Source organism: Rissa tridactyla, chromosome 2 (assembly GCF_028500815.1).
Source record: "Rissa tridactyla isolate bRisTri1 chromosome 2, bRisTri1.patW.cur.20221130, whole genome shotgun sequence".
Taxonomy (NCBI): Eukaryota; Metazoa; Chordata; class Aves; order Charadriiformes; family Laridae; genus Rissa; species Rissa tridactyla.
In genome coordinates, this window is record NC_071467.1 from 1,349,563 (window position 1) to 1,421,651 (window position 72,089).

The following is a 72,089-nucleotide window of genomic DNA, read 5'->3' on the forward strand; positions in this document are numbered from 1 at the left end:
ACTACAAGACCTCTCGTAGGAACTATGGCCCCAACAACAACAACAGCACAGGGCAGCACAGGGGAGCTTCCACAACCTGACACAAGCCCTTCACTTGACCAAGCAAAGGCCTGCACATACAAAGGCACTTCAAACCAACCTTCTGACACAAGCTCCCCATGGCAGCACGCACTTCACCAACTCTCTTAGAATCATAGAATCATACAATCATTTAGGTTGGAAAAGACCCTTGGGATCATCGAGTCCAACCATCATCTCCACTCTACAAAGTTCTCCCTTACATCATATCCCCGAACACCACATCTAAACGAGTCTTAAACACATTCAGGGATGGTGACTCCACCACCTCCCTGGGCAGCCTATTCCAGTGTCTAACCACTCTTTCCGTGAAGAATTTTTTCCTAATGTCCAGCCTAAACCTACCCCGCTGCAGCTGGAACTCATTCCCTCTTGTTCTATCACTAATTACCTGTGAGAAGAGACCAGCACCAACCCCTCTACAATGTCCTTTCAAGTAGTTGTAGAGAGCGATGAGGTTTCCCCTCAGCCTCCTCTTCCTCAAACTAAACAGTCCCAGCTCCTTCCATCGCTCCTCATCAGATTTATTCTCCAGGCCCTTCACCACCTTCGTTGCCCTCCTCTGCACTCGCTCCAGCACCTCGAGATCTCTCTCATATTGAGGTGCCCAGAACTGGACACAATACTCAAGGTGTGGCTTCACCAGTGCTGAGTACAGGGGGACAATCGCCTCCCTGCTTCTGCTGGTCACACTATTTCTAATACAAGCCACGATGGCATTGGCTTTCTCGGCCACCTGGGCACACTGCTGGCTCATGTTCGGCCGCTTGTCAATTAGAACGCCCAGGTCCTTTTCTGCCAGGCAGCTCTCCAGCCACACTTCCCCAAGCCTGTAGCTATGCATGGGCTTGTTGTGGCCCAAGTGCAGGACTCGGCACTTGGCCTTGTTGAACCTCATACCGTTAGCGTTGGCCCATCGGTCCAATCTATCCAAGTCTCTCTGTAGAGCCTCCCTATCCTCATGCAGATCAACACTACCGCTGAGCTTCGCGTCATCTGCAAACTTGCTGGTGATACACTCTATGTCCTTATCAAGGTCCTCAATAAAGACGTTAAACAGAAATGGTCCCAACACTGAGCCCTGAGGGACACCACTTGTGACCGGCCGCCAGCTGAATTTAACTCCAATGACCACCACTTTTTGGGACCGCCCATCCAGCCAGTGCTTGATCCAGCAGATCGTATGCTCATCCAGGCTATGAGCCACCAGTTTTTCCATGAGAATTCTATGGGGGACAGTGTCAAATGCTTTTCGAAAGTCCAGGTAGACAATGTCCACAGTCTTTCCCTTATCCAATAATCGGGTCATCTTGTCATAGAAGGAGATCAGGTTCGTCAGGCAGGACCTGCCTTTCCTAAACCCATGCTCTTCCCCAATACGACCCTCTGGCCAGCACAGCAGGCACAATCACTGCAAACACAGTCATTCACTACAGAAGCAACCTCATCTACTCATCTACTCACCTACTTCAACCCAGCCTGCCCAAACGGGCTCAGCTGGAGCACCTTGTTCAGCACCACGTCCAGTCAGGTTTTCAGTATCTCCAAGGATGGAGTCTCCAACACTCCTCTGAAGAAATGGTTCCGCTCTTTGACCACCCTCACACTGAAAAAGCCTTGCCTTCTCGTCCAAGGAAATGACAAGTCTTTTCAGCTTTCTCCGTTTATATTTGCCCTGGCCCTGGGCACCCCTGACAAGAGTCTCACTCCCTTCTCCTCATTCTCTCCTGACATACGTGCGGCTGGGGTAGAGTTGACTTTCTCACTAGCAGCTGCTAGAGGGACAGGTTTTGCATTTGGGAAGAGAATGCGGTTGACAGCCCACTACTCTTTCTGGTTGTTGCTAAGCACTCAAGGCCTTTTCCGATCCTCATACAACCACGCCAGCAAGTAGGCTGGGAGTGCCAAGAAAGTTGGGAGGCAACATGGCCAGGACCGCTGACCCCAACTCAACAAAGGGACAGTCCGTGCCATATGGCATCATGCTTGCTATAGAATGCTGGGGAAGATGAAAGAAGATGGGGTCGTTCAGAATTACGGCATCTGTCTTCCCAAGAAACCATCATGTGTGATGGAGCCCTGCTTTCCTGGAGATGGCTGAACACCTGCCTGATGATGGCAAGTAGTGAAGGATTTCCTTCTTTGGCTTTGCATGCTTGCGCGGCTTTTGCTTTACTTATTAAATTGTCTTTATCTCAACCCAGGATGCTTCCCACTTTCAGTCTTCCCTTTCTCTTCTGCAACCTGACGTAGGGTCCTAATTGCTGGCTGGCATTGAGCCACAAAACCTCCCATCTCAGATTTAGAGCCATTGATGACATCTGCCCTTGCTTCCTGGATGAAAAACCTCCCAGCTCTCTCACCTTCTTCTTAGACGAAGGATGCTCCAGTCCCTGCACCATCTGGGTGGCCCTTCACTCCACTCACACCACTATGCCTATGGCTTTCATAAACTCACAGAATCACTGAGGTGGGGAAAGACACTTAACATTGAGTCCAACCCTTAACCTGTCACTAACCAGTCCACCACTACACTCAGCCCCTAAGTGCCAAGCAGACTCTTTTCTACAGACCTCCAGCGATGGTGACCCAACCACATCCCTGGCCAGCCTCTTCCAGTGATTGACAACCATTTCACTGAAGACATTTCTCCTAACATCCAACAGAAAGCTCACTTGGCGCAACCTGAAGTCATTTCCTCTCCTCTTATCACCTCTTACAGGGAAAAGAGACCCACACTCACCTCACTACAACCTTCGTTCAGGTTGTTCTGGAAAGCGATGACGTCTTCCCTCAGCTTGCCTTTTCTCCAGGCTAAACAGACCCAGTTCCTTCAGTTGCTCCTCACAACACTTCTTCTCGAGACCCTTCACCAGGTTCCTTGCCCTTCTTTGCACACACTCTTCCCCCAGCCTGGAGCCTTCCATGGCGTTATTGTCACCCAAATGCAGCATCCACCAATGAGACTTCTTGAACCTCATACCATTGGCCCTGGCCCATTGATACAGCCTGTCCACATCCCCCTCCAGAGCCATCCACCATCAGGCACATCAACCCACCCACACTCCTTGGTGTCGTCAGAAACCTTACGGAGGGTGCACTCGATAACCTCCTCCACATCAGTCATAAAAATATTAAACTGAACTCACCCCAGTATTCAGCCCTACGGAACACCACTTGTGACCAGCCACCAACTTGATTTTACACCATTCACCACAACTCTTTGGGCCTGGCCATCCAGACAATTTTTTAGCCAGCAAAGTGTACGTCCATCAGAGCCATGAGCAGGCACTTTCTCCAGGAGAATGATGTGGGAAACAGTGTCAAAGCCTTTACTACAGTCAGGCTTAACAATATCCACAGACTTTCCCTCATCCACCCACTAAGCGGGACTCCTTCTCAAAAGAGGACATCAGGTTAGTCAGGCAGGACCTGCCCTTCATAAAGCCGTGCTGACAGGGCCTGATCACCTGGGCATCCTCTACGGGACATCTTACGACCCTGGACTTTAGGCATGCAGACTTTGATCGCTTCAGGGATCTGCTGGCCAAAGTGCCGTGGGACAAAGCTCTAGAGGGAAGGCTGGCCCAGGACAGCTGGTCAGTATTCAAGGATCACCTTCTCCGTGTCCAGGAGCAAACTATACCGACAAAGAGGAAGGCAGGAAAGAATGCTAGGACACCTGCCTGGATGCACAGGGAGCTCCTGGACACACTGTCACACAAAAAGAAACTTTATAAGGAGTGGAAGAAAGGACAGCTGGTGAGAAAAGCTAAAGCTCAGATGAAATTAAATCTAGCCAAGCAGATCAAGGGAAACGGCAAACATTTCTATAGGTACCTTAATGGTAAGAAGAAGACTAGGCAGGGTGTGGGCCCCCTCAGAAAGGAAACGGGGCAGCTGGTGACAAGTGACATGGAGAAGGACGAGGTTCTCAACGACTTCTTTTCCTCACTCTTCACTGGCAAGGGTTCCAGCCACACTCCCGGAGTCACAGAAGACAATGGCAGGGGTTGGACAGAACTGCCCATTGTAAGTGAAGATCAGGCTCGTCACCATCTGATGAACTTGAAAGTGAACAAGTCCATGGGACCCGATGGGATACACCCATGCGTACTGAAGGAACTGGCGGATGAGGTTGATAAACCGCTCCCTATTATGTTCCAAAAGTCAAGGCAGTCTGGTGAAGTCCCCACTGACTGGAAAAGGGGAAACATAATCCCCATTTTCAAAAAGGGAAAGGAGGAGGAACCAGGGAACTATAGGCCAGTCAGTCTCACCTCCGTGCCTGGTAAGATTATGGAGCACATCCTCCACAAGGCACTGCGGAGGCAGAAGAAAAACAAAGAGGTGACTGGGTACAATGAACACGGCTTCACCAAGGGCAAATCCAGCCTGACAAACCTGGTGCCCTTCTATGAGAAGCTCACAACGTCAATAGACAAGCGGAGAGAAAATGACGTCATTTCCTGGATCTGAGCAAAGCCTTTGACACTGTCCCGCATGACATCCTGGTCTCCAAGCTGACAACATATGGCTTTGGTGGACTGACAATTCAGTGGACAAAGAACTAGCTTGACGGCCGCACCCAAAGAGTGGCCGTCGATGGGTCCATGTCCAAGTGGAGGCCAGTGACAAGTGGAGTCCCTCAAGGATCAGTACTGGGACCGGTCTTGTTTAACATCTTTGTCAGAGACACGGACAGTGGCACAGAGTGCACCCTCAGCAAGTTTGCCGACAACACCAAGCTGTGTGGGGCGGCTGCCACGCTGGACGGAAGGGATGCCATCCAGAGCAACCTTGACAGGCTGGAGAGGTGGGCCCATGCCAACCTCATGAAGTTCAACAAGAACAAGTGCAAGGACCTCCATCTGGGTCGGGGCAATCCCAAGCACCGATATAGGCTGGGCAGTCACTGGCTTGAGAGCAGCCCTGAAGAAAAGGACTTAGACTTGGGGGTGCTGGTGGACGAGAGCCTCAACATGAGCCATCAGTGCGCACTAGCAGCCCAGAAAGCCAATCGTATCCTGGTCTGCATCAGGAGAAGCGTGGCCAGCAGGTCGAGGGAGGTGATTCTCCCGCTCTACTCCACTCTCGGGAGACCCCACCTGGAGTACTGCGTCCAATTCTGGAGCCCCTACTACAAGAAACATATGGACGTGCTGGAACGTGTCCAGAGAAGGGCCACGAGGATGATCAGAGGGCTGGAGCACCTCTCCTATGACGACAGACTGAGAGAGGTGGGGTTGTTCAGTCTGGAGAAAAGAAGGCTCCGAGGACACCTTCTAGTGGCCTACCAGTATCTTAAGGGGGCCTACAAGAAAGATGGGGAGGGACTCTTTAGGATGTCGGGTAATGGCAGGACTAGAGGGAATGTATTAAAACTAGAGATGGGACGATTCAGACTGGGCGTTAAGAAGAACTTCTTCACCATGAGGGTGGTGAGACACTGGAACACGTTGCCCAGAGAGGTGGTGGAAGCACCATCCTTGGAAGTTTTTAAGGCCGGGCTGGATGGGGCTCTGAGCAACCTGATCTAGTGGGAGATGCCCCTGCCCATGGCACGGGGGGTTGGAACTACATGATCTTTAAGGTCCCTTCCAACCCTAACAATTCTGTGATTCTGTGATTCTATAAAACACTGAGGTAAGACAGAGAGGCCTTTCTCGCACCTACGAACTTACAAACAAGAGGGGCACCAAGGCACCCACAGAACACACCCAACGGGAAAAGCCAGCCTCAAAGACAGCTGTAGTCAGCTGGGATCAAGGCCGGGACGGAGCAAATGCAGGGGAAGGGGCAGAACCTCATGACTGCCACACCATCAAAGGGCACAACAGACAGGGCTGCGAGGCAATGGGGGCCCCTCTTCGCAACACACCCACAAACCACACCGCACCAGTGCCACGGCATGACCTCACTGAACACACCCCACCTCTCCTATGCTTTAGTCCCGTCTTCTGTTCGGCCTCACAAGCGACAACAAAACCAAGTCTTTGGCCTCTAATACTGGAACTTGAAAGCTGCCGGTGGGGCCAACTGGACACGTCCTCAGGTGGAGGACATGAAAAGGGAGTGATGTGGGAAGGAAAAGACACCCCACCTCATGACTCGCCAGGCTGGGGCATGCAGGAGCTGCTTGCTGAAAAAACACTCTCGTGCGCAAAGACTGTCCCGCCCCTCCATGACCAGCATAAAAGCCAGCCCAGCACCTCTCTCCCTCACACACTTCTACGCCTTCTCCTCCAGCCTCAGCAAGGTGAGTCTCAACCCCATGACCCCCCTTCTCCTCGCCCACCTGGCCCCTCTCCTCCACCACACTCTGCCCACAGCCTCAACAGCCCTCACGCCTCCACTCTGCCACGCTCCCCACAGCACCACACCAGCCCTCCACACTCCCTCGCCCTCCTCCAACACCGACCCTCGCACCCCCACCACCCTCACCTTTCTCAACACCCTCTCTTCCAGGCACCCTCCACACCACACCCATGGCCTGCAACAACCTCTGCAACCCCTGCGGTCCCACCCCGCTGGCTAACAGCTGCAACGAGCCCTGCGTCAGGCAGTGTGAGGACTCACGCGTCGTCATCCAGCCACCCACTGTGGTGGTCACCCTGCCAGGACCCATTCTCAGCTCCTTCCCCCAGAGCACTGCCGTCGGATCCTCCGCATCCGCTGCCGTGGGCAGTGAACTCAGCGCCCAGGGAGTGCCCATCTCCTCCGGCAGCTTCGGCTACGGCTACGGCTTGGGAGGCCTGGGCTGCTTCAGCGGTAGAAGAGGCTGCTACCCCTGCTAAGGGCCATCACCACCACCCCTGACACCAACCGTGACAAACTGGAACCAACAGCATAGATGGATGACATACCTCCGGGTTCTTCCTAGCACACAGACCTGCTGTCCACGGATCATGCTCTCAAGGCACCAAGGAAACAGGGAAGGGCCAGCGCCAACTGCCTGGAACCATGGCCCATGCACTTCCTCCTCTTCTCCCACTTCCTTCTTTGCATCGCCCCTTCTCTCATGTCCACTACTCTCCCCTGCAACCACTCCCTGACAAGACAAAGCCCAACAATGATCTCCACTACGCCACTCCCACTGCGGGCCAAGAAGACCTCGGTGCTTCGGCAACATCTACTGCACTCAAGGGACTTCGCCTGATGGTTGCCCTACTAACACCTCAGACCTTCTCCCTTCCCCTTAGCACCTCTGCCTTTGCAATCTTTTCCCTCAATAAAGTTTTCATGCACCCCAGCCTCACACGACTCCACTTCCTTTCTTCTCACAAGGCTCTGCACACCTCACCCAACACAAGGCCACCGCTACAGAGACCATCATCAGGCTGGGTGCAAAAGGGCCACAGGACCTTTTGTATGGCCACAGCAACAACAACAGCACAGGGCAGCACAGGGGGGCTTCCACAACCTGACACAAGCCCTTCACTTGACCAAACAAAGCCTTGCACATACAAAGGCGCTTCAAACAGACCTTCTGACACAAGCTCCCCATGGCAGCACACACTTCACCAACTCTACTCCCCAGCATGACACCGTGGCCAGCACGGCAGGCAGAATCACAACAAGCAGAATCATCCCCTGCCCATGGAACCTCTGGAGATTATCTCCTTCAACATAACCACCTCACACGGGGTCATCTCCAGCAGGCTCTCCACCACCATGTCCAGTCAGGTTTTCAGGATCTCCAAGGATGGACTCTCCAATACCTCTCTGCTTACCCAGCTCCACCTGCACACTGAAAAAGGCTTCACTTCTCTTCCAAGGAAAAGGTACGCCTTTTCAGCTTCCTCCATTCCCTCTTCCCCTCACAGGCCGTGGGAACCTATGAGAAGAGTCTCACTCCCCTCTCCTCCTTCCCTCCTGACATGGGTTCACCTGGGATAGAGTTCACTTTCTCACTGGCACCTCGTAGAGTGCTAGGTTTTACATTTGGGATGAGAATGCTGTTGACAGCCCACTACTCTTTCTGCTTGTTGCTAAGCACTCAAGGCCTTTTCTGATCCTCATACCACCCCGCCAGCGAGTAGGCTGGGAGTGCACAAGAAATGGAGAGGAGACTCAGCACAGACAGCTCACCCCAGATGATGAAAGGCGTAGCCCATACAATAGGACGTCCTGATCAATATATTATGCTGGGGGAAGAAGAAGGAGGGATACTTTGGAGGTGTAGCATTTCTCTTCCCAAGAAACACTTACAGGTGAGGGACCCCTGCTTTCCTCCAGATGCCTGAACACCTTCCTGCCCATGGGAAGGAGCGAAGGGTTTCCTTGTTTTCCTTTGCTTGCATGCGTGGCTTTTACTCTTCCTATTAAATTGCCTTTATCTCAACTCATGAATTTTCTAAGTTTTACTCTTATGATTCTCTTCCCCATCCACCTCCCAGGCGATTGGGCGTGCGTCTGTGTGGTCATAATTGCTGGCTGGGGTTGAACCACGAAACCTCCCATCGGGCATTTAGAGACATTGATGACATCTCCCCTGCGCGGCCTTCTCTCCTGCTTGAACAACCTCCCACCTCTCTCACTTTCTCTTCTTTGACCCCAAGGACGCATTCCTGCCCTCTAGTCACCTCTCCTCCAGATTTTGCATCATCTCCCAACTTGATGAGGGGACGCTCCGTCCCACTGCACGGGACACTGAGGAGGATGATCAACAGTGTTGACCCCATGCATACGAGTCCTGGGCTATACCACTGGAAACTTGCCTCCAACTGGACTTTGGGCCACTCAGCACACGCCTATGGGACCAGCCCTTCCACCACTTGGCAGTCCACCTCACCGCCCACTTACGCACCACATAATTCCTCGGCTTTCTCTAAGAGCATGCTAAAGGAGAAAGTGTCAAAGCCTTTATTAAAAAGTCCAGGTAGACACCAGCCTTGTCCACAAAGCGACTCACTTCATTGTGGAAGACGCAGAGGTTAGTCAGCCTTAATAGCCCTTCGTAACTTCTGCTGACAACTCCTCATCACCTGCTTCTCCTAACTGGGCTTGGCACTGCTTTCCAGGACAATTTCCATCCATCACCTTCCACACGAGTGAGCTCAGCCTCACCAGCCTCTACTTTCCCAGCGCTTCCTTCCCTGTCTAATCAAAGAGAGCAGGGGGATGAGCTCTCTTCCAGACACCACAAACTGCTCTGAGGCACCGCAACCTTCACAAGATAATTGAGAGGGGCCTCCTGAGGACATCAGACAGCTAATCGTGGCTGCCACCTCTCAGGCCACAAAGACTTGCCTACATACAGTTGCAGCAAACTCCCTCCTACTTGAAAACACCTTCCTCAGCAACAAGCACTGCTCGCCTGACAAATATCCACCAAAACACTCACCTCGGCTGAACTGGGGCAGGCCTTGCCATTCAGCCGCCCTTGGGCATGCATCCACCACAACCAGGGCCTCAGCTCTGCAGCCACGTGCTGCGGGCTTGCCTCCAACTCTCCTCAACAAGCTCCACATTCTCTTTCTTCCCGTCACACACTATGCAGAGAAAGGGCCTCACCCCTCAGCGCTCGCCCCAAGTAAACACCCCAGAGGCCCTGGCCCACCAGCCTCCCCTGCATGCCGGTCACACTCCCCCTCTCTCTCTCGCCATGCTCTTTGGCTCGCCAGGACCTCACTTGCTTTTGCACGCTGCCTCATACGCAATCATGGAGGCACTTAGGTTGGAACAGACCCTGAACAATATTGACTCCAACTCTTAACCTATGACTACCAAGTTCACCAAAAAAAAACATAGCCCTAAGTGCCACGTCTGCACGTCCTTTCAATACCTCCAGGGATGGTGATTCAACCACTTCCCGGAGGAGCCTCTTCCAGTGCTTCATAACCCTTCTGGGGATGACATTTTTCCTAGCATCCAATCCCAGCATCCCTACGCACAATTTAAAGACGTTAATTCTTCTCCTATCACTTGTTACTCAGGATAAGAGACTGACACCTACCTCATTACTACCTAATTTCAGGTGGGTGTAGAGAGCAATAAGGTGTCCCCCTCAGCATTCTTCTGCTGCAAACTACACTTCCCCGGTTCTCTAAAACGCTCCTCACGGCTCTTGTTCTCAAGACCCTTCACCAGCTTTGTTGCTCTTCGTTACACGTGTCGCGCCAGAGACCAGGTTGCAAATGTGCTGGCCACAGCTAAGGGGAGTTATAAGAAAGGGCTCTGGGGAGCTTGTAGGGAGTATGACTGGCCTCCCGACAGCACAGGGATGGTGATCTCTGACCCAGGGCTGTCAGGACAACCTCCTGCACTCACAAACAGCCTTCCTCTGCCTGCTTGAACTGCCTCCCCCAGGGACGGCACCACGGGGACACAAATCCAACCAGGCAGCCTCCTTTCTCACACCCACAACCTTACAAGCCACACAAGCACCGAGACACCTACAGAGCTCACCCAACAGGGAAGGCCATGCCCAAAGACAGGCTTAGCGAGCTGGCAGCAAGGCAGGCAGGGACCAAGCGCAATGCAAGGGGCAGCGCCTAATACCTGGCACCCCTCCAAGGCACAGATCAGCCTGAGAAGGCTACAAGGAAATGGGGACCCCTCTTCACAATACACCCACAAACCACACCACACCGGTGCCATGGCATGAACTCACTGATCACACCCCACCTCTCCTTCACTTTGGTCACGTCTTCTCACCACCCTGTCACAAGCCGTCAACACAATCTTTATGGCCTCTAATACTGCCACTTAAAAGCTACAGCCAGGGCCAAGTGGACACGTCCTCAGCAGGTGGACAGGAAATTGGAGAAATGCAGAAAAGAAAACACACCCCACCTCATTAATGGCGAGGCTGTGGCATAGAAGAGCTGCTTCTGGAATAAGCCATCATGCGCAAAGCCTGTCCCACCCCTCCACGACCAGCATAAAAGCCGGCCCAGCGCCTCTCTCCCTCACACACTTCTCCTCACGCCGCCTCCTCCAGCCTCAGCAAGGTGAGTCTCAACCCCATGACCCTCCTTCTCCTCACCCACCTGGCCCCTCTCCTCTACCACGCTCTGCCCACAGCCTCAACAGCCCTCACGCCTCCACTCTGCCACGCTCCCCACAGCACCACACCAGCCCTACACACTCCCTCGCCCTCCTCCAACACCACTCACTGCACCCCCATGCCCCTCACCTTTCTCAACACCCTCTCTTCCAGGCACCCTCCACACCACACCCATGGCCTGCAACAACCTCTGCAGCCCCTGCGGACCCACCCCGCTGGCTAACAGCTGCAACGAGCCCTGCGTCAGACAGTGTGAGGCCTCCCGCGTCGTCATCCAGCCTTCCACCGTGCAGGTCACCCTGCCAGGACCCATCCTCACCTCCTTCCCCCAGAGCACCGCCGTCGGATCCTCCGCATCCGCTGCCGTGGGCAATGAACTCAGCGCCCAGGGAGTGCCCATCTCCGGCGGCTTCGGCTTCGGCTACGGCCTCGGCTACGGCTTGGGAGGCCTGGGCTGCTTCAGCGGCAGAAGAGGATGCTACCCCTGCTAAGGGCCATCGCCGCCACCCCTGACACCAACTGTGACACCATGGAATCAATGGCATGGATGGAAGTCACACTTCTGGGTCCTTCCTAGCACACAGACCTGCTGTCCACAGATCCTCCTCTCAAGGCACTTAACAAGTAAGCAGCGAAGGGGCCAGTGCCGGCTGCCTGGAAACACCGCCCATGTACCTCCTCCTCTTCTCCCACCTCCTTCTTTAGATCTCCCCTTCTGCTACGTCCACTATTCTCTGCTGCAAACACATTCGCACGAGGCACAGACCACCAGAGACATCCACTGTGTTCCATCCACTGCGGACCAAGAAGACCTCGCTTCTCTGCCAAGATCTCTCTCGTGAAAGGGACTATGGCTGATGGTTGCCCTAATAACGCCTCAGACCATCTCCCTTCCCCTTAGCACCTCTGCCTTTGTACTCTTTTGCCTCAATAAAGGTCTCCTGCATCTCAGCCTCACACGACTCCACTTCCTTTCTTCTCACAAGGCTCTGCACACCTCAACCAACACAAAGCCACCGCTACAGAGACCATCGGGGTGGGTGGAAAAGGACTACAAGACCTCTCGTAGGAACTATGGCCCCAGCAACAACAACAGCACAGGGCAGCACAGGGGAGCTTCCACAACCTGACACAAGCCCTTCACTTGACCAAGCAAAGGCCTGCACATACAAAGGCACTTCAAACCAACCTTCTGACACAAGCTCCCCATGGCAGCACACACTTCACCAACTCTCTTAGAATCATAGAACCATTTAGGTTGGAAAAGACCCTTGGGATCATCGAGTCCAACCATCATCTCCACTCTACAAAGTTCTCCCTTACATCATATCCCCGAACAGCACATCTAAACGAGTCTTAAACACATTCAGGGATGGTGACTCCACCACCTCCCTGGGCAGCCTATTCCAGTGTCTAACCACTCTTTCTGTGAAGAATTTTTTCCTAATGTCCAGCCTAAACCTACCCCGCTGCAGCTGGAACCCATTCCCTCTTGTTCTGTCACTAATTACCTGTGAGAAGAGACCAGCACCAACCCCTCTACAGTGTCCTTTCAAGTAGTTGTAGAGAGCGATGAGGTCTCCCCTCAGCCTCCTCTTCCTCAAACTAAACAGTCCCAGCTCCTTCCATCGCTCCTCATCAGATTTATTCTCCAGGCCCTTCACCACCTTCGTTGCCCTCCTCTGCACTCGCTCCAGCACCTTGATATCTCTCTCATATTGAGGTGCCCAGAACTGGACACAATACTCAAGGTGTGGCTTCACCAGTGCTGAGTACAGGGGGACAATCGCCTCCCTGCTTCTGCTGGTCACACGATTTCTAATACAAGCCACGATGGCATTGGCTTTCTCGGCCACCTGGGCACACTGCTGGCTCATGTTCAATTAGAACCCCCAGGTCCTTTTCTGCCAGGCAGCTCTCCAGCCACACTTCCCCAAGCCTGTAGCTATGCGTGGGCTTGTTGTGGCCCAAGTGCAGGACCAGGCACTTGGCCTTGTTGAAGCTCATACCGTTAGCGTTGGCCCATCGGTCCAATCTATCCAAGTCTCTCTGTAGAGCCTCCCTATCCTCATGCAGATCAACACTACCGCTGAGCTTCGCGTCATCTGCAAACTTGCTGGTGATACACTCTATGTCCTTATCAAGGTCGTCAATAAAGACGTTAAACAGAAATGGTCCCAACACTGAGCCCTGAGGAACACCACTTGTGACCGGCCGCCAGCTGGATTTAACTCCATTGACCACCACTCTTTGGGACCGCCCATCCAGCCAGTGCTTGATCCAGCAGATCGTATGCTCATCCAGGCCATGAGCCGCCAGTTTTTCCATGAGAATTCTATGGGGGACAGTGTCAAATGCTTTTCAAAAGTCTAGGTAGACAACGTCCACAGCCGTTCCCTTATCCAATAATCGGGTCATCTTGTCATAGAAGGAGATCAGGTTCGTCAGGCAGGACCTGCCTTTCCTAAACCCATGCTCTTCCCCAATACGACCCTCTGGCCAGCACAGCAGGCACAATCACTGCAAACACAATCATTCACTACAGAAGCAACCTCATCTACTCATCTACTCACCTACTTCAACCCAGCCTGCCCAAACGGGCTCAGCTGGAGCACCTTGTTCAGCACCACGTCCAGTCAGGTTTTCAGTATCTCCAAGGATGGAGTCTCCAACACTCCTCTGAAGAAATGGTTCCGCTCTTTGACCACCCTCACACTGAAAAAGCCTTGCCTTCTCGTCCAAGGAAATGACAAGTCTTTTCAGCTTTCTCCGTTTATATTTGCCCTGGCCCTGGGCACCCCTGACAAGAGTCTCACTCCCTTCTCCTCATTCTCTCCTGACATACGTGCAGCTGGGGTACAGTTGACTTTCTCACTAGCAGCTGGTAGAGGGACAGGTTTTGCATTTGGGAAGAGAATGCTGTTGACAGCCCACTACTCTTTCTGGTTGTTGCTAAGCACTCAAGGCCTTTTCTGATCCTCATACAACCACGCCAGCAAGTAGGCTGGGAGTGCCAAGAAAGTTGGGAGGCGACATGGCCGGGACCGCTGACCCCAACTCAACAAAGGGACAGTCCGTGCCATATGGCATCATGCTTGCTATAGAATGCTGGGGAAGATGAAAGAAGACGGGGACGTTCAGAATTACGGCATCTGTCTTCCCAAGAAACCATCATGTGTGATGGAGCCCTGCTTTCCTGGAGATGGCTGAACACCTGCCTGATGATGGCAAGTAGTGAAGGATTTCCTTCTTTGGCTTTGCATGCTTGCGCGGCTTTTGCTTTACTTATTAAATTGTCTTTATCTCAACCCAGGATGCTTCCCACTTTCAGTCTTCCCTTTCTCTTCTGCAACCTGACGTAGGGTCCTAATTGCTGGCTGGCATTGAGCCACAAAACCTCCCATCTCAGATTTAGAGCCATTGATGACATCTGCCCCGCGCGCCCTTCCTTCCTGGATGAAAAACCTGCCAGCTCTCTCACCTTCTTCTTAGACGAAGGATGCTCCAGTCCCTGCACCATCTGGGTGGCCCTTCACTCCACTCACACCACTATGCCTATGGCTTTCATAAACTCACAGAATCACTGAGGTGGGGAAAGACACTTAACATTGAGTCCAACCCTTAACCTGTCACTAACCAGTCCACCTCTACACTCAGCCCCTAAGTGCCAAGAAGTCTCTTTTCTACAGACCTCCAGCGATGGTGACCCAACCACATCCCTGGCCAGCCTCTTCCAGTGATTGACAACCATTTCACTGAAGACATTTCTCCTAATATCCAACAGAAAGCTCACTTGGCGCAACCTGAAGTCATTTCTTCTCCTCTCATCACCTCTTACTGGGAAAAGAGACCCACACTCACCTCACTACAACCTTCTTTCACGTTGTTGTAGAGAGCGGTGGCGTCTTCCCTCAGCTTGCCTTTTCTCCAGGCTAAACAGACACAGTGCCCTCAGATGCGCATCACAACACTTCTTCTCGAGACCCTTCACCAGGTTCCTTGCCCTCCTTTGCACACACTCTTCCCCCAGCCTGGAGCCTTCCATGGCGTTATTGTCACCCAAATGCAGCATCCACCAATGAGACTTCTTGAACCTCATACCATTGGCCCTGGCCCATTGATACAGCCTGTCCACATCCCTCTCCAGAGCCATCCACCATCAGGCACATCAACACACCCACACTCCTTGGTGTCGTCAGAAACCTTACTGAGGGTGCACTCGATAACCTCCTCCACATCAGTCATAAAAATATTAAACTGAACTCACCCCAGTATTCAGCCCTAGGGAACGCCACTTCTGAACCAGCCACCAACAGGATTTTACTCCATTCTCCACAACTCTTTGGGCCTGGCCATCCAGACAAATTTTTAGCCAGCAAAGTGTACGTCCATCAGAGCCAGAGCAGGCACTTTCTCCAGGAGAATGATGTGGGAAACAGTGTCAAAGCCTTTACTACAGTCAGGCTTAACAACATCCACAGCCTTGCCCTCAGCCACCCACTAAGCGGCTCTCCTTCTCAAAGGAGGACATCAGGTTAGTCAGGCAGGACCTGCCCTTCATAAGCCATGCTGACTGGGACTGATCACCTGGGTCTCCTCTACGTGACATGTGACGGCACTCAAAATTATCTGGACCATACATTTCTCCGATATCGAGGTCAGACTGACTGCGAGGAAATGGGGGACCGATCTACACAATGCACCCACAAAGAGACCACATGAGTGCCACACAATGACCTCACTCATGGCAACTTACCTCTCTCATGCTTTGGTCAGCTCTGCCGTTCACCCCTAATACTCACACTTAAAAGCTGCCGCCAGGGACAAGTGGACACGTCATCAAGAGCAGAACATGAAATTGGAGATTTGCAGAAAAGAAAACACACCCCACCTTGTTAATGGTGAGGCTGTGGCATAGAAGAGCTGCTTCTGGAATAAGCCATCATGCGCAAAGCCTGTCCCGCCCCTCCACGACCAGCATAAAAGCCGGCCCAGCGCCTCTCTCCCTCACACACTTCTCCTCACGCCGCCTCCTCCAGCCTCAGCAAGGTGAGTCTCAACCCCATGACCCTCCTTCTCCTCACCCACCTGGCCCCTCTCCTCCACCACGCTCTGCCCACAGCCTCAACAGCCCTCACGCCTCCACTCTGCCACGCTCCCCACAGCACCACACCAGCCCTACACACTCCCTCGCCCTCCTCCAACACCACTCACTGCACCCCCATGCCCCTCACCTTTCTCAACACCCTCTCTTCCAGGCACCCTCCACACCACACCCATGGCCTGCAACAACCTCTGCAGCCCCTGCGGACCCACCCCGCTGGCTAACAGCTGCAACGAGCCCTGCGTCAGGCAGTGCGAGGCCTCCCGCGTCGTCATCCAGCCTTCCACCGTGCAGGTCACCCTGCCAGGACCCATCCTCACCTCCTTCCCCCAGAGCACCGCCGTCGGATCCTCCGCATCCGCTGCCGTGGGCAACGAACTCAGCGCCCAGGGAGTGCCCGTCTCCTCTGGCGGCTTCGGCTTCGGCTACGGCCTCGGCTACGGCTTGGGAGGCCTGGGCTGCTTCAGCGGCAGAAGAGGATGCTACCCCTGCTAAGGGCCATCGCCACCACCCCTGACACCAACTGTGACACCATGGAATCAATGGCATGGATGGAGGACACACCTCTGGGTCCTTCCTAGCACACAGACCTGCTGTCCACAGATCCTCCTCTCAAGGCACCTAACAAGCAAGCAGCGAAGGGGCCAGCGCCGGCTGCCTGGAAACACCGCCCATGTACCTCCTCCTCTTCTCCCACCTCCTTCTTTAGATCTCCCCTTCTGCTACGTCCACTATTCTCTGCTGCAAACATATTCGCACAAGCCAAAGACCACCACGGACATCCACTGTGTTCCATCCACTGCGGACCAAGAAGACCTCGCTTCTCTGCCAAGATCTCTCTCGTGAAAGGGACTATGGCTGATGGTTGCCCCAATAACACCTCAGACCATCTCCCTTCCCCTTAGCACCTCTGCCTTTGTACTCTTTTGCCTCAATAAAGGTCTCCTGCATCTCAGCCTCACACGACTCCACTTCCTTTCTTCTCACAAGGCTCTGCACACCTCACCCAACACAAAGCCACCGCTACAGAGACCATCGGGGTGGGTGGAAAAGGACTACAAGACCTCTCGTAGGAACTATGGCCCCAACAACAACAACAGCACAGGGCAGCACAGGGGAGCTTCCACAACCTGACACAAGCCCTTCACTTGACCAAGCAAAGGCCTGCACATACAAAGGCACTTCAAACCAACCTTCTGACACAAGCTCCCCATGGCAGCACACACTTCACCAGCTCTCTTAGAATCATAGAACCATTTAGGTTGGAAAAGACCCTTGGGATCATCGAGTCCAACCATCATCTCCACTCTACAAAGTTCTCCCTTACATCATATCCCCGAACAGCACATCTAAACGAGTCTTAAACACATTTAGGGATGGTGACTCCACCACCTCCCTGGGCAGCCTATTCCAGTGTCTAACCACTCTTTCCGTGAAGAATTTTTTCCTAATGTCCAGCCTAAACCTACCCCGCTGCAGCTGGAACCCATTCCCTCTTGTTCTATCACTAATTACCTGTGAGAAGAGACCAGCACCAACCTCTCTACAATGTCCTTTCAAGTAGTTGTAGAGAGCGATGAGGTCTCCCCTCAGCCTCCTCTTCCTCAAACTAAACAGTCCCAGCTCCTTCCATCGCTCCTCATCAGATTTATTCTCCAGGCCCTTCACCACCTTCGTTGCCCTCCTCTGCACTCGCTCCAGCACCTCGAGATCTCTCTCATATTGAGGTGCCCAGAACTGGACACAATACTCAAGGTGTGGCTTCACCAGTGCTGAGTACAGGGGGACAATCGCCTCCCTGCTTCTGCTGGTCACACTATTTCTAATACAAGCCACGATGGCATTGGCTTTCTCGGCCACCTGGGCACACTGCTGGCTCATGTTCAATTAGAACCCCCAGGTCCTTTTCTGCCAGGCAGCTCTCCAGCCACACTTCCCCAAGCCTGTAGCTATGCGTGGGCTTGTTGTGGCCCAAGTGCAGGACCAGGCACTTGGCCTTGTTGAAGCTCATACCGTTAGCGTTGGCCCATCGGTCCAATCTATCCAAGTCTCTCTGTAGAGCCTCCCTATCCTCATGCAGATCAACACTACCGCTGAGCTTCGCGTCATCTGCAAACTTGCTGGTGATACACTCTATGTCCTTATCAAGGTCGTCAATAAAGACGTTAAACAGAAATGGTCCCAACACTGAGCCCTGAGGGACACCACTTGTGACCGGCCGCCAGCTGGATTTAACTCCATTGACCACCACTCTTTGGGACCGCCCATCCAGCCAGTGCTTGATCCAGCAGATCGTATGCTCATCCAGGCCATGAGCCGCCAGTTTTTCCATGAGAATTCTATGGGGGACAGTGTCAAATGCTTTTCAAAAGTCTAGGTAGACAACGTCCACAGCCGTTCCCTTATCCAATAATCGGGTCATCTTGTCATAGAAGGAGATCAGGTTCGTCAGGCAGGACCTGCCTTTCCTAAACTCATGCTCTTCCCCAATACGACCCTCTGGCCAGAACAGCAGGCACAATCACTGCAAACACAATCATTCACTACAGAAGCAACCTCATCTACTCATCTACTCACCTACTTCAACCCAGCCTGCCCAAACGGGCTCTGCTGGAGCACCTTGTTCAGCACCACGTCCAGTCAGGTTTTCAGTATCTCCAAGGATGGAGTCTCCAACACTCCTCTGAAGAAATGGTTCCACCCTTTGACCACTCTCACACTGAAAAAGCCTTGCCTTCTCGTCCAAGGAAATGACAAGTCTTTTCAGCTTTCTCCGTTTATATTTGCCCTGGCCCTGGGCACCCCTGACAAGAGTCTCACTCCCTTCTCCTCATTCTCTCCTGACATACGTGTGGCTGGGGTAGAGTTGACTTTCTCACTAGCAGCTGGTAGAGGGACAGGTTTTGCATTTGGGAAGAGAATGCTGTTGACAGCCCACTACTCTTTCTGGTTGTTGCTAAGCACTCAAGGCCTTTTCCGATCCTCATACAACCACGCCAGCAAGTAGGCTGGGAGTGCCAAGAAAGTTGGGAGGCGACATGGCCAGGACCGCTGACCCCAACTCAACAAAGGGACAGTCCGTGCCATATGGCATCATGCTTGCTATAGAATGCTGGGGAAGATGAAAGAAGACGGGGACGTTCAGAATTACGGCATCTGTCTTCCCAAGAAACCATCATGTGCGATGGAGCCCTGCTTTCCTGGAGATGGCTGAACACCTGCCTGATGATGGCAAGTAGTGAAGGATTTCCTTCTTTGGCTTTGCATGCTTGCGCGGTTTTTGCTTTACTTATTAAATTGTCTTTATCTCAACCCAGGATGCTTCCCACTTTCAGTCTTCCCTTTCTCTTCTGCAACCTGACGTAGGGTCCTAATTGCTGGCTGGCATTGAGCCACAAAACCTCCCATCTCAGATTTAGAGCCATTGATGACATCTGCCCCGCGCGCCCTTCCTTCCTGGATGAAAAACCTGCCAGCTCTCTCACCTTCTTCTTAGACGAAGGATGCTCCAGTCCCTGCACCATCTGGGTGGCCCTTCACTCCACTCACACCACTATGCCTATGGCTTTCATAAACTCACAGAATCACTGAGGTTGGGAAAGACACTTAACATTGAGTCCAACCCTTAACCTGTCACTAACCAGTCCACCACTACACTCAGCCCCTAAGTGCCAAGCAGACTCTTTTCTACAGACCTCCAGCGATGGTGACCCAACCACATCCCTGGCCAGCCTCTTCCAGTGATTGACAACCATTTCACTGAAGACATTTCTCCTAACATCCAACAGAAAGCTCACTTGGCGCAACCTGAAGTCATTTCTTCTCCTCTCATCACCTCTTACTGGGAAAAGAGACCCACACTCACCTCACTACAACCTTCTTTCACGTTGTTGTAGAGAGCGGTGGCGTCTTCCCTCAGCTTGCCTTTTCTCCAGGCTAAACAGACACAGTGCCCTCAGATGCGCATCACAACACTTCTTCTCGAGACCCTTCACCAGGTTCCTTGCCCTCCTTTGCACACACCCTTCCCCCAGCATGGAGCCTTCCATGGCGTTATTGTCACCCAAATGCAGCATCCACCAATGAGACTTCTTGAACCTCATACCATTGGCCCTGGCCCATTGATACAGCCTGTCCACATCCCTCTCCAGAGCCATCCACCATCAGGCACATCAACACACCCACACTCCTTGGTGTCGTCAGAAACCTTACTGAGGGTGCACTCGATAACCTCCTCCACATCAGTCATAAAAATATTAAACTGAACTCACCCCAGTATTCAGCCCTAGGGAACACCACTTCTGAACCAGCCACCAACAGGATTTTACTCCATTCTCCACAACTCTTTGGGCCTGGCCATCCAGACAAATTTTTAGCCAGCAAAGTGTACGTCCATCAGAGCCATGAGCAGGCACTTTCTCCAGGAGAATGATGTGGGAAACAGTGTCAAAGCCTTTACTACAGTCAGGCTTAACAACATCCACAGCCTTGCCCTCAGCCACCCACTAAGCGGCTCTCCTTCTCAAAGGAGGACATCAGGTTAGTCAGGCAGGACCTGCCCTTCATAAGCCATGCTGACTGGGACTGATCACCTGGGTCTCCTCTACGTGACATGTGACGGCACTCAAAATTATCTGGACCATACATTTCTCCGATATCGAGGTCAGACTGACTGCGAGGAAATGGGGGACCAATCTACACAATGCACCCACAAAGAGACCACATGAGTGCCACACAATGCCCTCACTCATGGCAACTTATCTCTCTCATGCTTTGGTCGGCTCTGCCGTTCATCCCTAATACTCACACTTAAAAGCTGCCGCCAGGGACAAGTGGACACGTCATCAAGAGCAGAACATGAAATTGGAGAATTGCAGAAAAGAAAACACACCCCACCTCGTTAATGGTGAGGCTGTGGCATAGAAGAGCTGCTTCTGGAATAAGCCATCATGCGCAAAGCCTGTCCCGCCCCTCCACGACCAGCATAAAAGCCGGCCCAGCGCCTCTCTCCCTCACACACTTCTCCTCACGCCGCCTCCTCCAGCCTCAGCAAGGTGAGTCTCAACCCCATGACCCTCCTTCTCCTCACCCACCTGGCCCCTCTCCTCCACCACGCTCTGCCCACAGCCTCAACAGCCCTCACGCCTCCACTCTGCCATGCTCCCCACAGCACCACACCAGCCCTACACACTCCCTCGCCCTCCTCCAACACCACTCACTGCACCCCCATGCCCCTCACCTTTCTCAACACCCTCTCTTCCAGGGACCCTCCACACCACACCCATGGCCTGCAACAACCTCTGCAGCCCCTGCGGACCCACCCCGCTGGCTAACAGCTGCAACGAGCCCTGCGTCAGGCAGTGCGAGGCCTCCCGCGTCGTCATCCAGCCTTCCACCGTGCAGGTCACCCTGCCAGGACCCATCCTCACCTCCTTCCCCCAGAGCACCGCCGTTGGATCCTCCGCATCCGCTGCTGTGGGCAACGAACTCAGCGCCCAGGGAGTGCCCGTCTCCTCTGGCGGCTTCGGCTTCGGCTACGGCCTCGGCTACGGCTTGGGAGGCCTGGGCTGCTTCAGCGGCAGAAGAGGATGCTACCCCTGCTAAGGGCCATCGCCACCACCCCTGACACCAACTGTGACACCATGGAATCAATGGCATGGATGGAGGACACACCTCTGGGTCCTTCCTAGCACACAGACCTGCTGTCCACAGATCCTCCTCTCAAGGCACCTAACAAGCAAGCAGCGAAGGGGCCAGCGCCGGCTGCCTGGAAACACCGCCCATGTACCTCCTCCTCTTCTCCCACCTCCTTCTTTAGATCTCCCCTTCTGCTACGTCCACTATTCTCTGCTGCAAACATATTCGCACAAGCCAAAGACCACCACGGACATCCACTGTGTTCCATCCACTGCGGACCAAGAAGACCTCGCTTCTCTGCCAAGATCTCTCTCGTGAAAGGGACTATGGCTGATGGTTGCCCTAATAACACCTCAGACCATCTCCCTTCCCCTTAGCACCTCTGCCTTTGTACTCTTTTGCCTCAATAAAGGTCTCCTGCATCTCAGCCTCACACGACTCCACTTCCTTTCTTCTCACAAGGCTCTGCACACCTCACCCAACACAAAGCCACCGCTACAGAGACCATCGGGGTGGGTGGAAAAGGACTACAAGACCTCTCGTAGGAACTATGGCCCCAACAACAACAACAGCACAGGGCAGCACAGGGGAGCTTCCACAACCTGACACAAGCCCTTCACTTGACCAAGCAAAGGCCTGCACATACAAAGGCACTTCAAACCAACCTTCTGACACAAGCTCCCCATGGCAGCACACACTTCACCAACTCTCTTAGAATCACAGAACCATTTAGGTTGGAAAAGACCCTTGGGATCATCGAGTCCAACCATCATCTCCACTCTACAAAGTTCTCCCTTACATCATATCCCCGAACAGCACATCTAAACGAGTCTTAAACACATTCAGGGATGGTGACTCCACCACCTCCCTGGGCAGCCTATTCCAGTGTCTAACCACTCTTTCCGTGAAGAATTTTTTCCTAATGTCCAGCCTAAACCTACCCCGCTGCAGCTGGAACCCATTCCCTCTTGTTCTATCACTAATTACCTGTGAGAAGAGACCAGCACCAACCCCTCTACAGTGTCCTTTCAAGTAGTTGTAGAGAGCGATGAGGTCTCCCCTCAGCCTCCTCTTCCTCAAACTAAACAGTCCCAGCTCCTTCCATCGCTCCTCATCAGATTTATTCTCCAGGCCCTTCACCACCTTCGTTGCCCTCCTCTGCACTCGCTCCAGCACCTTGATATCTCTCTCATATTGAGGTGCCCAGAACTGGACACAATACTCAAGGTGTGGCTTCACCAGTGCTGAGTACAGGGGGACAATCGCCTCCCTGCTTCTGCTGGTCACACTATTTCTAATACAAGCCACGATGGCATTGGCTTTCTCGGCCACCTGGGCACACTGCTGGCTCATGTTCAATTAGAACCCCCAGGTCCTTTTCTGCCAGGCAGCTCTCCAGCCACACTTCCCCAAGCCTGTAGCTATGCACATGGGCTTGTTGTGGCCCAAGTGCAGGACTCGGCACTTGGCCTTGTTGAACCTCATACCGTTAGCATTGGCCCATCGGTCCAATCTATCCAAGTCTCTCTGTAGAGCCTCCCTATCCTCATGCAGATCAACACTACCGCTGAGCTTCGCGTCATCTGCAAACTTGCTGGTGATACACTCTATGTCCTTATCAAGGTCGTCAATAAAGACGTTAAACAGAAATGGTCCCAACACTGAGCCCTGAGGGACATCACTTGTGACCGGCCGCCAGCTGGATTTAACTCCATTGACCACCACTCTTTGGGACCGCCCATCCAGCCAGTGCTTGATCCAGCAGATCGTATGCTCATCCAGGCCATGAGCCGCCAGTTTTTCCATGAGAATTCTATGGGGGACAGTGTCAAATGCTTTTCGAAAGTCTAGGTAGACAACGTCCACAGCCGTTCCCTTATCCAATAATCGGGTCATCTTGTCATAGAAGGAGATCAGGTTCGTCAGGCAGGACCTGCCTTTCCTAAACCCATGCTCTTCCCCAATACGACCCTCTGGCCAGCACAGCAGGCACAATCACTGCAAACACAGTCATTCACTACAGAAGCAACCTCATCTACTCATCTACTCACCTACTTCAACCCAGCCTGCCCAAACGGGCTCAGCTGGAGCACCTTGTTCAGCACCACGTCCAGTCAGGTTTTCAGTATCTCCAAGGATGGAGTCTCCAACACTCCTCTGAAGAAATGGTTCCACCCTTTGACCACCCTCACACTGAAAAAGCCTTGCCTTCTCGTCCAAGGAAATGACAAGTCTTTTCAGCTTTCTCCGTTTATATTTGCCCTGGCCCTGGGCACCCCTGACAAGAGTCTCACTCCCTTCTCCTCATTCTCTCCTGACATACGTGTGGCTGGGGTAGAGTTGACTTTCTCACTAGCAGCTGGTAGAGGGACAGGTTTTGCATTTGGGAAGAGAATGCTGTTGACAGCCCACTACTCTTTCTGGTTGTTGCTAAGCACTCAAGGCCTTTTCCGATCCTCATACAACCACGCCAGCAAGTAGGCTGGGAGTGCCAAGAAAGTTGGGAGGCGACATGGCCAGGACCGCTGACCCCAACTCAACAAAGGGACAGTCCGTGCCATATGGCATCATGCTTGCTATAGAATGCTGGGGAAGATGAAAGAAGATGGGGACGTTCAGAATTACGGCATCTGTCTTCCCAAGAAACCATCATGTGCGATGGAGCCCTGCTTTCCTGGAGATGGCTGAACACCTACCTGATGATGGCAAGTAGTGAAGGATTTCCTTCTTTGGCTTTGCATGCTTGCGCAGCTTTTGCTTTACTTATTGAATTGTCTTTATCTCAACCCAGGATGCTTCTCACTTTCAGTCTTCCCTTTCTCTTCTGCAACCTGACGTAGGGTCCTAATTGCTGGCTGGCATTGAGCCACAAAACCTCCCATCTCAGATTTAGAGCCATTGATGACATCTGTCCCGCGTGCCCTTCCTTCCTGGATGAAAAACCTCCCAGCTCTCTCACCTTCTTCTTAGACGAAGGATGCTCCAGTCCCTGCACCATCTGGGTGGCCCTTCACTCCACTCACACCACTATGCCTATGGCTTTCATAAACTCACAGAATCACTGAGGTGGGGAAAGACACTTAACATTGAGTCCAACCCTTAACCTGTCACTAACCAGTCCACCTCTACACTCAGCCCCTAAGTGCCAAGATGTCTCTTTTCTACAGACCTCCAGCGATGGTGACCCAACCACATCCCTGGCCAGCCTCTTCCAGTGATTGACAACCATTTCACTGAAGACATTTCTCCTAACATCCAACAGAAAGCTCACTTGGCGCAACCTGAAGTCATTTCTTCTCCTCTCATCACCTCTTACTGGGAAAAGAGACCCACACTCACCTCACTACAACCTTCTTTCACGTTGTTGTAGAGAGCGGTGGCGTCTTCCCTCAGCTTGCCTTTTCTCCAGGCTAAACAGACACAGTGCCCTCAGATGCGCATCACAACACTGCTTCTCGAGACCCTTCACCAGGTTCCTTGCCCTCCTTTGCACACACTCTTCCCCCAGCCTGGAGCCTTCCATGGCGTTATTGTCACCCAAATGCAGCATCCACCAATGAGACTTCTTGAACCTCATACCATTGGCCCTGGCCCATTGATACAGCCTGTCCACATCCCTCTCCAGAGCCATCCACCATCAGGCACATCAACACACCCACACTCCTTGGTGTCGTCAGAAACCTTACGGAGGGTGCACTCGATAACCTCCTCCACATCAGTCATAAAAATATTAAACTGAACTCACCCCAGTATTCAGCCCTAGGGAACGCCACTTCTGAACCAGCCACCAACAGGATTTTACTCCATTCTCCACAACTCTTTGGGCCTGGCCATCCAGACAAATTTTTAGCCAGCAAAGTGTACGTCCATCAGAGCCATGAGCAGGCACTTTCTCCAGGAGAATGATGTGGGAAACAGTGTCAAAGCCTTTACTACAGTCAGGCTTAACAACATCCACAGCCTTGCCCTCAGCCACCCACTAAGCGGCTCTCCTTCTCAAAGGAGGACATCAGGTTAGTCAGGCAGGACCTGCCCTTCATAAGCCATGCTGACTGGGACTGATCACCTGGGTCTCCTCTACGTGACATGTGACGGCACTCAAAATTATCTGGACCATACATTTCTCCGATATCGAGGTCAGACTGACTGCGAGGAAATGGGGGACCGATCTACACAATGCACCCACAAAGAGACCACATGAGTGCCACACAATGACCTCACTCATGGCAACTTATCTCTCTCATGCTTTGGTCGGCTCTGCCGTTCACCCCTAATACTCACACTTAAAAGCTGCCGCCAGGGACAAGTGGACACGTCATCAAGAGCAGAACATGAAATTGGAGAATTGCAGAAAAGAAAACACACCCCACCTCGTTAATGATGAGGCTGTGGCATAGAAGAGCTGCTTCTGGAATAAGCCATCATGCGCAAAGCCTGTCCCGCCCCTCCACGACCAGCATAAAAGCCGGCCCAGCGCCTCTCTCCCTCACACACTTCTCCTCACGCCGCCTCCTCCAGCCTCAGCAAGGTGAGTCTCAACCCCATGACCCTCCTTCTCCTCACCCACCTGGCCCCTCTCCTCCACCACGCTCTGCCCACAGCCTCAACAGCCCTCACGCCTCCACTCTGCCATGCTCCCCACAGCACCACACCAGCCCTACACACTCCCTCGCCCTCCTCCAACACCACTCACTGCACCCCCATGCCCCTCACCTTTCTCAACACCCTCTCTTCCAGGGACCCTCCACACCACACCCATGGCCTGCAACAACCTCTGCAGCCCCTGCGGACCCACCCCGCTGGCTAACAGCTGCAACGAGCCCTGCGTCAGGCAGTGCGAGGCCTCCCGCGTCGTCATCCAGCCTTCCACCGTGCAGGTCACCCTGCCAGGACCCATCCTCACCTCCTTCCCCCAGAGCACCGCCGTTGGATCCTCCGCATCCGCTGCTGTGGGCAATGAACTCAGCGCCCAGGGAGTGCCCGTCTCCTCCGGCGGCTTCGGCTTCGGCTACGGCCTCGGCTACGGCTTGGGAGGCCTGGGCTGCTTCAGCGGCAGAAGAGGATGCTACCCCTGCTAAGGGCCATCGCCACCACCCCTGACACCAACTGTGACACCATGGAATCAATGGCATGGATGGAAGTCACACTTCTGGGTCCTTCCTAGCACACAGACCTGCTGTCCACAGATCCTCCTCTCAAGGCACTTAACAAGCAAGCAGCGAAGGGGCCAGCGCCGGCTGCCTGGAAACACCGCCCATGTACCTCCTCCTCTTCTCCCACCTCCTTCTTTAGATCTCCCCTTCTGCTACGTCCACTATTCTCTGCTGCAAACATATTCGCACAAGCCAAAGACCACCACGGACATCCACTGTGTTCCATCCACTGCGGACCAAGAAGACCTCGCTTCTCTGCCAAGATCTGTCTCGTGAAAGGGACTATGGCTGATGGTTGCCCCAATAACACCTCAGACCATCTCCCTTCCCCTTAGCACCTCTGCCTTTGTACTCTTTTGCCTCAATAAAGGTCTCCTGCATCTCAGCCTCCCACGACTCCACTTCCTTTCTTCTCACAAGGCTCTGCACACCTCACCCAACACAAAGCCACCGCTACAGAGACCATCGGGGTGGGTGGAAAAGGGCTACAAGACCTCTCGTAGGAACTATGGCCCCAACAACAACAACAGCACAGGGCAGCACAGGGGAGCTTCCACAACCTGACACAAGCCCTTCACTTGACCAAGCAAAGGCCTGCACATACAAAGGCACTTCAAACCAACCTTCTGACACAAGCTCCCCATGGCAGCACACACTTCACCAACTCTCTTAGAATCATAGAACCATTTAGGTTGGAAAAGACCCTTGGGATCATCGAGTCCAACCATCATCTCCACTCTACAAAGTTCTCCCTTACATCATATCCCCGAACAGCACATCTAAACGAGTCTTAAACACATTCAGGGATGGTGACTCCACCACCTCCCTGGGCAGCCTATTCCAGTGTCTAACCACTCTTTCCGTGAAGAATTTTTTCCTAATGTCCAGCCTAAACCTACCCCGCTGCAGCTGGAACCCATTCCCTCTTGTTCTATCACTAATTACCTGTGAGAAGAGACCAGCACCAACCCCTCTACAATGTCCTTTCAAGTAGTTGTAGAGCGCGATGAGGTCTCCCCTCAGCCTCCTCTTCCTCAAACTAAACAGTCCCAGCTCCTTCCATCGCTCCTCATCAGATTTATTCTCCAGGCCCTTCACCACCTTCGTTGCCCTCCTCTGCACTCGCTCCAGCACCTTGATATCTCTCTCATATTGAGGTGCCCAGAACTGGACACAATACTCAAGGTGTGGCTTCACCAGTGCTGAGTACAGGGGGACAATCGCCTCCCTGCTTCTGCTGGTCACACTATTTCTAATACAAGCCACGATGGCATTGGCTTTCTCGGCCACCTGGGCACACTGCTGGCTCATGTTCAATTAGAACCCCCAGGTCCTTTTCTGCCAGGCAGCTCTCCAGCCACACTTCCCCAAGCCTGTAGCTATGCATGGGCTTGTTGTGGCCCAAGTGCAGGACCAGGCACTTGGCCTTGTTGAACCTCATACCGTTAGCATTGGCCCATCGGTCCAATCTATCCAAGTCTCTCTGTAGAGCCTCCCTATCCTCATGCAGATCAACACTACCGCTGAGCTTCGCGTCATCTGCAAACTTGCTGGTGATACACTCTATGTCCTTATCAAGGTCGTCAATAAAGACGTTAAACAGAAATGGTCCCAACACTGAGCCCTGAGGGACACCACTTGTGACCGGCCGCCAGCTGGATTTAACTCCATTGACCACCACTCTTTGGGACCGCCCATCCAGCCAGTGCTTGATCCAGAAGATCGTATGCTCATTCAGGCCATGAGCTGCCAGTTTTTCCATGAGAATTCTATGGGGGACAGTGTCAAATGCTTTTTGAAAGTCTAGGTAGACAACGTCCACAGCTGTTCCCTTATCCAATAATCGGGTCATCTTGTCATAGAAGGAGATCAGGTTCGTCAGGCAGGACCTGCCTTTCCTAAACCCATGCTCTTCCCCAATACGACCCTCTGGCCAGAACAGCAGGCACAATCACTGCAAACACAATCATTCACTACAGAAGCAACCTCATCTACTCATCTACTCACCTACTTCAACCCAGCCTGCCCAAATGGGCTCAGCTGGAGCACCTTGTTCAGCACCACGTCCAGTCAGGTTTTCAGTATCTCCAAGGATGGAGTCTCCAACACTCCTCTGAAGAAATGGTTCCACCCTTTGACCACTCTCACACTGAAAAAGCCTTGCCTTCTCGTCCAAGGAAATGACAAGTCTTTTCAGCTTTCTCCGTTTATATTTGCCCTGGCCCTGGGCACCCCTGACAAGAGTCTCACTCCCTTCTCCTCATTCTCTCCTGACATACGTGTGGCTGGGGTAGAGTTGACTTTCTCACTAGCAGCTGGTAGAGGGACAGGTTTTGCATTTGGGAAGAGAATGCTGTTGACAGCCCACTACTCTTTCTGGTTGTTGCTAAGCACTCAAGGCCTTTTCCGATCCTCATACAACCACGCCAGCAAGTAGGCTGGGAGTGCCAAGAAAGTTGGGAGGCGACATGGCCGGGACCGCTGACCCCAACTCAACAAAGGGACAGTCCGTGCCATATGGCATCATGCTTGCTATAGAATGCTGGGGAAGATGAAAGAAGATGGGGACGTTCAGAATTACGGCATCTGTCTTCCCAAGAAACCATCATGTGCGATGGAGCCCTGCTTTCCTGGAGATGGCTGAACACCTGCCTGATGATGGCAAGTAGTGAAGGATTTCCTTCTTTGGCTTTGCATGCTTGCGCGGCTTTTGCTTTACTTATTAAATTGTCTTTATCTCAACCCAGGATGCTTCTCACTTTCAGTCTTCCCTTTCTCTTCTGCAACCTGACGTAGGGTCCTAATTGCTGGCTGGCATTGAGCCACAAAACCTCCCATCTCAGATTTAGAGCCATTGATGACATCTGTCCCGCGCGCCCTTCCTTCCTGGATGAAAAACCTGCCAGCTCTCTCACCTTCTTCTTAGACGAAGGATGCTCCAGTCCCTGCACCATCTGGGTGGCCCTTCACTCCACTCACACCACTATGCCTATGGCTTTCATAAACTCACAGAATCACTGAGGTGGGGAAAGACACTTAACATTGAGTCCAACCCTTAACCTGTCACTAACCAGTCCACCTCTACACTCAGCCCCTAAGTGCCAAGATGTCTCTTTTCTACAGACCTCCAGCGATGGTGACCCAACCACATCCCTGGCCAGCCTCTTCCAGTGATTGACAACCATTTCACTGAAGACATTTCTCCTAACATCCAACAGAAAGCTCACTTGGCGCAACCTGAAGTCATTTCTTCTCCTCTCATCACCTCTTACTGGGAAAAGAGACCCACACTCACCTCACTACAACCTTCTTTCACGTTGTTGTAGAGAGCGGTGGCATCTTCCCTCAGCTTGCCTTTTCTCCAGGCTAAACAGACACAGTGCCCTCAGATGCGCATCACAACACTGCTTCTCGAGACCCTTCACCAGGTTCCTTGCCCTCCTTTGCACACACTCTTCCCCCAGCCTGGAGCCTTCCATGGCGTTATTGTCACCCAAATGCAGCATCCACCAATGAGACTTCTTGAACCTCATACCATTGGCCCTGGCCCATTGATACAGCCTGTCCACATCCCTCTCCAGAGCCATCCACCATCAGGCACATCAACACACCCACACTCCTTGGTGTCGTCAGAAACCTTACGGAGGGTGCACTCGATAACCTCCTCCACATCAGTCATAAAAATATTAAACTGAACTCACCCCAGTATTCAGCCCTAGGGAACGCCACTTCTGAACCAGCCACCAACAGGATTTTACTCCATTCTCCACAACTCTTTGGGCCTGGCCATCCAGACAAATTTTTAGCCAGCAAAGTATACGTCCATCAGAGCCATGAGCAGGCACTTTCTCCAGGAGAATGATGTGGGAAACAGTGTCAAAGCCTTTACTACAGTCAGGCTTAACAACATCCACAGCCTTGCCCTCAGCCACCCACTAAGCGGCTCTCCTTCTCAAAGGAGGACATCAGGTTAGTCAGGCAGGACCTGCCCTTCATAAGCCATGCTGACTGGGACTGATCACCTGGGTCTCCTCTACGTGACATGTGACGGCACTCAAAATTATCTGGACCATACATTTCTCCGATATCGAGGTCAGACTGACTGCGAGGAAATGGGGGACCGATCTACACAATGCACCCACAAAGAGACCACATGAGTGCCACACAATGACCTCACTCATGGCAACTTATCTCTCTCATGCTTTGGTCGGCTCTGCCGTTCACCCCTAATACTCACACTTAAAAGCTGCCGCCAGGGACAAGTGGACACGTCATCAAGAGCAGAACATGAAATTGGAGAATTGCAGAAAAGAAAACACACCCCACCTCGTTAATGATGAGGCTGTGGCATAGAAGAGCTGCTTCTGGAATAAGCCATCATGCGCAAAGCCTGTCCCGCCCCTCCACGACCAGCATAAAAGCCGGCCCAGCGCCTCTCTCCCTCACACACTTCTCCTCACGCCGCCTCCTCCAGCCTCAGCAAGGTGAGTCTCAACCCCATGACCCTCCTTCTCCTCACCCACCTGGCCCCTCTCCTCCACCACGCTCTGCCCACAGCCTCAACAGCCCTCACGCCTCCACTCTGCCACGCTCCCCACAGCACCACACCAGCCCTACACACTCCCTCGCCCTCCTCCAACACCACTCACTGCACCCCCATGCCCCTCACCTTTCTCAACACCCTCTCTTCCAGGCACCCTCCACACCACACCCATGGCCTGCAACAACCTCTGCAGCCCCTGCGGACCCACCCCGCTGGCTAACAGCTGCAACGAGCCCTGCGTCAGGCAGTGCGAGGCCTCCCGCGTCGTCATCCAGCCTTCCACCGTGCAGGTCACCCTGCCAGGACCCATCCTCACCTCCTTCCCCCAGAGCACCGCCGTTGGATCCTCCGCATCCGCTGCTGTGGGCAACGAACTCAGCGCCCAGGGAGTGCCCGTCTCCTCCGGCGGCTTCGGCTTCGGCTACGGCCTCGGCTACGGCTTGGGAGGCCTGGGCTGCTTCAGCGGCAGAAGAGGATGCTACCCCTGCTAAGGGCCATCGCCACCACCCCTGACACCAACTGTGACACCATGGAATCAATGGCATGGATGGAAGTCACACTTCTGGGTCCTTCCTAGCACACAGACCTGCTGTCCACAGATCCTCCTCTCAAGGCACTTAACAAGCAAGCAGCGAAGGGGCCAGCGCCGGCTGCCTGGAAACACCGCCCATGTACCTCCTCCTCTTCTCCCACCTCCTTCTTTAGATCTCCCCTTCTGCTATGTCCACTATTCTCTGCTGCAAACATATTCGCACGAGCCAAAGACCACCACGGACATCCACTGTGTTCCATCCACTGCGGACCAAGAAGACCTCGCTTCTCTGCCAAGATCTCTCTCGTGAAAGGGACTATGGCTGATGGTTGCCCTAATAACACCTCAGACCATCTCCCTTCCCCTTAGCACCTCTGCCTTTGTACTCTTTTGCCTCAATAAAGGTCTCCTGCATCTCAGCCTCACACGACTCCACTTCCTTTCTTCTCACAAGGCTCTGCACACCTCACCCAACACAAAGCCACCGCTACAGAGACCATCGGGGTGGGTGGAAAAGGACTACAAGACCTCTCGTAGGAACTATGGCCCCAGCAACAACAACAGCACAGGGCAGCACAGGGGAGCTTCCACAACCTGACACAAGCCCTTCACTTGACCAAGCAAAGGCCTGCACATACAAAGGCACTTCAAACCAACCTTCTGACACAAGCTCCCCATGGCAGCACACACTTCACCAACTCTCTTAGAATCACAGAACCATTTAGGTTGGAAAAGACCCTTGGGATCATCGAGTCCAACCATCATCTCCACTCTACAAAGTTCTCCCTTACATCATATCCCCGAACAGCACATCTAAACGAGTCTTAAACACATTCAGGGATGGTGACTCCACCACCTCCCTGGGCAGCCTATTCCAGTGTCTAACCACTCTTTCCGTGAAGAATTTTTTCCTAATGTCCAGCCTAAACCTACCCCGCTGCAGCTGGAACCCATTCCCTCTTGTTCTATCACTAATTACCTGTGAGAAGAGACCAGCACCAACCCCTCTACAGTGTCCTTTCAAGTAGTTGTAGAGAGCGATGAGGTCTCCCCTCAGCCTCCTCTTCCTCAAACTAAACAGTCCCAGCTCCTTCCATCGCTCCTCATCAGATTTATTCTCCAGGCCCTTCACCACCTTCGTTGCCCTCCTCTGCACTCGCTCCAGCACCTTGATATCTCTCTCATATTGAGGTGCCCAGAACTGGACACAATACTCAAGGTGTGGCTTCACCAGTGCTGAGTACAGGGGGACAATCGCCTCCCTGCTTCTGCTGGTCACACTATTTCTAATACAAGCCACGATGGCATTGGCTTTCTCGGCCACCTGGGCACACTGCTGGCTCATGTTCAATTAGAACGCCCAGGTCCTTTTCTGCCAGGCAGCTCTCCAGCCACACTTCCCCAAGCCTGTAGCTATGCACATGGGCTTGTTGTGGCCCAAGTGCAGGACTCGGCACTTGGCCTTGTTGAACCTCATACCGTTAGCATTGGCCCATCGGTCCAATCTATCCAAGTCTCTCTGTAGAGCCTCCCTATCCTCATGCAGATCAACACTACCGCTGAGCTTCGCGTCATCTGCAAACTTGCTGGTGATACACTCTATGTTCTTATCAAGGTCGTCAATAAAGACGTTAAACAGAAATGGTCCCAACACTGAGCCCTGAGGGACATCACTTGTGACCGGCCGCCAGCTGGATTTAACTCCATTGACCACCACTCTTTGGGACCGCCCATCCAGCCAGTGCTTGATCCAGCAGATCGTATGCTCATCCAGGCCATGAGCCGCCAGTTTTTCCATGAGAATTCTATGGGGGACAGTGTCAAATGCTTTTCGAAAGTCTAGGTAGACAACGTCCACAGCCGTTCCCTTATCCAATAATCGGGTCATCTTGTCATAGAAGGAGATCAGGTTCGTCAGGCAGGACCTGCCTTTCCTAAACCCATGCTCTTCCCCAATACGACCCTCTGGCCAGCACAGCAGGCACAATCACTGCAAACACAGTCATTCACTACAGAAGCAACCTCATCTACTCATCTACTCACCTACTTCAACCCAGCCTGCCCAAACGGGCTCTGCTGGAGCACCTTGTTCAGCACCACGTCCAGTCAGGTTTTCAGTATCTCCAAGGATGGAGTCTCCAACACTCCTCTGAAGAAATGGTTCCACCCTTTGACCACCCTCACACTGAAAAAGCCTTGCCTTCTCGTCCAAGGAAATGACAAGTCTTTTCAGCTTTCTCCGTTTATATTTGCCCTGGCCCTGGGCACCCCTGACAAGAGTCTCACTCCCTTCTCCTCATTCTCTCCTGACATACGTGTGGCTGGGGTAGAGTTGACTTTCTCACTAGCAGCTGGTAGAGGGACAGGTTTTGCATTTGGGAAGAGAATGCTGTTGACAGCCCACTACTCTTTCTGGTTGTTGCTAAGCACTCAAGGCCTTTTCCGATCCTCATACAACCACGCCAGCAAGTAGGCTGGGAGTGCCAAGAAAGTTGGGAGGCGACATGGCCAGGACCGCTGACCCCAACTCAACAAAGGGACAGTCCGTGCCATATGGCATCATGCTTGCTATAGAATGCTGGGGAAGATGAAAGAAGATGGGGACGTTCAGAATTACGGCATCTGTCTTCCCAAGAAACCATCATGTGCGATGGAGCCCTGCTTTCCTGGAGATGGCTGAACACCTACCTGATGATGGCAAGTAGTGAAGGATTTCCTTCTTTGGCTTTGCATGCTTGCGCAGCTTTTGCTTTACTTATTGAATTGTCTTTATCTCAACCCAGGATGCTTCTCACTTTCAGTCTTCCCTTTCTCTTCTGCAACCTGACGTAGGGTCCTAATTGCTGGCTGGCATTGAGCCACAAAACCTCCCATCTCAGATTTAGAGCCATTGATGACATCTGTCCCGCGTGCCCTTCCTTCCTGGATGAAAAACCTCCCAGCTCTCTCACCTTCTTCTTAGACGAAGGATGCTCCAGTCCCTGCACCATCTGGGTGGCCCTTCACTCCACTCACACCACTATGCCTATGGCTTTCATAAACTCACAGAATCACTGAGGTGGGGAAAGACACTTAACATTGAGTCCAACCCTTAACCTGTCACTAACCAGTCCACCTCTACACTCAGCCCCTAAGTGCCAAGATGTCTCTTTTCTACAGACCTCCAGCGATGGTGACCCAACCACATCCCTGGCCAGCCTCTTCCAGTGATTGACAACCATTTCACTGAAGACATTTCTCCTAACATCCAACAGAAAGCTCACTTGGCGCAACCTGAAGTCATTTCTTCTCCTCTCATCACCTCTTACTGGGAAAAGAGACCCACACTCACCTCACTACAACCTTCTTTCACGTTGTTGTAGAGAGCGGTGGCGTCTTCCCTCAGCTTGCCTTTTCTCCAGGCTAAACAGACACAGTGCCCTCAGATGCGCATCACAACACTGCTTCTCGAGACCCTTCACCAGGTTCCTTGCCCTCCTTTGCACACACTCTTCCCCCAGCCTGGAGCCTTCCATGGCGTTATTGTCACCCAAATGCAGCATCCACCAATGAGACTTCTTGAACCTCATACCATTGGCCCTGGCCCATTGATACAGCCTGTCCACATCCCTCTCCAGAGCCATCCACCATCAGGCACATCAACACACCCACACTCCTTGGTGTCGTCAGAAACCTTACGGAGGGTGCACTCGATAACCTCCTCCACATCAGTCATAAAAATATTAAACTGAACTCACCCCAGTATTCAGCCCTAGGGAACGCCACTTCTGAACCAGCCACCAACAGGATTTTACTCCATTCTCCACAACTCTTTGGGCCTGGCCATCCAGACAAATTTTTAGCCAGCAAAGTGTACGTCCATCAGAGCCATGAGCAGGCACTTTCTCCAGGAGAATGATGTGGGAAACAGTGTCAAAGCCTTTACTACAGTCAGGCTTAACAACATCCACAGCCTTGCCCTCATCCACCCACTAAGCGGCTCTCCTTCTCAAAGGAGGACATCAGGTTAGTCAGGCAGGACCTGCCCTTCATAAGCCATGCTGACTGGGACTGATCACCTGGGTCTCCTCTACGTGACATGTGACGGCACTCAAAATTATCTGGACCATACATTTCTCCGATATCGAGGTCAGACTGACTGCGAGGAAATGGGGGACCGATCTACACAATGCACCCACAAAGAGACCACATGAGTGCCACACAATGACCTCACTCATGGCAACTTATCTCTCTCATGCTTTGGTCGGCTCTGCCGTTCACCCCTAATACTCACACTTAAAAGCTGCCGCCAGGGACAAGTGGACACGTCATCAAGAGCAGAACATGAAATTGGAGAATTGCAGAAAAGAAAACACACCCCACCTCGTTAATGATGAGGCTGTGGCATAGAAGAGCTGCTTCTGGAATAAGCCATCATGCGCAAAGCCTGTCCCGCCCCTCCACGACCAGCATAAAAGCCGGCCCAGCGCCTCTCTCCCTCACACACTTCTCCTCACGCCGCCTCCTCCAGCCTCAGCAAGGTGAGTCTCAACCCCATGACCCTCCTTCTCCTCACCCACCTGGCCCCTCTCCTCCACCACGCTCTGCCCACAGCCTCAACAGCCCTCACGCCTCCACTCTGCCATGCTCCCCACAGCACCACACCAGCCCTACACACTCCCTCGCCCTCCTCCAACACCACTCACTGCACCCCCATGCCCCTCACCTTTCTCAACACCCTCTCTTCCAGGCACCCTCCACACCACACCCATGGCCTGCAACAACCTCTGCAGCCCCTGCGGACCCACCCCGCTGGCTAACAGCTGCAACGAGCCCTGCGTCAGGCAGTGCGAGGCCTCCCGCGTCGTCATCCAGCCTTCCACCGTGCAGGTCACCCTGCCAGGACCCATCCTCACCTCCTTCCCCCAGAGCACCGCCGTTGGATCCTCCGCATCCGCTGCTGTGGGCAATGAACTCAGCGCCCAGGGAGTGCCCGTCTCCTCTGGCGGCTTCGGCTTCGGCTACGGCCTTGGCTACGGCTTGGGAGGCCTGGGCTGCTTCAGCAGCAGAAGAGGATGCTACCCCTGCTAAGGGCCATCGCCACCACCCCTGACACCAACTGTGACACCATGGAATCAATGGCATGGATGGAGGACACACCTCTGGGTCCTTCCTAGCACACAGACCTGCTGTCCACAGATCCTCCTCTCAAGGCACTTAACAAGCAAGCAGCGAAGGGGCCAGCGCCGGCTGCCTGGAAACACCGCCCATGTACCTCCTCCTCTTCTCCCACCTCCTTCTTTAGATCTCCCCTTCTGCTACGTCCACTATTCTCTGCTGCAAACATATTCGCACAAGCCAAAGACCACCACGGACATCCACTGTGTTCCATCCACTGCGGACCAAGAAGACCTCGCTTCTCTGCCAAGATCTCTCTCGTGAAAGGGACTTTGGCTGATGGTTGCCCTAATAACACCTCAGACCATCTCCCTTCCCCTTAGCACCTCTGCCTTTGTACTCTTTTGCCTCAATAAAGGTCTCCTGCATCTCAGCCTCACACGACTCCACTTCCTTTCTTCTCACAAGGCTCTGCACACCTCAACCAACACAAAGCCACCGCTACAGAGACCATCGGGGTGGGTGGAAAAGGGCTACAAGACCTCTCGTAGGAACTATGGCCCCAACAACAACAACAGCACAGGGCAGCACAGGGGAGCTTCCACAACCTGACACAAGCCCTTCACTTGACCAAGCAAAGGCCTGCACATACAAAGGCACTTCAAACCAACCTTCTGACACAAGCTCCCCATGGCAGCACACACTTCACCAACTCTCTTAGAATCATAGAACCATTTAGGTTGGAAAAGACCCTTGGGATCATCGAGTCCAACCATCATCTCCACTCTACAAAGTTCTCCCTTACATCATATCCCCGAACAGCACATCTAAACGAGTCTTAAACACATTCAGGGATGGTGACTCCACCACCTCCCTGGGCAGCCTATTCCAGTGTCTAACCACTCTTTCCGTGAAGAATTTTTTCCTAATGTCCAGCCTAAACCTACCCCGCTGCAGCTGGAACCCATTCCCTCTTGTTCTATCACTAATTACCTGTGAGAAGAGACCAGCACCAACCCCTCTACAATGTCCTTTCAAGTAGTTGTAGAGAGCGATGAGGCCTCCCCTCAGCCTCCTCTTCCTCAAACTAAACAGTCCCAGCTCCTTCCATCGCTCCTCATCAGATTTATTCTCCAGGCCCTTCACCACCTTCGTTGCCCTCCTCTGCACTCGCTCCAGCACCTTGATATCTCTCTCATATTGAGGTGCCCAGAACTGGACACAATACTCAAGGTGTGGCTTCACCAGTGCTGAGTACAGGGGGACAATCGCCTCCCTGCTTCTGCTGGTCACACTATTTCTAATACAAGCCACGATGGCATTGGCTTTCTCGGCCACCTGGGCACACTGCTGGCTCATGTTCAATTAGAACCCCCAGGTCCTTTTCTGCCAGGCAGCTCTCCAGCCACACTTCCCCAAGCCTGTAGCTATGCATGGGCTTGTTGTGGCCCAAGTGCAGGACCAGGCACTTGGCCTTGTTGAACCTCATACCGTTAGCATTGGCCCATCGGTCCAATCTATCCAAGTCTCTCTGTAGAGCCTCCCTATCCTCATGCAGATCAACACTACCGCTGAGCTTCGCGTCATCTGCAAACTTGCTGGTGATACACTCTATGTCCTTATCAAGGTCGTCAATAAAGACGTTAAACAGAAATGGTCCCAACACTGAGCCCTGAGGGACACCACTTGTGACCGGCCGCCAGCTGGATTTAACTCCATTGACCACCACTCTTTGGGACCGCCCATCCAGCCAGTGCTTGATCCAGCAGATCGTATGCTCATCCAGGCCATGAGCCGCCAGTTTTTCCATGAGAATTCTATGGGGGACAGTGTCAAATGCTTTTCGAAAGTCTAGGTAGACAACGTCCACAGCCGTTCCCTTATCCAATAATCGGGTCATCTTGTCATAGAAGGAGATCAGGTTCGTCAGGCAGGACCTGCCTTTCCTAAACCCATGCTCTTCCCCAATACGACCCTCTGGCCAGCACAGCAGGCACAATCACTGCAAACACAATCATTCACTACAGAAGCAACCTCATCTACTCATCTACTCACCTACTTCAACCCAGCCTGCCCAAACGGGCTCAGCTGGAGCACCTTGTTCAGCACCACGTCCAGTCAGGTTTTCAGTATCTCCAAGGATGGAGTCTCCAACACTCCTCTGAAGAAATGGTTCCACCCTTTGACCACCCTCACACTGAAAAAGCCTTGCCTTCTCGTCCAAGGAAATGACAAGTCTTTTCAGCTTTCTCCGTTTATATTTGCCCTGGCCCTGGGCACCCCTGACAAGAGTCTCACTCCCTTCTCCTCATTCTCTCCTGACATACGTGCAGCTGGGGTAGAGTTGACTTTCTCACTAGCAGCTGGTAGAGGGACAGGTTTTGCATTTGGGAAGAGAATGCTGTTGACAGCCCACTACTCTTTCTGGTTGTTGCTAAGCACTCAAGACCTTTTCCGATCCTCATACAACCACGCCAGCAAGTAGGCTGGGAGTGCCAAGAAAGTTGGGAGGCGACATGGCCAGGACCGCTGACCCCAACTCAACAAAGGGACAGTCCGTGCCATATGGCATCATGCTTGCTATAGAATGCTGGGGAAGATGAAAGAAGATGGGGACGTTCAGAATTACGGCATCTGTCTTCCCAAGAAACCATCATGTGCGATGGAGCCCTGCTTTCCTGGAGATGGCTGAACACCTGCCTGATGATGGCAAGTAGTGAAGGATTTCCTTCTTTGGCTTTGCATGCTTGCGCGGCTTTTGCTTTACTTATTGAATTGTCTTTATCTCAACCCAGGATGCTTCTCACTTTCAGTCTTCCCTTTCTCTTCTGCAACCTGACGTAGGGTCCTAATTGCTGGCTGGCATTGAGCCACAAAACCTCCCATCTCAGATTTAGAGCCATTGATGACATCTGTCCCGCGCGCCCTTCCTTCCTGGATGAAAAACCTCCCAGCTCTCTCACCTTCTTCTTAGACGAAGGATGCTCCAGTCCCTGCACCATCTGGGTGGCCCTTCACTCCACTCACACCACTATGCCTATGGCTTTCATAAACTCACAGAATCACTGAGGTGGGGAAAGACACTTAACATTGAGTCCAACCCTTAACCTGTCACTAACCAGTCCACCACTACACTCAGCCCCTAAGTGCCAAGAAGTCTCTTTTCTACAGACCTCCAGCGATGGTGACCCAACCACATCCCTGGCCAGCCTCTTCCAGTGATTGACAACCATTTCACTGAAGACATTTCTCCTAACATCCAACAGAAAGCTCACTTGGCGCAACCTGAAGTCATTTCTTCTCCTCTCATCACCTCTTACTGGGAAAAGAGACCCACACTCACCTCACTACAACCTTCTTTCACGTTGTTGTAGAGAGCGGTGGCATCTTCCCTCAGCTTGCCTTTTCTCCAGGCTAAACAGACACAGTGCCCTCAGATGCGCATCACAACACTTCTTCTCGAGACCCTTCACCAGGTTCCTTGCCCTCCTTTGCACACACTCTTCCCCCAGCCTGGAGCCTTCCATGGCGTTATTGTCACCCAAATGCAGCATCCACCAATGAGACTTCTTGAACCTCATACCATTGGCCCTGGCCCATTGATACAGCCTGTCCACATCCCTCTCCAGAGCCATCCACCATCAGGCACATCAACACACCCACACTCCTTGGTGTCGTCAGAAACCTTACGGAGGGTGCACTCGATAACCTCCTCCACATCAGTCATAAAAATATTAAACTGAACTCACCCCAGTATTCAGCCCTAGGGAACGCCACTTCTGAACCAGCCACCAACAGGATTTTACTCCTTTCTCCACAACTCTTTGGGCCTGGCCATCCAGACAAATTTTTAGCCAGCAAAGTGTACGTCCATCAGAGCCATGAGCAGGCACTTTCTCCAGGAGAATGATGTGGGAAACAGTGTCAAAGCCTTTACTACAGTCAGGCGTAACAACATCCACAGCCTTGCCCTCATCCACCCACTAAGCGGCTCTCCTTCTCAAAGGAGGACATCAGGTTAGTCAGGCAGGACCTGCCCTTCATAAGCCATGCTGACTGGGACTGATCACCTGGGTCTCCTCTACGTGACATGTGACGGCACTCAAAATTATCTGGACCATACATTTCTCCGATATCGAGGTCAGACTGACTGCGAGGAAATGGGGGACCGATCTACACAATGCACCCACAAAGAGACCACATGAGTGCCACACAATGCCCTCACTCATGGCAACTTATCTCTCTCATGCTTTGGTCGGCTCTGCCGTTCACCCCTAATACTCACACTTAAAAGCTGCCGCCAGGGACAAGTGGACACGTCATCAAGAGCAGCACATGAAATTGGAGAATTGCAGAAAAGAAAACACACCCCACCTTGTTAATGGTGAGGCTGTGGCATAGAAGAGCTGCTTCTGGAATAAGCCATCATGCGCAAAGCCTGTCCCGCCCCTCCACGACCAGCATAAAAGCCGGCCCAGCGCCTCTCTCCCTCACACACTTCTCCTCACGCCGCCTCCTCCAGCCTCAGCAAGGTGAGTCTCAACCCCATGACCCTCCTTCTCCTCACCCACCTGGCCCCTCTCCTCCACCACGCTCTGCCCACAGCCTCAACAGCCCTCACGCCTCCACACTGCCACGCTCCCCACAGCACCACACCAGCCCTACACACTCCCTCACCCTCCTCCAACACCACTCACTGCACCCCCATGCCCCTCACCTTTCTCAACACCCTCTCTTCCAGGCACCCTCCACACCACACCCATGGCCTGCAACAACCTCTGCAGCCCCTGCGGACCCACCCCGCTGGCTAACAGCTGCAACGAGCCCTGCGTCAGGCAGTGCGAGGCCTCCCGCGTCGTCATCCAGCCTTCCACCGTGCAGGTCACCCTGCCAGGACCCATCCTCACCTCCTTCCCCCAGAGCACCGCCGTCGGATCCTCCGCATCCGCTGCCGTGGGCAATGAACTCAGCGCCCAGGGAGTGCCCGTCTCCTCCGGCGGCTTCGGCTTCGGCTACGGCCTCGGCTACGGCTTGGGAGGCCTGGGCTGCTTCAGCGGCAGAAGAGGATGCTACCCCTGCTAAGGGCCATCGCCACCACCCCTGACACCAACTGTGACACCATGGAATCAATGGCATGGATGGAGGACACACCTCTGGGTCCTTCCTAGCACACAGACCTGCTGTCCACAGATCCTCCTCTCAAGGCACTTAACAAGCAAGCAGCGAAGGGGCCAGCGCCGGCTGCCTGGAAACACCGCCCATGTACCTCCTCCTCTTCTCCCACCTCCTTCTTTAGATCTCCCCTTCTGCTACGTCCACTATTCTCTGCTGCAAACATATTCGCACAAGCCAAAGACCACCACGGACATCCACTGTGTTCCATCCACTGCGGACCAAGAAGACCTCGCTTCTCTGCCAAGATCTCTCTCGTGAAAAGGACTTTGGCTGATGGTTGCCCTAATAACACCTCAGACCATCTCCCTTCCCCTTAGCACCTCTGCCTTTGTACTCTTTTGCCTCAATAAAGGTCTCCTGCATCTCAGCCTCACACGACTCCACTTCCTTTCTTCTCACAAGGCTCTGCACACCTCACCCAACACAAAGCCACCGCTACAGAGACCATCGGGGTGGGTGGAAAAGGGCTACAAGACCTCTCGTAGGAACTATGGCCCCAACAACAACAACAGCACAGGGCAGCACAGGGGAGCTTCCACAACCTGACACAAGCCCTTCACTTGACCAAGCAAAGGCCTGCACATACAAAGGCACTTCAAACCAACCTTCTGACACAAGCTCCCCATGGCAGCACACACTTCACCAACTCTCTTAGAATCATAGAACCATTTAGGTTGGAAAAGACCCTTGGGATCATCGAGTCCAACCATCATCTCCACTCTACAAAGTTCTCCCTTACATCATATCCCCGAACACCACATCTAAACGAGTCTTAAACACATTCAGGGATGGTGACTCCACCACCTCCCTGGGCAGCCTATTCCAGTGTCTAACCACTCTTTCCGTGAAGAATTTTTTCCTAATGTCCAGCCTAAACCTACCCCGCTGCAGCTGGAACCCATTCCCTCTTGTTCTATCACTAATTACCTGTGAGAAGAGACCAGCACCAACCCCTCTACAATGTCCTTTCAAGTAGTTGTAGAGAGCGATGAGGTCTCCCCTCAGCCTCCTCTTCCTCAAACTAAACAGTCCCAGCTCCTTCCATCGCTCCTCATCAGATTTATTCTCCAGGCCCTTCACCACCCTCGTTGCCCTCCTCTGCACTCGCTCCAGCACCTTGATATCTCTCTCATATTGAGGTGCCCAGAACTGGACACAATACTCAAGGTGTGGCTTCACCAGTGCTGAGTACAGGGGGACAATCGCCTCCCTGCTTCTGCTGGTCACACTATTTCTAATACAAGCCACGATGGCATTGGCTTTCTCGGCCACCTGGGCACACTGCTGGCTCATGTTCAATTAGAACCCCCAGGTCCTTTTCTGCCAGGCAGCTCTCCAGCCACACTTCCCCAAGCCTGTAGCTATGCATGGGCTTGTTGTGGCCCAAGTGCAGGACCAGGCACTTGGCCTTGTTGAACCTCATACCGTTAGCGTTGGCCCATCGGTCCAATCTATCCAAGTCTCTCTGTAGAGCCTCCCTATCCTCATGCAGATCAACACTACCGCTGAGCTTCGCGTCATCTGCAAACTTGCTGGTGATACACTCTATGTTCTTATCAAGGTCGTCAATAAAGACGTTAAACAGAAATGGTCCCAACACTGAGCCCTGAGGGACACCACTTGTGACCGGCCGCCAGCTGGATTTAACTCCATTGACCACCACTCTTTGGGACCGCCCATCCAGCCAGTGCTTGATCCAGCAGATCGTATGCTCATCCAGGCCATGAGCCGCCAGTTTTTCCATGAGAATTCTATGGGGGACAGTGTCAAATGCTTTTCAAAAGTCTAGGTAGACAACGTCCACAGCCGTTCCCTTATCCAATAATCGGGTCATCTTGTCATAGAAGGAGATCAGGTTCGTCAGGCAGGACCTGCCTTTCCTAAACCCATGCTCTTCCCCAATACGACCCTCTGGCCAGCACAGCAGGCACAATCACTGCAAACACAATCATTCACTACAGAAGCAACCTCATCTACTCATCTACTCACCTACTTCAACCCAGCCTGCCCAAACGGGCTCAGCTGGAGCACCTTGTTCAGCACCACGACCAGTCAGGTTTTCAGTATCTCCAAGGATGGAGTCTCCAACACTCCTCTGAAGAAATGGTTCCGCCCTTTGACCACCCTCACACTGAAAAAGCCTTGCCTTCTCGTCCAAGGAAATGACAAGTCTTTTCAGCTTTCTCCGTCTATATTTGCCCTGGCCCTGGGCACCCCTGAGAAGAGTCTCACTCCCTTCTCCTCATTCTCTCCTGACATACGTGCAGCTGGGGTAGAGTTGACTTTCTCACTAGCAGCTGGTAGAGGGACAGGTTTTGCATTTGGGAAGAGAATGCTGTTGACAGCCCACTACTCTTTCTGGTTGTTGCTAAGCACTCAAGGCCTTTTCCGATCCTCATACAACCACGCCAGCAAGTAGGCTGGGAGTGCCAAGAAAGTTGGGAGGCAACATGGCCGGGACCGCTGACCCCAACTCAACAAAGGGACAGTCCGTGCCATATGGCATCATGCTTGCTATAGAATGCTGGGGAAGATGAAAGAAGACGGGGTCGTTCAGAATTACGGCATCTGTCTTCCCAAGAAACCATCATGTGCGATGGAGCCCTGCTTTGCTGGAGATGGCTGAACACCTACCTGATGATGGCAAGTAGTGAAGGATTTCCTTCTTTGGCTTTGCATGCTTGCGCGGCTTTTGCTTTACTTATTAAATTGTCTTTATCTCAACCCAGGATGCTTCCCACTTTCAGTCTTCCCTTTCTCTTCTGCAACCTGACGTAGGGTCCTAATTGCTGGCTGGCATTGAGCCACAAAACCTCCCATCTCAGATTTAGAGCCATTGATGACATCTGTCCCGCGCGCCCTTCCTTCCTGGATGAAAAACCTCCCAGCTCTCTCACCTTCTTCTTAGACGAAGGATGCTCCAGTCCCTGCACCATCTGGGTGGCCCTTCACTCCACTCACACCACTATGCCTATGGCTTTCATAAACTCACAGAATCACTGAGGTTGGGAAAGACACTTAACATTGAGTCCAACCCTTAACCTGTCACTAACCAGTCCACCACTACACTCAGCCCCTAAGTGCCAAGCAGACTCTTTTCTACAGACCTCCAGCGATGGTGACCCAACCACATCCCTGGCCAGCCTCTTCCAGTGATTGACAACCATTTCACTGAAGACATTTCTCCTAACATCCAACAGAAAGCTCACTTGGCGCAACCTGAAGTCATTTCTTCTCCTCTCATCACCCCTTACAGGGAAAAGAGACCCACACTCACCTCACTACAACCTTCTTTCACGTTGTTGTAGAGAGCGGTGGCATCTTCCCTCAGCTTGCCTTTTCTCCAGGCTAAACAGACACAGTGCCCTCAGATGCGCATCACAACACTTCTTCTCGAGACCCTTCACCAGGTTCCTTGCCCTCCTTTGCACACACTCTTCCCCCAGCCTGGAGCCTTCCATGGCGTTATTGTCACCCAAATGCAGCATCCACCAATGAGACTTCTTGAACCTCATACCATTGGCCCTGGCCCATTGATACAGCCTGTCCACATCCCTCTCCAGAGCCATCCACCATCAGGCACATCAACCCACCCACACTCCTTGGTGTCGTCAGAAACCTTACGGAGGGTGCACTCGATAACCTCCTCCACATCAGTCATAAAAATATTAAACTGAACTCACCCCAGTATTCAGCCCTAGGGAACGCCACTTCTGAACCAGCCACCAACAGGATTTTACTCCATTCTCCACAACTCTTTGGGCCTGGCCATCCAGACAAATTTTTAGCCAGCAAAGTGTACGTCCATCAGAGCCATGAGCAGGCACTTTCTCCAGGAGAATGATGTGGGAAACAGTGTCAAAGCCTTTACTACAGTCAGGCGTAACAACATCCACAGCCTTGCCCTCATCCACCCACTAAGCGGCTCTCCTTCTCAAAGGAGGACATCAGGTTAGTCAGGCAGGACCTGCCCTTCATAAGCCATGCTGACTGGGACTGATCACCTGGGTCTCCTCTACGTGACATGTGACGGCACTCAAAATTATCTGGACCATACATTTCTCCGATATCGAGGTCAGACTGACTGCGAGGAAATGGGGGACCGATCTACACAATGCACCCACAAAGAGACCACATGAGTGCCACACAATGCCCTCACTCATGGCAACTTATCTCTCTCATGCTTTGGTCGGCTCTGCCGTTCACCCCTAATACTCACACTTAAAAGCTGCCGCCAGGGACAAGTGGACACGTCATCAAGAGCAGAACATGAAATTGGAGAATTGCAGAAAAGAAAACACACCCCACCTCGTTAATGGTGAGGCTGTGGCATAGAAGAGCTGCTTCTGGAATAAGCCATCATGCGCAAAGCCTGTCCCGCCCCTCCACGACCAGCGTAAAAGCCGGCCCAGCGCCTCTCTCCCTCACACACTTCTCCTCACGCCGCCTCCTCCAGCCTCAGCAAGGTGAGTCTCAACCCCATGACCCTCCTTCTCCTCACCCACCTGGCCCCTCTCCTCCACCACGCTCTGCCCACAGCCTCAACAGCCCTCACGCCTCCACTCTGCCACGCTCCCCACAGCACCACATCAGCCCTACACACTCCCTCGCCCTCCTCCAACACCACTCACTGCACCCCCATGCCCCTCACCTTTCTCAACACCCTCTCTTCCAGGCACCCTCCACACCACACCCATGGCCTGCAACAACCTCTGCAGCCCCTGCGGACCCACCCCGCTGGCTAACAGCTGCAACGAGCCCTGCGTCAGGCAGTGCGAGGCCTCCCGCGTCGTCATCCAGCCTTCCACCGTGCAGGTCACCCTGCCAGGACCCATCCTCACCTCCTTCCCCCAGAGCACCGCCGTCGGATCCTCCGCATCCGCTGCCGTGGGCAATGAACTCAGCGCCCAGGGAGTGCCCGTCTCCTCCGGCGGCTTCGGCTTCGGCTACGGCCTCGGCTACGGCTTGGGAGGCCTGGGCTGCTTCAGCGGCAGAAGAGGATGCTACCCCTGCTAAGGGCCATCGCCACCACCCCTGACACCAACTGTGACACCATGGAATCAATGGCATGGATGGAGGACACACCTCTGGGTCCTTCCTAGCACACAGACCTGCTGTCCACAGATCCTCCTCTCAAGGCACTTAACAAGCAAGCAGCGAAGGGGCCAGCGCCGGCTGCCTGGAAACACCGCCCATGTACCTCCTCCTCTTCTCCCACCTCCTTCTTTAGATCTCCCCTTCTGCTACGTCCACTATTCTCTGCTGCAAACATATTCGCACAAGCCAAAGACCACCACGGACATCCACTGTGTTCCATCCACTGCGGACCAAGAAGACCTCGCTTCTCTGCCAAGATCTCTCTCGTGAAAAGGACTTTGGCTGATGGTTGCCCTAATAACACCTCAGACCATCTCCCTTCCCCTTAGCACCTCTGCCTTTGTACTCTTTTGCCTCAATAAAGGTCTCCTGCATCTCAGCCTCCCACGACTCCACTTCCTTTCTTCTCACAAGGCTCTGCACACCTCACCCAACACAAAGCCACCGCTACAGAGACCATCGGGGTGGGTGGAAAAGGGCTACAAGACCTCTCGTAGGAACTATGGCCCCAACAACAACAACAGCACAGGGCAGCACAGGGGAGCTTCCACAACCTGACACAAGCCCTTCACTTGACCAAGCAAAGGCCTGCACATACAAAGGCACTTCAAACCAACCTTCTGACACAAGCTCCCCATGGCAGCACACACTTCACCAACTCTCTTAGAATCATAGAACCATTTAGGTTGGAAAAGACCCTTGGGATCATCGAGTCCAACCATCATCTCCACTCTACAAAGTTCTCCCTTACATCATATCCCCGAACAGCACATCTAAACGAGTCTTAAACACATTCAGGGATGGTGACTCCACCACCTCCCTGGGCAGCCTATTCCAGTGTCTAACCACTCTTTCCGTGAAGAATTTTTTCCTAATGTCCAGCCTAAACCTACCCCGCTGCAGCTGGAACCCATTCCCTCTTGTTCTATCACTAATTACCTGTGAGAAGAGACCAGCACCAACCCCTCTACAATGTCCTTTCAAGTAGTTGTAGAGAGCGATGAGGTCTCCCCTCAGCCTCCTCTTCCTCAAACTAAACAGTCCCAGCTCCTTCCATCGCTCCTCATCAGATTTATTCTCCAGGCCCTTCACCACCCTCGTTGCCCTCCTCTGCACTCGCTCCAGCACCTTGATATCTCTCTCATATTGAGGTGCCCAGAACTGGACACAATACTCAAGGTGTGGCTTCACCAGTGCTGAGTACAGGGGGACAATCGCCTCCCTGCTTCTGCTGGTCACACTATTTCTAATACAAGCCACGATGGCATTGGCTTTCTCGGCCACCTGGGCACACTGCTGGCTCATGTTCAATTAGAACCCCCAGGTCCTTTTCTGCCAGGCAGCTCTCCAGCCACACTTCCCCAAGCCTGTAGCTATGCATGGGCTTGTTGTGGCCCAAGTGCAGGACTCGGCACTTGGCCTTGTTGAACCTCATACCGTTAGCGTTGGCCCATCGGTCCAATCTATCCAAGTCTCTCTGTAGAGCCTCCCTATCCTCATGCAGATCAACACTACCGCTGAGCTTCGCGTCATCTGCAAACTTGCTGGTGATATACTCTATGTTCTTATCAAGGTCGTCAATAAAGACGTTAAACAGAAATGGTCCCAACACTGAGCCCTGAGGGACACCACTTGTGACCGGCCGCCAGCTGGATTTAACTCCATTGACCACCACTCTTTGGGACCGCCCATCCAGCCAGTGCTTGATCCAGCAGATCGTATGCTCATCCAGGCCATGAGCCGCCAGTTTTTCCATGAGAATTCTATGGGGGACAGTGTCAAATGCTTTTCGAAAGTCTAGGTAGACAACGTCCACAGCCGTTCCCTTATCCAATAATCGGGTCATCTTGTCATAGAAGGAGATCAGGTTCGTCAGGCAGGACCTGCCTTTCCTAAACCCATGCTCTTCCCCAATACGACCCTCTGGCCAGCACAGCAGGCACAATCACTGCAAACACAATCATTCACTACAGAAGCAACCTCATCTACTCATCTACTCACCTACTTCAACCCAGCCTGCCCAAACGGGCTCAGCTGGAGCACCTTGTTCAGCACCACGACCAGTCAGGTTTTCAGTATCTCCAAGGATGGAGTCTCCAACACTCCTCTGAAGAAATGGTTCCGCCCTTTGACCACCCTCACACTGAAAAAGCCTTGCCTTCTCGTCCAAGGAAATGACAAGTCTTTTCAGCTTTCTCCGTCTATATTTGCCCTGGCCCTGGGCACCCCTGAGAAGAGTCTCACTCCCTTCTCCTCATTCTCTCCTGACATACGTGCGGCTGGGGTAGAGTTGACTTTCTCACTAGCAGCTGGTAGAGGGACAGGTTTTGCATTTGGGAAGAGAATGCGGTTGACAGCCCACTACTCTTTCTGGTTGTTGCTAAGCACTCAAGGCCTTTTCCGATCCTCATACAACCACGCCAGCAAGTAGGCTGGGAGTGCCAAGAAAGTTGGGAGGCGACATGGCCGGGACCGCTGACCCCAACTCAACAAAGGGACAGTCCGTGCCATATGGCATCATGCTTGCTATAGAATGCTGGGGAAGATGAAAGAAGACGGGGTCGTTCAGAATTACGGCATCTGTCTTCCCAAGAAACCATCATGTGCGATGGAGCCCTGCTTTCCTGGAGATGGCTGAACACCTACCTGATGATGGCAAGTAGTGAAGGATTTCCTTCTTTGGCTTTGCATGCTTGCGCGGCTTTTGCTTTACTTATTAAATTGTCTTTATCTCAACCCAGGATGCTTCCCACTTTCAGTCTTCCCTTTCTCTTCTGCAACCTGACGTAGGGTCCTAATTGCTGGCTGGCATTGAGCCACAAAACCTCCCATCTCAGATTTAGAGCCATTGATGACATCTGTCCCGCGCGCCCTTCCTTCCTGGATGAAAAACCTCCCAGCTCTCTCACCTTCTTCTTAGACGAAGGATGCTCCAGTCCCTGCACCATCTGGGTGGCCCTTCACTCCACTCACACCACTATGCCTATGGCTTTCATAAACTCACAGAATCACTGAGGTTGGGAAAGACACTTAACATTGAGTCCAACCCTTAACCTGTCACTAACCAGTCCACCACTACACTCAGCCCCTAAGTGCCAAGCAGACTCTTTTCTACAGACCTCCAGCGATGGTGACCCAACCACATCCCTGGCCAGCCTCTTCCAGTGATTGACAACCATTTCACTGAAGACATTTCTCCTAACATCCAACAGAAAGCTCACTTGGCGCAACCTGAAGTCATTTCTTCTCCTCTCATCACCCCTTACAGGGAAAAGAGACCCACACTCACCTCACTACAACCTTCTTTCACGTTGTTGTAGAGAGCGGTGGCATCTTCCCTCAGCTTGCCTTTTCTCCAGGCTAAACAGACACAGTGCCCTCAGATGCGCATCACAACACTTCTTCTCGAGACCCTTCACCAGGTTCCTTGCCCTCCTTTGCACACACTCTTCCCCCAGCCTGGAGCCTTCCATGGCGTTATTGTCACCCAAATGCAGCATCCACCAATGAGACTTCTTGAACCTCATACCATTGGCCCTGGCCCATTGATACAGCCTGTCCACATCCCTCTCCAGAGCCATCCACCATCAGGCACATCAACCCACCCACACTCCTTGGTGTCGTCAGAAACCTTACGGAGGGTGCACTCGATAACCTCCTCCACATCAGTCATAAAAATATTAAACTGAACTCACCCCAGTATTCAGCCCTAGGGAACGCCACTTCTGAACCAGCCACCAACAGGATTTTACTCCATTCTCCACAACTCTTTGGGCCTGGCCATCCAGACAAATTTTTAGCCAGCAAAGTGTACGTCCATCAGAGCCATGAGCAGGCACTTTCTCCAGGAGAATGATGTAGGAAACAGTGTCAAAGCCTTTACTACAGTCAGGCTTAACAACATCCACAGCCTTGCCCTCAGCCACCCACTAAGCGGCTCTCCTTCTCAAAGGAGGACATCAGGTTAGTCAGGCAGGACCTGCCCTTCATAAGCCATGCTGACTGGGACTGATCACCTGGGTCTCCTCTACGTGACATGTGACGGCACTCAAAATTATCTGGACCATACATTTCTCCGATATCGAGGTCAGACTGACTGCGAGGAAATGGGGGACCGATCTACACAATGCACCCACAAAGAGACCACATGAGTGCCACACAATGCCCTCACTCATGGCAACTTATCTCTCTCATGCTTTGGTCGGCTCTGCCGTTCACCCCTAATACTCACACTTAAAAGCTGCCGCCAGGGACAAGTGGACACGTCATCAAGAGCAGAACATGAAATTGGAGAATTGCAGAAAAGAAAACACACCCCACCTCGTTAATGGTGAGGCTGTGGCATAGAAGAGCTGCTTCTGGAATAAGCCATCATGCGCAAAGCCTGTCCCGCCCCTCCACGACCAGCGTAAAAGCCGGCCCAGCGCCTCTCTCCCTCACACACTTCTCCTCACGCCGCCTCCTCCAGCCTCAGCAAGGTGAGTCTCAACCCCATGACCCTCCTTCTCCTCACCCACCTGGCCCCTCTCCTCCACCACGCTCTGCCCACAGCCTCAACAGCCCTCACGCCTCCACTCTGCCACGCTCCCCACAGCACCACATCAGCCCTACACACTCCCTCGCCCTCCTCCAACACCACTCACTGCACCCCCATGCCCCTCACCTTTCTCAACACCCTCTCTTCCAGGCACCCTCCACACCACACCCATGGCCTGCAACAACCTCTGCAGCCCCTGCGGACCCACCCCGCTGGCTAACAGCTGCAACGAGCCCTGCGTCAGGCAGTGCGAGGCCTCCCGCGTCGTCATCCAGCCTTCCACCGTGCAGGTCACCCTGCCAGGACCCATCCTCACCTCCTTCCCCCAGAGCACCGCCGTCGGATCCTCCGCATCCGCTGCCGTGGGCAATGAACTCAGCGCCCAGGGAGTGCCCGTCTCCTCCGGCGGCTTCGGCTTCGGCTACGGCCTCGGCTACGGCTTGGGAGGCCTGGGCTGCTTCAGCGGCAGAAGAGGATGCTACCCCTGCTAAGGGCCATCGCCACCACCCCTGACACCAACTGTGACACCATGGAATCAATGGCATGGATGGAGGACACACCTCTGGGTCCTTCCTAGCACACAGACCTGCTGTCCACAGATCCTCCTCTCAAGGCACTTAACAAGCAAGCAGCGAAGGGGCCAGCGCCGGCTGCCTGGAAACACCGCCCATGTACCTCCTCCTCTTCTCCCACCTCCTTCTTTAGATCTCCCCTTCTGCTACGTCCACTATTCTCTGCTGCAAACATATTCGCACGAGCCAAAGACCACCACGGACATCCACTGTGTTCCATCCACTGCGGACCAAGAAGACCTCGCTTCTCTGCCAAGATCTCTCTCGTGAAAGGGACTATGGCTGATGGTTGCCCTAATAACACCTCAGACCATCTCCCTTCCCCTTAGCACCTCTGCCTTTGTACTCTTTTGCCTCAATAAAGGTCTCCTGCATCTCAGCCTCACACGACTCCACTTCCTTTCTTCTCACAAGGCTCTGCACACCTCACCCAACACAAAGCCACTGCTACAGAGACCATCGGGGTGGGTGGAAAAGGGCTACAAGACCTCTCGTAGGAACTATGGCCCCAACAACAACAACAGCACAGGGCAGCACAGGGGAGCTTCCACAACCTGACACAAGCCCTTCACTTGACCAAGCAAAGGCCTGCACATACAAAGGCACTTCAAACCAACCTTCTGACACAAGCTCCCCATGGCAGCACACACTTCACCAACTCTCTTAGAATCATAGAACCATTTAGGTTGGAAAAGACCCTTGGGATCATCGAGTCCAACCATCATCTCCACTCTACAAAGTTCTCCCTTACATCATATCCCCGAACAGCACATCTAAACGAGTCTTAAACACATTCAGGGATGGTGACTCCACCACCTCCCTGGGCAGCCTATTCCAGTGTCTAACCACTCTTTCCATGAAGAATTTTTTCCTAATGTCCAGCCTAAACCTACCCCGCTGCAGCTGGAACCCATTCCCTCTTGTTCTATCACTAATTACCTGTGAGAAGAGACCAGCACCAACCCCTCTACAATGTCCTTTCAAGTAGTTGTAGAGAGCGATGAGGCCTCCCCTCAGCCTCCTCTTCCTCAAACTAAACAGTCCCAGCTCCTTCCATCGCTCCTCATCAGATTTATTCTCCAGGCCCTTCACCACCTTCGTTGCCCTCCTCTGCACTCGCTCCAGCACCTTGATATCTCTCTCATATTGAGGTGCCCAGAACTGGACACAATACTCAAGGTGTGGCTTCACCAGTGCTGAGTACAGGGGGACAATCACCTCCCTGCTTCTGCTGGTCACACTATTTCTAATACAAGCCACGATGGCATTGGCTTTCTCGGCCACCTGGGCACACTGCTGGCTCATGTTCAATTAGAACCCCCAGGTCCTTTTCTGCCAGGCAGCTCTCCAGCCACACTTCCCCAAGCCTGTAGCTATGCATGGGCTTGTTGTGGCCCAAGTGCAGGACCAGGCACTTGGCCTTGTTGAACCTCATACCGTTAGCATTGGCCCATCGGTCCAATCTATCCAAGTCTCTCTGTAGAGCCTCCCTATCCTCATGCAGATCAACACTACCGCTGAGCTTCGCGTCATCTGCAAACTTGCTGGTGATACACTCTATGTCCTTATCAAGGTCGTCAATAAAGACGTTAAACAGAAATGGTCCCAACACTGAGCCCTGAGGGACACCACTTGTGACCGGCCGCCAGCTGGATTTAACTCCATTGACCACCACTCTTTGGGACCGCCCATCCAGCCAGTGCTTGATCCAGCAGATCGTATGCTCATCCAGGCCATGAGCCGCCAGTTTTTCCATGAGAATTCTATGGGGGACAGTGTCAAATGCTTTTCGAAAGTCTAGGTAGACAACGTCCACAGCCGTTCCCTTATCCAATAATCGGGTCATCTTGTCATAGAAGGAGATCAGGTTCGTCAGGCAGGACCTGCCTTTCCTAAACCCATGCTCTTCCCCAATACGACCCTCTGGCCAGCACAGCAGGCACAATCACTGCAAACACAATCATTCACTACAGAAGCAACCTCATCTACTCATCTACTCACCTACTTCAACCCAGCCTGCCCAAACGGGCTCAGCTGGAGCACCTTGTTCAGCACCACGTCCAGTCAGGTTTTCAGTATCTCCAAGGATGGAGTCTCCAACACTCCTCTGAAGAAATGGTTCCACCCTTTGACCATCCTCACACTGAAAAAGCCTTGCCTTCTCGTCCAAGGAAATGACAAGTCTTTTCAGCTTTCTCCGTTTATATTTGCCCTGGCCCTGGGCACCCCTGACAAGAGTCTCACTCCCTTCTCCTCATTCTCTCCTGACATACGTGCAGCTGGGGTAGAGTTGACTTTCTCACTAGCAGCTGGTAGAGGGACAGGTTTTGCATTTGGGAAGAGAATGCTGTTGACAGCCCACTACTCTTTCTGGTTGTTGCTAAGCACTCAAGGCCTTTTCCGATCCTCATACAACCACGCCAGCAAGTAGGCTGGGAGTGCCAAGAAAGTTGGGAGGCGACATGGCCAGGACCGCTGACCCCAACTCAACAAAGGGACAGTCCGTGCCATATGGCATCATGCTTGCTATAGAATGCTGGGGAAGATGAAAGAAGATGGGGACGTTCAGAATTACGGCATCTGTCTTCCCAAGAAACCATCATGTGCGATGGAGCCCTGCTTTCCTGGAGATGGCTGAACACCTGCCTGATGATGGCAAGTAGTGAAGGATTTCCTTCTTTGGCTTTGCATGCTTGCGCGGCTTTTGCTTTACTTATTGAATTGTCTTTATCTCAACCCAGGATGCTTCTCACTTTCAGTCTTCCCTTTCTCTTCTGCAACCTGACGTAGGGTCCTAATTGCTGGCTGGCATTGAGCCACAAAACCTCCCATCTCAGATTTAGAGCCATTGATGACATCTGTCCCGCGCGCCCTTCCTTCCTGGATGAAAAACCTCCCAGCTCTCTCACCTTCTTCTTAGACGAAGGATGCTCCAGTCCCTGCACCATCTGGGTGGCCCTTCACTCCACTCACACCACTATGCCTATGGCTTTCATAAACTCACAGAATCACTGAGGTGGGGAAAGACACTTAACATTGAGTCCAACCCTTAACCTGTCACTAACCAGTCCACCACTACACTCAGCCCCTAAGTGCCAAGAAGTCTCTTTTCTACAGACCTCCAGCGATGGTGACCCAACCACATCCCTGGCCAGCCTCTTCCAGTGATTGACAACCATTTCACTGAAGACATTTCTCCTAACATCCAACAGAAAGCTCACTTGGCGCAACCTGAAGTCATTTCTTCTCCTCTCATCACCTCTTACTGGGAAAAGAGACCCACACTCACCTCACTACAACCTTCTTTCACGTTGTTGTAGAGAGCGGTGGCATCTTCCCTCAGCTTGCCTTTTCTCCAGGCTAAACAGACACAGTGCCCTCAGATGCGCATCACAACACTTCTTCTCGAGACCCTTCACCAGGTTCCTTGCCCTCCTTTGCACACACTCTTCCCCCAGCCTGGAGCCTTCCATGGCGTTATTGTCACCCAAATGCAGCATCCACCAATGAGACTTCTTGAACCTCATACCATTGGCCCTGGCCCATTGATACAGCCTGTCCACATCCCTCTCCAGAGCCATCCACCATCAGGCACATCAACACACCCACACTCCTTGGTGTCGTCAGAAACCTTACGGAGGGTGCACTCGATAACCTCCTCCACATCAGTCATAAAAATATTAAACTGAACTCACCCCAGTATTCAGCCCTAGGGAACGCCACTTCTGAACCAGCCACCAACAGGATTTTACTCCTTTCTCCACAACTCTTTGGGCCTGGCCATCCAGACAAATTTTTAGCCAGCAAAGTGTACGTCCATCAGAGCCATGAGCAGGCACTTTCTCCAGGAGAATGATGTGGGAAACAGTGTCAAAGCCTTTACTACAGTCAGGCGTAACAACATCCACAGCCTTGCCCTCATCCACCCACTAAGCGGCTCTCCTTCTCAAAGGAGGACATCAGGTTAGTCAGGCAGGACCTGCCCTTCATAAGCCATGCTGACTGGGACTGATCACCTGGGTCTCCTCTACGTGACATGTGACGGCACTCAAAATTATCTGGACCATACATTTCTCCGATATCGAGGTCAGACTGACTGCGAGGAAATGGGGGACCGATCTACACAATGCACCCACAAAGAGACCACATGAGTGCCACACAATGCCCTCACTCATGGCAACTTATCTCTCTCATGCTTTGGTCGGCTCTGCCGTTCACCCCTAATACTCACACTTAAAAGCTGCCGCCAGGGACAAGTGGACACGTCATCAAGAGCAGAACATGAAATTGGAGAATTGCAGAAAAGAAAACACACCCCACCTCGTTAATGGTGAGGCTGTGGCATAGAAGAGCTGCTTCTGGAATAAGCCATCATGCGCAAAGCCTGTCCCGCCCCTCCACGACCAGCGTAAAAGCCGGCCCAGCGCCTCTCTCCCTCACACACTTCTCCTCACGCCGCCTCCTCCAGCCTCAGCAAGGTGAGTCTCAACCCCATGACCCTCCTTCTCCTCACCCACCTGGCCCCTCTCCTCCACCACGCTCTGCCCACAGCCTCAACAGCCCTCACGCCTCCACTCTGCCACGCTCCCCACAGCACCACATCAGCCCTACACACTCCCTCGCCCTCCTCCAACACCACTCACTGCACCCCCATGCCCCTCACCTTTCTCAACACCCTCTCTTCCAGGCACCCTCCACACCACACCCATGGCCTGCAACAACCTCTGCAGCCCCTGCGGACCCACCCCGCTGGCTAACAGCTGCAACGAGCCCTGCGTCAGGCAGTGCGAGGCCTCCCGCGTCGTCATCCAGCCTTCCACCGTGCAGGTCACCCTGCCAGGACCCATCCTCACCTCCTTCCCCCAGAGCACCGCCGTCGGATCCTCCGCATCCGCTGCCGTGGGCAATGAACTCAGCGCCCAGGGAGTGCCCGTCTCCTCCGGCGGCTTCGGCTTCGGCTACGGCCTCGGCTACGGCTTGGGAGGCCTGGGCTGCTTCAGCGGCAGAAGAGGATGCTACCCCTGCTAAGGGCCATCGCCACCACCCCTGACACCAACTGTGACACCATGGAATCAATGGCATGGATGGAGGACACACCTCTGGGTCCTTCCTAGCACACAGACCTGCTGTCCACAGATCCTCCTCTCAAGGCACTTAACAAGCAAGCAGCGAAGGGGCCAGCGCCGGCTGCCTGGAAACACCGCCCATGTACCTCCTCCTCTTCTCCCACCTCCTTCTTTAGATCTCCCCTTCTGCTACGTCCACTATTCTCTGCTGCAAACATATTCGCACAAGCCAAAGACCACCACGGACATCCACTGTGTTCCATCCACTGCGGACCAAGAAGACCTCGCTTCTCTGCCAAGATCTCTCTCGTGAAAAGGACTTTGGCTGATGGTTGCCCTAATAACACCTCAGACCATCTCCCTTCCCCTTAGCACCTCTGCCTTTGTACTCTTTTGCCTCAATAAAGGTCTCCTGCATCTCAGCCTCCCACGACTCCACTTCCTTTCTTCTCACAAGGCTCTGCACACCTCACCCAACACAAAGCCACCGCTACAGAGACCATCGGGGTGGGTGGAAAAGGGCTACAAGACCTCTCGTAGGAACTATGGCCCCAACAACAACAACAGCACAGGGCAGCACAGGGGAGCTTCCACAACCTGACACAAGCCCTTCACTTGACCAAGCAAAGGCCTGCACATACAAAGGCACTTCAAACCAACCTTCTGACACAAGCTCCCCATGGCAGCACACACTTCACCAACTCTCTTAGAATCATAGAACCATTTAGGTTGGAAAAGACCCTTGGGATCATCGAGTCCAACCATCATCTCCACTCTACAAAGTTCTCCCTTACATCATATCCCCGAACAGCACATCTAAACGAGTCTTAAACACATTCAGGGATGGTGACTCCACCACCTCCCTGGGCAGCCTATTCCAGTGTCTAACCACTCTTTCCGTGAAGAATTTTTTCCTAATGTCCAGCCTAAACCTACCCCGCTGCAGCTGGAACCCATTCCCTCTTGTTCTATCACTAATTACCTGTGAGAAGAGACCAGCACCAACCCCTCTACAATGTCCTTTCAAGTAGTTGTAGAGAGCGATGAGGTCTCCCCTCAGCCTCCTCTTCCTCAAACTAAACAGTCCCAGCTCCTTCCATCGCTCCTCATCAGATTTATTCTCCAGGCCCTTCACCACCCTCGTTGCCCTCCTCTGCACTCGCTCCAGCACCTTGATATCTCTCTCATATTGAGGTGCCCAGAACTGGACACAATACTCAAGGTGTGGCTTCACCAGTGCTGAGTACAGGGGGACAATCGCCTCCCTGCTTCTGCTGGTCACACTATTTCTAATACAAGCCACGATGGCATTGGCTTTCTCGGCCACCTGGGCACACTGCTGGCTCATGTTCAATTAGAACCCCCAGGTCCTTTTCTGCCAGGCAGCTCTCCAGCCACACTTCCCCAAGCCTGTAGCTATGCATGGGCTTGTTGTGGCCCAAGTGCAGGACTCGGCACTTGGCCTTGTTGAACCTCATACCGTTAGCGTTGGCCCATCGGTCCAATCTATCCAAGTCTCTCTGTAGAGCCTCCCTATCCTCATGCAGATCAACACTACCGCTGAGCTTCGCGTCATCTGCAAACTTGCTGGTGATATACTCTATGTTCTTATCAAGGTCGTCAATAAAGACGTTAAACAGAAATGGTCCCAACACTGAGCCCTGAGGGACACCACTTGTGACCGGCCGCCAGCTGGATTTAACTCCATTGACCACCACTCTTTGGGACCGCCCATCCAGCCAGTGCTTGATCCAGCAGATCGTATGCTCATCCAGGCCATGAGCCGCCAGTTTTTCCATGAGAATTCTATGGGGGACAGTGTCAAATGCTTTTCGAAAGTCTAGGTAGACAACGTCCACAGCCGTTCCCTTATCCAATAATCGGGTCATCTTGTCATAGAAGGAGATCAGGTTCGTCAGGCAGGACCTGCCTTTCCTAAACCCATGCTCTTCCCCAATACGACCCTCTGGCCAGCACAGCAGGCACAATCACTGCAAACACAATCATTCACTACAGAAGCAACCTCATCTACTCATCTACTCACCTACTTCAACCCAGCCTGCCCAAACGGGCTCAGCTGGAGCACCTTGTTCAGCACCACGACCAGTCAGGTTTTCAGTATCTCCAAGGATGGAGTCTCCAACACTCCTCTGAAGAAATGGTTCCGCCCTTTGACCACCCTCACACTGAAAAAGCCTTGCCTTCTCGTCCAAGGAAATGACAAGTCTTTTCAGCTTTCTCCGTCTATATTTGCCCTGGCCCTGGGCACCCCTGAGAAGAGTCTCACTCCCTTCTCCTCATTCTCTCCTGACATACGTGCGGCTGGGGTAGAGTTGACTTTCTCACTAGCAGCTGGTAGAGGGACAGGTTTTGCATTTGGGAAGAGAATGCGGTTGACAGCCCACTACTCTTTCTGGTTGTTGCTAAGCACTCAAGGCCTTTTCCGATCCTCATACAACCACGCCAGCAAGTAGGCTGGGAGTGCCAAGAAAGTTGGGAGGCGACATGGCCGGGACCGCTGACCCCAACTCAACAAAGGGACAGTCCGTGCCATATGGCATCATGCTTGCTATAGAATGCTGGGGAAGATGAAAGAAGACGGGGTCGTTCAGAATTACGGCATCTGTCTTCCCAAGAAACCATCATGTGCGATGGAGCCCTGCTTTCCTGGAGATGGCTGAACACCTACCTGATGATGGCAAGTAGTGAAGGATTTCCTTCTTTGGCTTTGCATGCTTGCGCGGCTTTTGCTTTACTTATTAAATTGTCTTTATCTCAACCCAGGATGCTTCCCACTTTCAGTCTTCCCTTTCTCTTCTGCAACCTGACGTAGGGTCCTAATTGCTGGCTGGCATTGAGCCACAAAACCTCCCATCTCAGATTTAGAGCCATTGATGACATCTGTCCCGCGCGCCCTTCCTTCCTGGATGAAAAACCTCCCAGCTCTCTCACCTTCTTCTTAGACGAAGGATGCTCCAGTCCCTGCACCATCTGGGTGGCCCTTCACTCCACTCACACCACTATGCCTATGGCTTTCATAAACTCACAGAATCACTGAGGTTGGGAAAGACACTTAACATTGAGTCCAACCCTTAACCTGTCACTAACCAGTCCACCACTACACTCAGCCCCTAAGTGCCAAGCAGACTCTTTTCTACAGACCTCCAGCGATGGTGACCCAACCACATCCCTGGCCAGCCTCTTCCAGTGATTGACAACCATTTCACTGAAGACATTTCTCCTAACATCCAACAGAAAGCTCACTTGGCGCAACCTGAAGTCATTTCTTCTCCTCTCATCACCCCTTACAGGGAAAAGAGACCCACACTCACCTCACTACAACCTTCTTTCACGTTGTTGTAGAGAGCGGTGGCATCTTCCCTCAGCTTGCCTTTTCTCCAGGCTAAACAGACACAGTGCCCTCAGATGCGCATCACAACACTTCTTCTCGAGACCCTTCACCAGGTTCCTTGCCCTCCTTTGCACACACTCTTCCCCCAGCCTGGAGCCTTCCATGGCGTTATTGTCACCCAAATGCAGCATCCACCAATGAGACTTCTTGAACCTCATACCATTGGCCCTGGCCCATTGATACAGCCTGTCCACATCCCTCTCCAGAGCCATCCACCATCAGGCACATCAACCCACCCACACTCCTTGGTGTCGTCAGAAACCTTACGGAGGGTGCACTCGATAACCTCCTCCACATCAGTCATAAAAATATTAAACTGAACTCACCCCAGTATTCAGCCCTAGGGAACGCCACTTCTGAACCAGCCACCAACAGGATTTTACTCCATTCTCCACAACTCTTTGGGCCTGGCCATCCAGACAAATTTTTAGCCAGCAAAGTGTACGTCCATCAGAGCCATGAGCAGGCACTTTCTCCAGGAGAATGATGTAGGAAACAGTGTCAAAGCCTTTACTACAGTCAGGCTTAACAACATCCACAGCCTTGCCCTCAGCCACCCACTAAGCGGCTCTCCTTCTCAAAGGAGGACATCAGGTTAGTCAGGCAGGACCTGCCCTTCATAAGCCATGCTGACTGGGACTGATCACCTGGGTCTCCTCTACGTGACATGTGACGGCACTCAAAATTATCTGGACCATACATTTCTCCGATATCGAGGTCAGACTGACTGCGAGGAAATGGGGGACCGATCTACACAATGCACCCACAAAGAGACCACATGAGTGCCACACAATGACCTCACTCATGGCAACTTATCTCTCTCATGCTTTGGTCGGCTCTGCCGTTCACCCCTAATACTCACACTTAAAAGCTGCCGCCAGGGACAAGTGGACACGTCATCAAGAGCAGAACATGAAATTGGAGAATTGCAGAAAAGAAAACACACCCCACCTCGTTAATGGTGAGGCTGTGGCATAGAAGAGCTGCTTCTGGAATAAGCCATCATGCGCAAAGCCTGTCCCGCCCCTCCACGACCAGCGTAAAAGCCGGCCCAGCGCCTCTCTCCCTCACACACTTCTCCTCACGCCGCCTCCTCCAGCCTCAGCAAGGTGAGTCTCAACCCCATGACCCTCCTTCTCCTCACCCACCTGGCCCCTCTCCTCCACCACGCTCTGCCCACAGCCTCAACAGCCCTCACGCCTCCACTCTGCCACGCTCCCCACAGCACCACATCAGCCCTACACACTCCCTCGCCCTCCTCCAACACCACTCACTGCACCCCCATGCCCCTCACCTTTCTCAACACCCTCTCTTCCAGGCACCCTCCACACCACACCCATGGCCTGCAACAACCTCTGCAGCCCCTGCGGACCCACCCCGCTGGCTAACAGCTGCAACGAGCCCTGCGTCAGGCAGTGCGAGGCCTCCCGCGTCGTCATCCAACCTTCCACCGTGCAGGTCACCCTGCCAGGACCCATCCTCACCTCCTTCCCCCAGAGCACCGCCGTTGGATCCTCCGCATCCGCTGCTGTGGGCAACGAACTCAGCGCCCAGGGAGTGCCCGTCTCCTCCGGCGGCTTCGGCTTCGGCTACGGCCTCGGCTACGGCTTGGGAGGCCTGGGCTGCTTCAGCGGCAGAAGAGGATGCTACCCCTGCTAAGGGCCATCGCCACCACCCCTGACACCAACTGTGACACCATGGAATCAATGGCATGGATGGAGGACACACCTCTGGGTCCTTCCTAGCACACAGACCTGCTGTCCACAGATCCTCCTCTCAAGGCACTTAACAAGCAAGCAGCGAAGGGGCCAGCGCCGGCTGCCTGGAAACACCGCCCATGTACCTCCTCCTCTTCTCCCACCTCCTTCTTTAGATCTCCCCTTCTGCTACGTCCACTATTCTCTGCTGCAAACATATTCGCACAAGCCAAAGACCACCACGGACATCCACTGTGTTCCATCCACTGCGGACCAAGAAGACCTCGCTTCTCTGCCAAGATCTCTCTCGTGAAAAGGACTTTGGCTGATGGTTGCCCTAATAACACCTCAGACCATCTCCCTTCCCCTTAGCACCTCTGCCTTTGTACTCTTTTGCCTCAATAAAGGTCTCCTGCATCTCAGCCTCCCACGACTCCACTTCCTTTCTTCTCACAAGGCTCTGCACACCTCACCCAACACAAAGCCACCGCTACAGAGACCATCGGGGTGGGTGGAAAAGGGCTACAAGACCTCTCGTAGGAACTATGGCCCCAACAACAACAACAGCACAGGGCAGCACAGGGGAGCTTCCACAACCTGACACAAGCCCTTCACTTGACCAAGCAAAGGCCTGCACATACAAAGGCACTTCAAACCAACCTTCTGACACAAGCTCCCCATGGCAGCACACACTTCACCAACTCTCTTAGAATCATAGAACCATTTAGGTTGGAAAAGACCCTTGGGATCATCGAGTCCAACCATCATCTCCACTCTACAAAGTTCTCCCTTACATCATATCCCCGAACAGCACATCTAAACGAGTCTTAAACACATTCAGGGATGGTGACTCCACCACCTCCCTGGGCAGCCTATTCCAGTGTCTAACCACTCTTTCCGTGAAGAATTTTTTCCTAATGTCCAGCCTAAACCTACCCCGCTGCAGCTGGAACCCATTCCCTCTTGTTCTATCACTAATTACCTGTGAGAAGAGACCAGCACCAACCCCTCTACAATGTCCTTTCAAGTAGTTGTAGAGAGCGATGAGGTCTCCCCTCAGCCTCCTCTTCCTCAAACTAAACAGTCCCAGCTCCTTCCATCGCTCCTCATCAGATTTATTCTCCAGGCCCTTCACCACCTTCGTTGCCCTCCTCTGCACTCGCTCCAGCACCTTGATATCTCTCTCATATTGAGGTGCCCAGAACTGGACACAATACTCAAGGTGTGGCTTCACCAGTGCTGAGTACAGGGGGACAATCACCTCCCTGCTTCTGCTGGTCACACTATTTCTAATACAAGCCACGATGGCATTGGCTTTCTCGGCCACCTGGGCACACTGCTGGCTCATGTTCAATTAGAACCCCCAGGTCCTTTTCTGCCAGGCAGCTCTCCAGCCACACTTCCCCAAGCCTGTAGCTATGCATGGGCTTGTTGTGGCCCAAGTGCAGGACCAGGCACTTGGCCTTGTTGAACCTCATACCGTTAGCATTGGCCCATCGGTCCAATCTATCCAAGTCTCTCTGTAGAGCCTCCCTATCCTCATGCAGATCAACACTACCGCTGAGCTTCGCGTCATCTGCAAACTTGCTGGTGATACACTCTATGTCCTTATCAAGGTCGTCAATAAAGACGTTAAACAGAAATGGTCCCAACACTGAGCCCTGAGGGACACCACTTGTGACCGGCCGCCAGCTGGATTTAACTCCATTGACCACCACTCTTTGGGACCGCCCATCCAGCCAGTGCTTGATCCAGCAGATCGTATGCTCATCCAGGCCATGAGCCGCCAGTTTTTCCATGAGAATTCTATGGGGGACAGTGTCAAATGCTTTTCGAAAGTCTAGGTAGACAACGTCCACAGCCGTTCCCTTATCCAATAATCGGGTCATCTTGTCATAGAAGGAGATCAGGTTCGTCAGGCAGGACCTGCCTTTCCTAAACCCATGCTCTTCCCCAATACGACCCTCTGGCCAGCACAGCAGGCACAATCACTGCAAACACAATCATTCACTACAGAAGCAATCTCATCTACTCATCTACTCACCTACTTCAACCCAGCCTGCCCAAACGGGCTCAGCTGGAGCACCTTGTTCAGCACCGCGTCCAGTCAGGTTTTCAGTATCTCCAAGGATGGAGTCTCCAACACTCCTCTGAAGAAATGGTTCCACCCTTTGACCACCCTCACACTGAAAAAGCCTTGCCTTCTCGTCCAAGGAAATGACAAGTCTTTTCAGCTTTCTCCGTTTATATTTGCCCTGGCCCTGGGCACCCCTGACAAGAGTCTCACTCCCTTCTCCTCATTCTCTCCTGACATACGTGCAGCTGGGGTAGAGTTGACTTTCTCACTAGCAGCTGGTAGAGGGACAGGTTTTGCATTTGGGAAGAGAATGCTGTTGACAGCCCACTACTCTTTCTGGTTGTTGCTAAGCACTCAAGGCCTTTTCCGATCCTCATACAACCACGCCAGCAAGTAGGCTGGGAGTGCCAAGAAAGTTGGGAGGCGACATGGCCAGGACCGCTGACCCCAACTCAACAAAGGGACAGTCCGTGCCATATGGCATCATGCTTGCTATAGAATGCTGGGGAAGATGAAAGAAGATGGGGACGTTCAGAATTACGGCATCTGTCTTCCCAAGAAACCATCATGTGCGATGGAGCCCTGCTTTCCTGGAGATGGCTGAACACCTGCCTGATGATGGCAAGTAGTGAAGGATTTCCTTCTTTGGCTTTGCATGCTTGCGCGGCTTTTGCTTTACTTATTGAATTGTCTTTATCTCAACCCAGGATGCTTCTCACTTTCAGTCTTCCCTTTCTCTTCTGCAACCTGACGTAGGGTCCTAATTGCTGGCTGGCATTGAGCCACAAAACCTCCCATCTCAGATTTAGAGCCATTGATGACATCTGTCCCGCGCGCCCTTCCTTCCTGGATGAAAAACCTCCCAGCTCTCTCACCTTCTTCTTAGACGAAGGATGCTCCAGTCCCTGCACCATCTGGGTGGCCCTTCACTCCACTCACACCACTATGCCTATGGCTTTCATAAACTCACAGAATCACTGAGGTGGGGAAAGACACTTAACATTGAGTCCAACCCTTAACCTGTCACTAACCAGTCCACCACTACACTCAGCCCCTAAGTGCCAAGAAGTCTCTTTTCTACAGACCTCCAGCGATGGTGACCCAACCACATCCCTGGCCAGCCTCTTCCAGTGATTGACAACCATTTCACTGAAGACATTTCTCCTAACATCCAACAGAAAGCTCACTTGGCGCAACCTGAAGTCATTTCTTCTCCTCTCATCACCTCTTACTGGGAAAAGAGACCCACACTCACCTCACTACAACCTTCTTTCACGTTGTTGTAGAGAGCGGTGGCATCTTCCCTCAGCTTGCCTTTTCTCCAGGCTAAACAGACACAGTGCCCTCAGATGCGCATCACAACACTTCTTCTCGAGACCCTTCACCAGGTTCCTTGCCCTCCTTTGCACACACTCTTCCCCCAGCCTGGAGCCTTCCATGGCGTTATTGTCACCCAAATGCAGCATCCACCAATGAGACTTCTTGAACCTCATACCATTGGCCCTGGCCCATTGATACAGCCTGTCCACATCCCTCTCCAGAGCCATCCACCATCAGGCACATCAACCCACCCACACTCCTTGGTGTCGTCAGAAACCTTACGGAGGGTGCACTCGATAACCTCCTCCACATCAGTCATAAAAATATTAAACTGAACTCACCCCAGTATTCAGCCCTAGGGAACGCCACTTCTGAACCAGCCACCAACAGGATTTTACTCCATTCTCCACAACTCTTTGGGCCTGGCCATCCAGACAAATTTTTAGCCAGCAAAGTGTACGTCCATCAGAGCCATGAGCAGGCACTTTCTCCAGGAGAATGATGTGGGAAACAGTGTCAAAGCCTTTACTACAGTCAGGCGTAACAACATCCACAGCCTTGCCCTCATCCACCCACTAAGCGGCTCTCCTTCTCAAAGGAGGACATCAGGTTAGTCAGGCAGGACCTGCCCTTCATAAGCCATGCTGACTGGGACTGATCACCTGGGTCTCCTCTACGTGACATGTGACGGCACTCAAAATTATCTGGACCATACATTTCTCCGATATCGAGGTCAGACTGACTGCGAGGAAATGGGGGACCAATCTACACAATGCACCCACAAAGAGACCACATGAGTGCCACACAATGCCCTCACTCATGGCAACTTATCTCTCTCATGCTTTGGTCGGCTCTGCCGTTCACCCCTAATACTCACACTTAAAAGCTGCCGCCAGGGACAAGTGGACACGTCATCAAGAGCAGAACATGAAATTGGAGAATTGCAGAAAAGAAAACACACCCCACCTTGTTAATGGTGAGGCTGTGGCATAGAAGAGCTGCTTCTGGAATAAGCCATCATGCGCAAAGCCTGTCCCGCCCCTCCACGACCAGCATAAAAGCCGGCCCAGCGCCTCTCTCCCTCACACACTTCTCCTCACGCCGCCTCCTCCAGCCTCAGCAAGGTGAGTCTCAACCCCATGACCCTCCTTCTCCTCACCCACCTGGCCCCTCTCCTCCACCACGCTCTGCCCACAGCCTCAACAGCCCTCACGCCTCCACTCTGCCACGCTCCCCACAGCACCACACCAGCCCTACACACTCCCTCACCCTCCTCCAACACCACTCACTGCACCCCCATGCCCCTCACCTTTCTCAACACCCTCTCTTCCAGGCACCCTCCACACCACACCCATGGCCTGCAACAACCTCTGCAGCCCCTGCGGACCCACCCCGCTGGCTAACAGCTGCAACGAGCCCTGCGTCAGGCAGTGCGAGGCCTCCCGCGTCGTCATCCAGCCTTCCACCGTGCAGGTCACCCTGCCAGGACCCATCCTCACCTCCTTCCCCCAGAGCACCGCCGTCGGATCCTCCGCATCCGCTGCCGTGGGCAATGAACTCAGCGCCCAGGGAGTGCCCGTCTCCTCCGGCGGCTTCGGCTTCGGCTACGGCCTCGGCTACGGCTTGGGAGGCCTGGGCTGCTTCAGCGGCAGAAGAGGATGCTACCCCTGCTAAGGGCCATCGCCACCACCCCTGACACCAACTGTGACACCATGGAATCAATGGCATGGATGGAGGACACACCTCTGGGTCCTTCCTAGCACACAGACCTGCTGTCCACAGATCCTCCTCTCAAGGCACTTAACAAGCAAGCAGCGAAGGGGCCAGCGCCGGCTGCCTGGAAACACCGCCCATGTACCTCCTCCTCTTCTCCCACCTCCTTCTTTAGATCTCCCCTTCTGCTACGTCCACTATTCTCTGCTGCAAACATATTCGCACAAGCCAAAGACCACCACGGACATCCACTGTGTTCCATCCACTGCGGACCAAGAAGACCTCGCTTCTCTGCCAAGATCTCTCTCGTGAAAAGGACTTTGGCTGATGGTTGCCCTAATAACACCTCAGACCATCTCCCTTCCCCTTAGCACCTCTGCCTTTGTACTCTTTTGCCTCAATAAAGGTCTCCTGCATCTCAGCCTCCCACGACTCCACTTCCTTTCTTCTCACAAGGCTCTGCACACCTCACCCAACACAAAGCCACCGCTACAGAGACCATCGGGGTGGGTGGAAAAGGGCTACAAGACCTCTCGTAGGAACTATGGCCCCAACAACAACAACAGCACAGGGCAGCACAGGGGAGCTTCCACAACCTGACACAAGCCCTTCACTTGACCAAGCAAAGGCCTGCACATACAAAGGCACTTCAAACCAACCTTCTGACACAAGCTCCCCATGGCAGCACACACTTCACCAACTCTCTTAGAATCATAGAACCATTTAGGTTGGAAAAGACCCTTGGGATCATCGAGTCCAACCATCATCTCCACTCTACAAAGTTCTCCCTTACATCATATCCCCGAACACCACATCTAAACGAGTCTTAAACACATTCAGGGATGGTGACTCCACCACCTCCCTGGGCAGCCTATTCCAGTGTCTAACCACTCTTTCCGTGAAGAATTTTTTCCTAATGTCCAGCCTAAACCTACCCCGCTGCAGCTGGAACCCATTCCCTCTTGTTCTATCACTAATTACCTGTGAGAAGAGACCAGCACCAACCCCTCTACAATGTCCTTTCAAGTAGTTGTAGAGAGCGATGAGGTCTCCCCTCAGCCTCCTCTTCCTCAAACTAAACAGTCCCAGCTCCTTCCATCGCTCCTCATCAGATTTATTCTCCAGGCCCTTCACCACCCTCGTTGCCCTCCTCTGCACTCGCTCCAGCACCTTGATATCTCTCTCATATTGAGGTGCCCAGAACTGGACACAATACTCAAGGTGTGGCTTCACCAGTGCTGAGTACAGGGGGACAATCGCCTCCCTGCTTCTGCTGGTCACACTATTTCTAATACAAGCCACGATGGCATTGGCTTTCTCGGCCACCTGGGCACACTGCTGGCTCATGTTCAATTAGAACCCCCAGGTCCTTTTCTGCCAGGCAGCTCTCCAGCCACACTTCCCCAAGCCTGTAGCTATGCATGGGCTTGTTGTGGCCCAAGTGCAGGACTCGGCACTTGGCCTTGTTGAACCTCATACCGTTAGCGTTGGCCCATCGGTCCAATCTATCCAAGTCTCTCTGTAGAGCCTCCCTATCCTCATGCAGATCAACACTACCGCTGAGCTTCGCGTCATCTGCAAACTTGCTGGTGATATACTCTATGTTCTTATCAAGGTCGTCAATAAAGACGTTAAACAGAAATGGTCCCAACACTGAGCCCTGAGGGACACCACTTGTGACCGGCCGCCAGCTGGATTTAACTCCATTGACCACCACTCTTTGGGACCGCCCATCCAGCCAGTGCTTGATCCAGCAGATCGTATGCTCATCCAGGCCATGAGCCGCCAGTTTTTCCATGAGAATTCTATGGGGGACAGTGTCAAATGCTTTTCGAAAGTCTAGGTAGACAACGTCCACAGCCGTTCCCTTATCCAATAATCGGGTCATCTTGTCATAGAAGGAGATCAGGTTCGTCAGGCAGGACCTGCCTTTCCTAAACCCATGCTCTTCCCCAATACGACCCTCTGGCCAGAACAGCAGGCACAATCACTGCAAACACAATCATTCACTACAGAAGCAACCTCATCTACTCATCTACTCACCTACTTCAACCCAGCCTGCCCAAACGGGCTCAGCTGGAGCACCTTGTTCAGCACCACGACCAGTCAGGTTTTCAGTATCTCCAAGGATGGAGTCTCCAACACTCCTCTGAAGAAATGGTTCCACCCTTTGACCACCCTCACACTGAAAAAGCCTTGCCTTCTCGTCCAAGGAAATGACAAGTCTTTTCAGCTTTCTCCGTTTATATTTGCCCTGGCCCTGGGCACCCCTGACAAGAGTCTCACTCCCTTCTCCTCATTCTCTCCTGACATACGTGCGGCTGGGGTAGAGTTGACTTTCTCACTAGCAGCTGGTAGAGGGACAGGTTTTGCATTTGGGAAGAGAATGCTGTTGACAGCCCACTACTCTTTCTGGTTGTTGCTAAGCACTCAAGGCCTTTTCCGATCCTCATACAACCACGCCAGCAAGTAGGCTGGGAGTGCCAAGAAAGTTGGGAGGCGACATGGCCGGGACCGCTGACCCCAACTCAACAAAGGGACAGTCCGTGCCATATGGCATCATGCTTGCTATAGAATGCTGGGGAAGATGAAAGAAGACGGGGTCGTTCAGAATTACGGCATCTGTCTTCCCAAGAAACCATCATGTGCGATGGAGCCCTGCTTTGCTGGAGATGGCTGAACACCTACCTGATGATGGCAAGTAGTGAAGGATTTCCTTCTTTGGCTTTGCATGCTTGCGCGGTTTTTGCTTTACTTATTAAATTGTCTTTATCTCAACCCAGGATGCTTCCCACTTTCAGTCTTCCCTTTCTCTTCTGCAACCTGACGTAGGGTCCTAATTGCTGGCTGGCATTGAGCCACAAAACCTCCCATCTCAGATTTAGAGCCATTGATGACATCTGTCCCGCGCGCCCTTCCTTCCTGGATGAAAAACCTCCCAGCTCTCTCACCTTCTTCTTAGACGAAGGATGCTCCAGTCCCTGCACCATCTGGGTGGCCCTTCACTCCACTCACACCACTATGCCTATGGCTTTCATAAACTCACAGAATCACTGAGGTTGGGAAAGACACTTAACATTGAGTCCAACCCTTAACCTGTCACTAACCAGTCCACCACTACACTCAGCCCCTAAGTGCCAAGCAGACTCTTTTCTACAGACCTCCAGCGATGGTGACCCAACCACATCCCTGGCCAGCCTCTTCCAGTGATTGACAACCATTTCACTGAAGACATTTCTCCTAACATCCAACAGAAAGCTCACTTGGCGCAACCTGAAGTCATTTCTTCTCCTCTCATCACCCCTTACAGGGAAAAGAGACCCACACTCACCTCACTACAACCTTCTTTCACGTTGTTGTAGAGAGCGGTGGCATCTTCCCTCAGCTTGCCTTTTCTCCAGGCTAAACAGACACAGTGCCCTCAGATGCGCATCACAACACTTCTTCTCGAGACCCTTCACCAGGTTCCTTGCCCTCCTTTGCACACACTCTTCCCCCAGCCTGGAGCCTTCCATGGCGTTATTGTCACCCAAATGCAGCATCCACCAATGAGACTTCTTGAACCTCATACCATTGGCCCTGGCCCATTGATACAGCCTGTCCACATCCCTCTCCAGAGCCATCCACCATCAGGCACATCAACCCACCCACACTCCTTGGTGTCGTCAGAAACCTTACGGAGGGTGCACTCGATAACCTCCTCCACATCAGTCATAAAAATATTAAACTGAACTCACCCCAGTATTCAGCCCTAGGGAACGCCACTTCTGAACCAGCCACCAACAGGATTTTACTCCATTCTCCACAACTCTTTGGGCCTGGCCATCCAGACAAATTTTTAGCCAGCAAAGTGTACGTCCATCAGAGCCATGAGCAGGCACTTTCTCCAGGAGAATGATGTGGGAAACAGTGTCAAAGCCTTTACTACAGTCAGGCTTAATATCCACAGACTTTCCCTCATCCACCCACTAAGCGGGACTCCTTCTCAAAAGAGGACATCAGGTTAGTCAGGCAGGACCTGCCCTTCATAAAGCCGTGCTGACAGGGCCTGATCACCTGGGCATCCTCTACGGGACATCTTACGACCCTGGATTTTAGGCATGCAGACTTTGATCACTTCAAGGATCTGCTGGCCAAAGTGCCGTGGGACAAAGCTCTAGAGGGAAGGCTGGCCCAGGACAGCTGGTCAGTATTCAAGGATCACCTTCTCCGTCTCCAGGAGCAAACTATACCGACAAAGAGGAAGGCAGGAAAGAATGCTAGGACAC